This window comes from Protopterus annectens, chromosome 5.part1 (assembly GCF_019279795.1).
Source record: "Protopterus annectens isolate FY-2018-M chromosome 5.part1, PAN1.0, whole genome shotgun sequence".
Lineage (NCBI taxonomy): Eukaryota > Metazoa > Chordata > Ceratodontiformes > Protopteridae > Protopterus > Protopterus annectens.
Genome location: NC_056736.1, coordinates 694,620,157 through 694,692,245, shown reverse-complemented (window position 1 = coordinate 694,692,245; position 72,089 = coordinate 694,620,157).

Below are 72,089 nucleotides of genomic sequence, written 5' to 3'. Positions count from 1 at the left end.
TGTACTACTGACCTAAGTATGATACACATGCAGTCACATCAATGTCTTCATGCGTGTGTGCCTTTTGTACTACTGACCTACTAAGTATGATACACATGTAGTCACATCAATGTCATCATGCGTGTGTGCCTTATGTACTACTGACCTAATAAGTATGATACACATGCAGTCACATCAATGTCATCATGTGTGTGTGCCTTATGCACTACTGACTTACTATGATACACATGCAGTCACATCAATGTCATCATGTGTGTGTGCCTTATGTACTCCCGACCTAGTAAGTATGATAAACATGCAGTCACATCAACGTCATCATGTGCATGTGCCTTATGTACTACTGACCTAAGTATGATACACATGCAGTCACATCAATGTCTTCATGCGTGTGTGCCTTTTGTACTACTGACCTACTAAGTATGATACACATGTAGTCACATCAATGTCATCATGCGTGTGTGCCTTATGTACTACTGACCTAATAAGTATGATACACATGCAGTCACATCAATGTCATCATGTGTGTGTGCCTTATGCACTACTGACTTACTATGATACAAATGCAGTCACATCAATGTCATCATGTGTGTGTGCCTTATGTACTCCCGACCTAGTAAGTATGATAAACATGTAGTCACATCAATGTCATCATACATGTGTGCCTTATGTACTAATGACCTATGTATGATACACATGCAGTCACATCAATGTCATCATGTGTGTGTGCCTTGTGTACTAACCTACTAAGTATGATACACATGTAGTCACATCAATGTCATCATGTGTGTGTGCCGTATGTACTACTGACCTGCTAAGTATGATACACATGCAGTCACATCAATGTCATTATATGTGTGTGCCTTATGTACTACTGACCTACTAAGTATGATACACATGCAGTCACATTAATGTCATCATGTGTGTGTGTCTTATGTACAACTGACCTACTAAGTATGATACACATGCAGTCACATCAATGTCATCATGCGTGTGTGCCTTATGCACTACTGACCTACTAAGTATGATATACATGCAGTCATATCAATGTCATCATGTGTGTGTGCCTTATGTACTACTGACCTGCTAAGTATGATACACATGCAGTTACGTCAATGTCATCACATTTGTGTGCCTTATGTACTAATGACCTATTAAGTATGATACACATGCAGTCACATCAGTGTCATCATGCGTGTGTCCCTTATGTACTACTGACCTGCTAATTATGATACACATGCAGTTACATCAATGTCATCATGTGTGTGTGCCTTATGTACTAATGACCTACTAAGTATGATACACATGCAGTCACATCAGTGTCATCATGTGTGTGTGCCTTATGTACTACTGCCCTACTAAGTATGATACACATGTAGTCACATCAATGTCATCATGTGTGTGTGCCTTATGTACTACTGACCTGCTAAGTATGATACACATGCAGTTACATCAATGTCATCATGTGTGTGTGCCTTATGTACTAATGATCTACTAAGTATGATACATATGCAGTCACATCAATGTCATCATGTGTGTGTGCCTTATGTACTAATGACCTACTAAGTATGATACACATGCATTCACATCAATGTCATCATGTGTGTGTGCCTTATGTACTAATGACCTACTAAGTATGATACACATGCAGTCACATCAATGTCATCATGTCTGTGTGCCTTATAAACTAATGACCTACTAAGTATGATATACATGTAGTCACATCAATGTCATCATGCGTGTGTGCCTTATGTACTACTGACCTACTAAGTATGATACACATGTAGTCACATGAATGTCATCATGTGTGTGTGCCTTATGTACTACTGACCTAAGTATGATACACATGCAGTTACATCAATGTCATCATGTGTGTGTGCCTTATGTACTAATGACCTACTAAGTATGATACACATGTAGTCACATCAGTGTCATCATGTGTGTGTCCCTTATGTACTACTGCCCTACTAAGTATGCTACACATGTAGTCACATCAATGTCATCATGTGTGTGTGCCTTATGTACTACTGACCTACTAAGTATGATACACATGTAGTCACATCAATGTCATCATGCGTGTGTGCCTTATGTACTACTGACCTAATAAGTATGATACACATGCAGTCACATCAATGTCATCATGTGTGTGTGCGTTATGCACTACTGACCTACTAAGTATGATACACATGCAGTCACATCAATGTCATCATGTGTGTGTGCCTTATGTACTCCCGACCTAGTAAGTATGATAAACATGCAGTCACATCAATGTCATCATGTGTGAGTGTGCCTTATGTACTACTGACCTACTAAGTATGATACACATGTAGTCACATCAATGTCATCATACGTGTGTGCCTTATGTACTAATGACCTATGTATGATACACATGCAGTCACATCAATGTCATCATGTGTGTGTGCCTTGTGTACTAACCTACTAAGTATGATACACATGTAGTCACATCAATGTCATCATGTGTGTGTGCCGTATGTACTACTGACCTGCTAAGTATGATACACATGCAGTCACATCAATGTCATATATGTGTGTGCCTTATGTACTACTGACCTACTAAGTATGATACACATGCAGTCACATTAATGTCATCATGTGTGTGTGTCTTATGTACAACTGACCTACTAAGTATGATACACATGCAGTCACATCAATGTCATCATGCGTGTGTGCCTTATGTACTACTGACCTACTAAGTATGATACACATGCAGTCACATCAATGTCATCATGGGTGTGTGCCTTATGCACTACTGACCTTCTAAGTATGATATACATGCAGTCATATCAATGTCATCATGTGTGTGTGCCTTATGTACTACTGACCTGCTAAGTATGATACACATGCAGTTACGCCAATGTCATCACATTTGTGTGCCTTATGTACTAATGACCTATTAAGTATGATACACATGCAGTCACATCAGTGTCATCATGCGTGTGTGCCTTATTTACTACTGCCCTACTATGTATGATACACATGTAGTCACATCAATGTCATCATGTGTGTGTGCCTTATATACTACTGACCTGCTAAGTATGATACACATGCAGTTACATCAATGTCATCATGTGTGTGTGCCTTATGTACTACTGACATGCTAAGTATGATACACATGCAGTTACATCAATGTCATCATGTGTGTGTGCCTTATATACTACTGACCTACTAAGTATGATACACATGCAGTCACATCAATGTCATCATGTGTGTGTGCTTTATATAAGTATGATACACACGCAGTCACATCAATGTCATCATGCGTGTGTGCCTTATGTACTACTGACCTACGGAGTATGATACACATGCAGTCACATCAATGTCATCATGCGTGTGTGCCTTATGTCCTACTGACCTACTAAGTATGATACACATGCAGTCACATCAATATCACCATGCGTGTGTGCCTTATGTACTAATGACCTACTAAGTATGATACATATGCAGTCACATCAATGTCATCATGTGTGTGTGCCTTATTTACTAATGACCTACTAAGTATGATACACATGCAGTCACATCAATGTCATCATGTGTGTGTGCCTTATGCACTACTGACCTGCTAAGTATGATACACAAGTATGATACACATGTAGTCACATCAATGTCATAATATGTGTGTGCCTTATGTACTACTGACCTGCTAAGTATGATACACATGCAGTCACATCAATGTCATCATATGTGTGTGCCTTATGTACTACTGACCTAAGTATGATACACATGCAGTCACATCAATTTCATCATGTGTGTGTGCCTTATGTACTACTGACCTAATAAGTATGATACACATGCAGTCACATCAATGTCATCATGTGTGTGTGTGCCTTATGTACTCCTGACCTACTAAGTATGATAAACATGCAGTCACATCAATGTCATCATGTGTGTGTGTGTCTTATGTACTACTGACCTACTAAGTATGATACACATGTAGTCACATCAATGTCATCATGCGTGTGTGCCTTATGTACTACTAACCTTCTAAGTATGATACACATGTAGTCACATCAATGTCATCATGTGTGTGTGCTGTATGTACTACTGACCTGCTAAGTATGATACACATGCAGTCACATCAATGTCATCATATGTGTGTGTCTTATGTACTACTGACCTACTAAGTATGATACACATGCAGTCACATTAATATCATCATGTGTGTGTGCCTTATATACTACTGACCTACTAAGTATGATACACATGCAGTCACATCAATGTCATCATGCGTGTGTGCCTTATGTACCTAAGTATGATACACATGCAGTCACATCAGTGCCATCATGTGTGTGTGCCTTATGCACTACTGAACTACTAAGTATGATACACATGCAGTCACATCAATGTCATCATGTGTGTGTGCCTTATGTACTAGTGACCTACTAAGTATGATACACATGCAGTCACATCAATGCCAACATGCGTGTGTGCCTTATGTACTACTGACCTACTAAGTATGATACACATGCAGTCACATCAGTGTCATCATGTGTGTGTGCCTTATGTACTACTGACCTACTAAGTATGATACACATGCAGTCACATCAGTGTCATCAAGTGTGTGTGCCTTATGTACTACTGCCCTACTAAGTGTGATACACATGTAGTCACATCAATGTCATCATGTGTGTGTGCCTTATGTACTACTGACCTGCTAAGTATGATACACATGCAGTTACATCAATGTCATCATGTGTGTGTGCCTTATATACTACTGACCTACTAAGTATGATACACATGCAGTCACATCAATGTCATCATGTGTGTGTGCTTTATATAAGTATGATACACACGCAGTCACATCAATGTCATCATGCGTGTGTGCCTTATGTACTACTGACCTACGGAGTATGATACACATGCAGTCACATCAATGTCATCATGCGTGTGTGCCTTATGTACTACTGACCTACTAAGTATGATACACATGCAGTCACATCAATGTCACCATGCATGTGTGCCTTATGTACTAATGACCTACTAAGTATGATACATATGCAGTCACATCAATGTCATCATGTGTGTGTGCCTTATGTACTAATGACCTACTAAGTATGATACACATGCAGTCACATCAATGTCATCATGTGTGTGTGCCTTATGTACTACTGACCTGCTAAGTATGATACACAAGTATGATACACATGTAGTCACATCAATGTCATAATATGTGTGTGCCTTATGTACTACTGACCTGCTAAGTATGATACACATGCAGTCACATCAATGTCATCATATGTGTGTGCCTTATGTACTACTGACCTACTAAGTATGATACACATGCAGTCACATCAATGTCATCATGTGTGTGTGCCTTATGTACTACTGACCTAATAAGTATGATACACATGCAGTCACATCAATGTCATCATGTGTGTGTGTGCCTTATGTACTCCCGACCTACTAAGTATGATAAACATGCAGTCACATCAATGTCATCATGTGTGTGTGTGTCTTATGTACTACTGACCTACTAAGTATGATACACATGTAGTCACATCAATGTCATCATGCGTGTGTGCCTTATGTACTACTAACCTACTAAGTATGATACACATGCAGTCACATCAATATCATCATGTGTGTGTGCCTTATATACTACTGACCTGCTAAGTATGATACACATGCAGTCACATCAATGTCATCATATGTGTGTGTCTTATGTACTACTGACCTACTAAGTATGATACACATGCAGTCACATCAATGTCATCATGCGTGTGTGCCTTATGTACCTAAGTATGATACACATGCAGTCACATCAGTGCCATCATGTGTGTGTGCCTTATGCACTACTGACCTACTAAGTATGATACACATGCAGTCACATCAATGTCATCATGTGTGTGTGCCTTATGTACTAGTGACCTACTAAGTATGATACACATGCAGTCACATCAATGCCATCATGTGTGTGTGCCTTATGTACTACTGACCTACTAAGTATGATACACATGCAGTCACATCAATGTCATCATGTGTGTTTGCCTTATGTACTACTGACCTACTAAGTATGATACACATGCAGTCACATCAATGTCATCATGCATGTGTGCCTTATGTACTACTGACCTACTAAGTATGATACACATGCAGTCACATCAGTGTCGTCATGTGTGTGTGCCTTATGTACCTACTAAGTATGATACACATGCAGTCACATCAGTGCCATCATGTGTGTGTGCCTTATGTACTACTGCCCTACTAAGTATGATACACATGTAGTCACATCAATGTCATCATGTCTGTGTGCCTTATGTACTACTGACCTGCTAAGTGACCTGCTAAGTATGATACACATGCAGTTACATCAGTGTCATCATGTGTGTGTGCCTTATGTACTAATGACCTGCTAAGTATGATACACATGCAGTCACATCAATGTCATCATGTGTGTGCCTTATGTACTAATGACCTACTAAGTATGATGCACATGTAGTCACATCAATGTAATCATGTGTGTGTGCCTTATGTACTAATGACCTAAGTATGAGACACATGCAGTCACATCAGTGTCATCATGTGTGTGTGCCTTATATACTAATGACCTACTAAGTATGATACACATGCAGTCACATCAATGTCATCATGCGTGTGTGCCTTATGTACTACTGACCTACTAAGTATGATACACATGTAGTCACATCAATGTCATCATGTGTGTGTACCTTATGTACTACTGACCTACTAAGTATGATACACATGCAGTCACATCAATGCACGCTTCCTTTCTGGGGCTGGATGTCAGTGTTATTAGATATACGTTCATTAACCTAACATCCAAGAAAGCTACAAACATCTCTCAATGTTTATGTATTTACTTACAAACTGTTGACCAGGTTACTCCCACTAGGCCAATGGCCAGTTTTCACGGCAGATCTGAGGTAGATTTTGAAATGAAAAAGGGAAATTTGGCCAGGACAGTGGGAAACGTCCCCCTACTCTTTTCAGTACGTGCCATGGGACCTTTTACATCCAGCTGAGATACCCAAACCTCAGCCATATAGAGCCTCGGTTTAGTATCTCATCTGATGGACGTCACACTCAGGAGTGCAGCAGCCCCCCTTCCCCTGCTCCTAAGCTGCACTACAAAAAAGAGAACGCTAATCAACATAAAGCAGGAGATGGGCCAAAAAAAAATACTCATGAAAGCACAAAGACTTACAAAGATGTAACAAAGCTGAGATATGCTATTATGCACAGCATATAACTCAAAGTAATAAATAAGTCTGACACTATAATCATGATGGACTGAAGTGACTGACTTCAGCTTAATACGCCATGTGTCCAAGTCAGTGCACCCAGCCATCTCCTGGCTTGATACATTACAGTACTCCAGAAATGATCCTTGACTTAGCATTTTCAGAAACATTCAATATGAGGTCACTGGGATGTATGACCGCACACATGTTTTTTGGACAGTACCTGTATCCTGGTACTTCAATATATGACTATTACAATATGACTGATCAGCCTCAGAAGCATATTATAAAAATGTGACAGGCATTATCATGCACTCACAGAATTTACTTAAATCGAAGAAACCTGCTTCTTAATGGCCTAACCAAAAATAACTGAATTCAGCTTAATATACCATGAATTAAAGATAGTGTGCCCACCCACCTTTTGGCACAATATCTAACATTACTCCAGAAATGCTCCTTGATTTTTCAGTCTGAGAAACATCTAGTATTTGGTCACTTGGCTGTATGACCCCAGAGATGTTCCTAGGCTCACACTTGTATTCTGGTGCTTCAGAATATGATTATCATAGACTGATCATGTAATTACACAACTAACTTAAGGTGAAGAAACCTCATTCTCATCTTGTATGCTTTACTGGGGTAGTGCACTGATCCCAATGGTCAATTTCCAGGCACTGCCCAGGTGAAATAGATCACAAAAGAAATGAAAAAGGCATGTTTATAGAAAGAAAGATATGCTAAAAAACATACATATATTTCCAGATGCAAAAATATGCTACAACATTTAGTTCAAGAAGCACTTTACAATGTCAAAACATGGGTGGAAAGTGGAATCATGCTTAGAAGAGCTGTTTGGATAAGATGTAGCCATAACAACTAAGGTGGCTTATGCTGTAGGGATAGCATCATACCAGTTAATAGAGAGGCATGCATTCATTAGAAGAGGCAAGTGAGAATAGTTGAGAAAAGGACAACATGGGGAGAAGATAAAATGTTAAGAGGGGCATGCAGAAGGATGCAGAAGAAAGGAAAGAAAGAATGACAGATATAAAGTGTCTTTTCAGTTTAAACACTCCGTGCTTCTAATCAACAATTACTTGATATCTACCACCCAACAAAGTCTGTAGGCAAACTACTCTATAAACAATCAGTTGCCCATGCCTGGAACAAACATCCCCTTGACTTACATTCATTTTCACACACCTCCCACTTTAAAAACGAACTAAAAACTTATTTTCTCAATTCCAGGACCTGCCCTTGCAAAGACCCCACTTAGTCTCCCTCCCTCACACTTTTCCTTATAAGGACCTTACTTAGTCCCCTTACACACCTCTCTCAAGAAGTTTCCCATAATGTATTTGCATAATTCCGCACAAACAGCAAAAATATATATATTTTGTTTTACTTTCAACCTATTGCATTATCTCATTACAAAATTATAGGTTACTTAGTTTAATTTATTTTCTTTCTCCATACATGGAACTTTAACTTGTATGTATGTACTGAACAATTGTATATCTTTTTGTTCTGTCTAACTGCTCTCACTTCAATATTGTGTAAAATATGTACTGCTGGAACTTTTCTCCTCTGGTCTCCACTGGAAATGGGCCACAAGCCCAGTTGGACTAACCTGGTTAACAAATGTCAATAAATAAATGGAACAGGGGGCAGGATTAATGATAGGCAAAAATGAGAGGACAAGTTTCTTCAATGGTGTGACCACAGTCCTGCACAAAGGCATATCTTTTTAATTTCTCCAAATGTTTCATGACATGAATTGATTAGAGTTTAAAAAATTGTATAGTTTCAGTCTTTAACACTAAAAGATTGCATTTATCAGCACCAGCAATGTATCCGGAATTGGTACATCTGATATTGTCAATCCTCGTTCATTCCTTACGTATGGGTATCGGTTCCGACCTCGGAACTGAGCCAGCCATCTTCCAAGCTCTCATCAGCTACAAACTCTCGAGCTAAACTCTTACAAGGAATTCCCCTCTCCCTGTTACCTCAGATTTCATTTGCCGCATTGCCATTCGGTCATGTCAAGCTGCTTCTCTTGAGCTAAGTATAAATATTTGTTGTCAGACTAGTCTAATATAACCTTATCTGTCAGAAAAGTTTCTAATTTGTTGTCTCTTACCCTATCGTATTTAGCGACTATATCTTCTTGAGTTTCCTTCTCTTCACTCTGCACTTTTTACCTCGAGGTATTTTCTCCCTTACCATCGTTGGCAAACCCTTCTTTTCTTCGTTACCTTTGGGTATTCTTTCGTACCATTGCTGGTACCCTTTCTTCTGTCTCCTTTTCTATCATGGTAGATAAAAAAGGTAGTCCAGGATTTAAAAGGTGTTCAGATTGTGGACACAAATTACCTACATCTGATGCACACTCTTTGTGTGTTTATTGCTTGGGTGTGTCTCACTTATCTGTTGACCCACCCTGTGGTATTTGTAAAAATTTTTCCAATAGAACTATGCTTTTTTTTTTAAAAAATACAGTATTTAAATTGATTTAAACTGTGTATGAAGGAGTGTTGAAGGAATTTTTAACTGGTTATTCTGCTCTTCAGTAACTTGAACTAAAAGCTAGTGTTGGCTGAATTTTGTTATTTGCTAGTAATTACAGGTGTGGGGGTAGCCACATTCATTGATTTCCTGTCCTTGCATATTTAAACTGGTGCATGTGAAATAATTCCTGCTTTAAAACTTCAGCTTGGCAAGCTAAGAACTTGGTTATATTCAACTGGACGTATAAGAGAATTTAAGTACCTTTTATGCACTTTTTTTTAAAAATACAGTATTTAAATTGATTTAAACTGTGTATGAAGGAGTGTTGAAGGAATTTTTAACTGGTTATTCTGCTCTTCAGTAACTTGAACTAAAAGCTAGTGTTGGCTGAATTTTGTTATTTGCTAGTAATTACAGGTGTGGGGGTAGCCACATTCATTGATTTCCTGTCCTTGCATATTTAAACTGGTGCATGTGAAATAATTCCTGCTTTAAAACTTCAGCTTGGCAAGCTAAGAACTTGGTTATATTCAACTGGACGTATAAGAGAATTTAAGTACCTTTTTATGCACTTTTTTTTAAAAATACAGTATTTAAATTGATTTAAACTGTGTATGAAGGAGTGTTGAAGGAATTTTTAACTGGTTATTCTGCTCTTCAGTAACTTGAACTAAAAGCTAGTGTTGGCTGAATTTTGTTATTTGCTAGTAATTACAGGTGTGGGGGTAGCCACATTCATTGATTTCCTGTCCTTGCATATTTAAACTGGTGCATGTGAAATAATTCCTGCTTTAAAACTTCAGCTTGGCAAGCTAAGAACTTGGTTATATTCAACTGGACGTATAAGAGAATTTAAGTACCTTTTTATGCACTTTTTTTTAAAAATACAGTATTTAAATTGATTTAAACTGTGTATGAAGGAGTGTTGAAGGAATTTTTAACTGGTTATTCTGCTCTTCAGTAACTTGAACTAAAAGCTAGTGTTGGCTGAATTTTGTTATTTGCTAGTAATTACAGGTGTGGGGGTAGCCACATTCATTGATTTCCTGTCCTTGCATATTTAAACTGGTGCATGTGAAATAATTCCTGCTTTAAAACTTCAGCTTGGCAAGCTAAGAACTTGGTTATATTCAACTGGACGTATAAGAGAATTTAAGTACCTTTTTATGCACTTTTTTTTAAAAATACAGTATTTAAATTGATTTAAACTGTGTATGAAGGAGTGTTGAAGGAATTTTTAACTGGTTATTCTGCTCTTCAGTAACTTGAACTAAAAGCTAGTGTTGGCTGAATTTTGTTATTTGCTAGTAATTACAGGTGTGGGGTAGCCACATTCATTGATTTCCTGTCCTTGCATATTTAAACTGGTGCATGTGAAATAATTCCTGCTTTAAAACTTCAGCTTGGCAAGCTAAGAACTTGGTTATATTCAACTGGACGTATAAGAGAATTTAAGTACCTTTTTATGCACTTTTTTTAAAAATACAGTATTTAAATTGATTTAAACTGTGTATGAAGGAGTGTTGAAGGAATTTTTAACTGGTTATTCTGCTCTTCAGTAACTTGAACTAAAAGCTAGTGTTGGCTGAATTTTGTTATTTGCTAGTAATTACAGGTGTGGGGGTAGCCACATTCATTGATTTCCTGTCCTTGCATATTTAAACTGGTGCATGTGAAATAATTCCTGCTTTAAAACTTCAGCTTGGCAAGCTAAGAACTTGGTTATATTCAACTGGACGTATAAGAGAATTTAAGTACCTTTTTATGCACTTTTTTTTTTAAAAATACAGTATTTAAATTGATTTAAACTGTGTATGAAGGAGTGTTGAAGGAATTTTTAACTGGTTATTCTGCTCTTCAGTAACTTGAACTAAAAGCTAGTGTTGGCTGAATTTTGTTATTTGCTAGTAATTACAGGTGTGGGGGTAGCCACATTCATTGATTTCCTGTCCTTGCATATTTAAACTGGTGCATGTGAAATAATTCCTGCTTTAAAACTTCAGCTTGGCAAGCTAAGAACTTGGTTATATTCAACTGGACGTATAAGAGAATTTAAGTACCTTTTTATGCACTTTTTTTTAAAAATACAGTATTTAAATTGATTTAAACTGTGTATGAAGGAGTGTTGAAGGAATTTTTAACTGGTTATTCTGCTCTTCAGTAACTTGAACTAAAAGCTAGTGTTGGCTGAATTTTGTTATTTGCTAGTAATTACAGGTGTGGGGGTAGCCACATTCATTGATTTCCTGTCCTTGCATATTTAAACTGGTGCATGTGAAATAATTCCTGCTTTAAAACTTCAGCTTGGCAAGCTAAGAACTTGGTTATATTCAACTGGACGTATAAGAGAATTTAAGTACCTTTTTATGCACTTTTTTTTGTAAAAATACAGTATTTAAATTGATTTAAACTGTGTATGAAGGAGTGTTGAAGGAATTTTTAACTGGTTATTCTGCTCTTCAGTAACTTGAACTAAAAGCTAGTGTTGGCTGAATTTTGTTATTTGCTAGTAATTACAGGTGTGGGGGTAGCCACATTCATTGATTTCCTGTCCTTGCATATTTAAACTGGTGCATGTGAAATAATTCCTGCTTTAAAACTTCAGCTTGGCAAGCTAAGAACTTGGTTATATTCAACTGGACGTATAAGAGAATTTAAGTACCTTTTTATGCACTTTTTTTAAAAAATACAGTATTTAAATTGATTTAAACTGTGTATGAAGGAGTGTTGAAGGAATTTTTAACTGGTTATTCTGCTCTTCAGTAACTTGAACTAAAAGCTAGTGTTGGCTGAATTTTGTTATTTGCTAGTAATTACAGGTGTGGGGGTAGCCACATTCATTGATTTCCTGTCCTTGCATATTTAAACTGGTGCATGTGAAATAATTCCTGCTTTAAAACTTCAGCTTGGCAAGCTAAGAACTTGGTTATATTCAACTGGACGTATAAGAGAATTTAAGTACCTTTTTATGCACTTTTTTTTTAAAAATACAGTATTTAAATTGATTTAAACTGTGTATGAAGGAGTGTTGAAGGAATTTTTAACTGGTTATTCTGCTCTTCAGTAACTTGAACTAAAAGCTAGTGTTGGCTGAATTTTGTTATTTGCTAGTAATTACAGGTGTGGGGGTAGCCACATTCATTGATTTCCTGTCCTTGCATATTTAAACTGGTGCATGTGAAATAATTCCTGCTTTAAAACTTCAGCTTGGCAAGCTAAGAACTTGGTTATATTCAACTGGACGTATAAGAGAATTTAAGTACCTTTTATGCACTTTTTTTTTAAAAAATACAGTATTTAAATTGATTTAAACTGTGTATGAAGGAGTGTTGAAGGAATTTTTAACTGGTTATTCTGCTCTTCAGTAACTTGAACTAAAAGCTAGTGTTGGCTGAATTTTGTTATTTGCTAGTAATTACAGGTGTGGGGGTAGCCACATTCATTGATTTCCTGTCCTTGCATATTTAAACTGGTGCATGTGAAATAATTCCTGCTTTAAAACTTCAGCTTGGCAAGCTAAGAACTTGGTTATATTCAACTGGACGTATAAGAGAATTTAAGTACCTTTTTATGCACTTTTTTTTAAAAATACAGTATTTAAATTGATTTAAACTGTGTATGAAGGAGTGTTGAAGGAATTTTTAACTGGTTATTCTGCTCTTCAGTAACTTGAACTAAAAGCTAGTGTTGGCTGAATTTTGTTATTTGCTAGTAATTACAGGTGTGGGGGTAGCCACATTCATTGATTTCCTGTCCTTGCATATTTAAACTGGTGCATGTGAAATAATTCCTGCTTTAAAACTTCAGCTTGGCAAGCTAAGAACTTGGTTATATTCAACTGGACGTATAAGAGAATTTAAGTACCTTTTTATGCACTTTTTTTTTAAAAAATACAGTATTTAAATTGATTTAAACTGTGTATGAAGGAGTGTTGAAGGAATTTTTAACTGGTTATTCTGCTCTTCAGTAACTTGAACTAAAAGCTAGTGTTGGCTGAATTTTGTTATTTGCTAGTAATTACAGGTGTGGGGGTAGCCACATTCATTGATTTCCTGTCCTTGCATATTTAAACTGGTGCATGTGAAATAATTCCTGCTTTAAAACTTCAGCTTGGCAAGCTAAGAACTTGGTTATATTCAACTGGACGTATAAGAGAATTTAAGTACCTTTTTATGCACTTTTTTTTAAAAATACAGTATTTAAATTGATTTAAACTGTGTATGAAGGAGTGTTGAAGGAATTTTTAACTGGTTATTCTGCTCTTCAGTAACTTGAACTAAAAGCTAGTGTTGGCTGAATTTTGTTATTTGCTAGTAATTACAGGTGTGGGGGTAGCCACATTCATTGATTTCCTGTCCTTGCATATTTAAACTGGTGCATGTGAAATAATTCCTGCTTTAAAACTTCAGCTTGGCAAGCTAAGAACTTGGTTATATTCAACTGGACGTATAAGAGAATTTAAGTACCTTTTTATGCACTTTTTTTTTAAAAATACAGTATTTAAATTGATTTAAACTGTGTATGAAGGAGTGTTGAAGGAATTTTTAACTGGTTATTCTGCTCTTCAGTAACTTGAACTAAAAGCTAGTGTTGGCTGAATTTTGTTATTTGCTAGTAATTACAGGTGTGGGGGTAGCCACATTCATTGATTTCCTGTCCTTGCATATTTAAACTGGTGCATGTGAAATAATTCCTGCTTTAAAACTTCAGCTTGGCAAGCTAAGAACTTGGTTATATTCAACTGGACGTATAAGAGAATTTAAGTACCTTTTTATGCACTTTTTTTTTAAAAAATACAGTATTTAAATTGATTTAAACTGTGTATGAAGGAGTGTTGAAGGAATTTTTAACTGGTTATTCTGCTCTTCAGTAACTTGAACTAAAAGCTAGTGTTGGCTGAATTTTGTTATTTGCTAGTAATTACAGGTGTGGGGGTAGCCACATTCATTGATTTCCTGTCCTTGCATATTTAAACTGGTGCATGTGAAATAATTCCTGCTTTAAAACTTCAGCTTGGCAAGCTAAGAACTTGGTTATATTCAACTGGACGTATAAGAGAATTTAAGTACCTTTTTATGCACTTTTTTTTTAAAAATACAGTATTTAAATTGATTTAAACTGTGTATGAAGGAGTGTTGAAGGAATTTTTAACTGGTTATTCTGCTCTTCAGTAACTTGAACTAAAAGCTAGTGTTGGCTGAATTTTGTTATTTGCTAGTAATTACAGGTGTGGGGGTAGCCACATTCATTGATTTCCTGTCCTTGCATATTTAAACTGGTGCATGTGAAATAATTCCTGCTTTAAAACTTCAGCTTGGCAAGCTAAGAACTTGGTTATATTCAACTGGACGTATAAGAGAATTTAAGTACCTTTTTATGCACTTTTTTTTTAAAAAATACAGTATTTAAATTGATTTAAACTGTGTATGAAGGAGTGTTGAAGGAATTTTTAACTGGTTATTCTGCTCTTCAGTAACTTGAACTAAAAGCTAGTGTTGGCTGAATTTTGTTATTTGCTAGTAATTACAGGTGTGGGGGTAGCCACATTCATTGATTTCCTGTCCTTGCATATTTAAACTGGTGCATGTGAAATAATTCCTGCTTTAAAACTTCAGCTTGGCAAGCTAAGAACTTGGTTATATTCAACTGGACGTATAAGAGAATTTAAGTACCTTTTTATGCACTTTTTTTTAAAAATACAGTATTTAAATTGATTTAAACTGTGTATGAAGGAGTGTTGAAGGAATTTTTAACTGGTTATTCTGCTCTTCAGTAACTTGAACTAAAAGCTAGTGTTGGCTGAATTTTGTTATTTGCTAGTAATTACAGGTGTGGGGGTAGCCACATTCATTGATTTCCTGTCCTTGCATATTTAAACTGGTGCATGTGAAATAATTCCTGCTTTAAAACTTCAGCTTGGCAAGCTAAGAACTTGGTTATATTCAACTGGACGTATAAGAGAATTTAAGTACCTTTTTATGCACTCTTTTTTTTAAAAATACAGTATTTAAATTGATTTAAACTGTGTATGAAGGAGTGTTGAAGGAATTTTTAACTGGTTATTCTGCTCTTCAGTAACTTGAACTAAAAGCTAGTGTTGGCTGAATTTTGTTATTTGCTAGTAATTACAGGTGTGGGGGTAGCCACATTCATTGATTTCCTGTCCTTGCATATTTAAACTGGTGCATGTGAAATAATTCCTGCTTTAAAACTTCAGCTTGGCAAGCTAAGAACTTGGTTATATTCAACTGGACGTATAAGAGAATTTAAGTACCTTTTTATGCACTTTTTTTAAAAAAATACAGTATTTAAATTGATTTAAACTGTGTATGAAGGAGTGTTGAAGGAATTTTTAACTGGTTATTCTGCTCTTCAGTAACTTGAACTAAAAGCTAGTGTTGGCTGAATTTTGTTATTTGCTAGTAATTACAGGTGTGGGGGTAGCCACATTCATTGATTTCCTGTCCTTGCATATTTAAACTGGTGCATGTGAAATAATTCCTGCTTTAAAACTTCAGCTTGGCAAGCTAAGAACTTGGTTATATTCAACTGGACGTATAAGAGAATTTAAGTACCTTTTTATGCACTTTTTTTTAAAAATACAGTATTTAAATTGATTTAAACTGTGTATGAAGGAGTGTTGAAGGAATTTTTAACTGGTTATTCTGCTCTTCAGTAACTTGAACTAAAAGCTAGTGTTGGCTGAATTTTGTTATTTGCTAGTAATTACAGGTGTGGGGGTAGCCACATTCATTGATTTCCTGTCCTTGCATATTTAAACTGGTGCATGTGAAATAATTCCTGCTTTAAAACTTCAGCTTGGCAAGCTAAGAACTTGGTTATATTCAACTGGACGTATAAGAGAATTTAAGTACCTTTTATGCACTTTTTTTTTAAAAATACAGTATTTAAATTGATTTAAACTGTGTATGAAGGAGTGTTGAAGGAATTTTTAACTGGTTATTCTGCTCTTCAGTAACTTGAACTAAAAGCTAGTGTTGGCTGAATTTTGTTATTTGCTAGTAATTACAGGTGTGGGGGTAGCCACATTCATTGATTTCCTGTCCTTGCATATTTAAACTGGTGCATGTGAAATAATTCCTGCTTTAAAACTTCAGCTTGGCAAGCTAAGAACTTGGTTATATTCAACTGGACGTATAAGAGAATTTAAGTACCTTTTTATGCACTTTTTTTTTAAAAATACAGTATTTAAATTGATTTAAACTGTGTATGAAGGAGTGTTGAAGGAATTTTTAACTGGTTATTCTGCTCTTCAGTAACTTGAACTAAAAGCTAGTGTTGGCTGAATTTTGTTATTTGCTAGTAATTACAGGTGTGGGGGTAGCCACATTCATTGATTTCCTGTCCTTGCATATTTAAACTGGTGCATGTGAAATAATTCCTGCTTTAAAACTTCAGCTTGGCAAGCTAAGAACTTGGTTATATTCAACTGGACGTATAAGAGAATTTAAGTACCTTTTTATGCACTCTTTTTTTTAAAAATACAGTATTTAAATTGATTTAAACTGTGTATGAAGGAGTGTTGAAGGAATTTTTAACTGGTTATTCTGCTCTTCAGTAACTTGAACTAAAAGCTAGTGTTGGCTGAATTTTGTTATTTGCTAGTAATTACAGGTGTGGGGGTAGCCACATTCATTGATTTCCTGTCCTTGCATATTTAAACTGGTGCATGTGAAATAATTCCTGCTTTAAAACTTCAGCTTGGCAAGCTAAGAACTTGGTTATATTCAACTGGACGTATAAGAGAATTTAAGTACCTTTTTATGCACTTTTTTTTTAAAAATACAGTATTTAAATTGATTTAAACTGTGTATGAAGGAGTGTTGAAGGAATTTTTAACTGGTTATTCTGCTCTTCAGTAACTTGAACTAAAAGCTAGTGTTGGCTGAATTTTGTTATTTGCTAGTAATTACAGGTGTGGGGGTAGCCACATTCATTGATTTCCTGTCCTTGCATATTTAAACTGGTGCATGTGAAATAATTCCTGCTTTAAAACTTCAGCTTGGCAAGCTAAGAACTTGGTTATATTCAACTGGACGTATAAGAGAATTTAAGTACCTTTTTATGCACTTTTTTTTAAAAATACAGTATTTAAATTGATTTAAACTGTGTATGAAGGAGTGTTGAAGGAATTTTTAACTGGTTATTCTGCTCTTCAGTAACTTGAACTAAAAGCTAGTGTTGGCTGAATTTTGTTATTTGCTAGTAATTACAGGTGTGGGGGTAGCCACATTCATTGATTTCCTGTCCTTGCATATTTAAACTGGTGCATGTGAAATAATTCCTGCTTTAAAACTTCAGCTTGGCAAGCTAAGAACTTGGTTATATTCAACTGGACGTATAAGAGAATTTAAGTACCTTTTTATGCACTTTTTTTTAAAAAATACAGTATTTAAATTGATTTAAACTGTGTATGAAGGAGTGTTGAAGGAATTTTTAACTGGTTATTCTGCTCTTCAGTAACTTGAACTAAAAGCTAGTGTTGGCTGAATTTTGTTATTTGCTAGTAATTACAGGTGTGGGGGTAGCCACATTCATTGATTTCCTGTCCTTGCATATTTAAACTGGTGCATGTGAAATAATTCCTGCTTTAAAACTTCAGCTTGGCAAGCTAAGAACTTGGTTATATTCAACTGGACGTATAAGAGAATTTAAGTACCTTTTATGCACTTTTTTTTTAAAAATACAGTATTTAAATTGATTTAAACTGTGTATGAAGGAGTGTTGAAGGAATTTTTAACTGGTTATTCTGCTCTTCAGTAACTTGAACTAAAAGCTAGTGTTGGCTGAATTTTGTTATTTGCTAGTAATTACAGGTGTGGGGGTAGCCACATTCATTGATTTCCTGTCCTTGCATATTTAAACTGGTGCATGTGAAATAATTCCTGCTTTAAAACTTCAGCTTGGCAAGCTAAGAACTTGGTTATATTCAACTGGACGTATAAGAGAATTTAAGTACCTTTTTATGCACTTTTTTTTTAAAAAATACAGTATTTAAATTGATTTAAACTGTGTATGAAGGAGTGTTGAAGGAATTTTTAACTGGTTATTCTGCTCTTCAGTAACTTGAACTAAAAGCTAGTGTTGGCTGAATTTTGTTATTTGCTAGTAATTACAGGTGTGGGGGTAGCCACATTCATTGATTTCCTGTCCTTGCATATTTAAACTGGTGCATGTGAAATAATTCCTGCTTTAAAACTTCAGCTTGGCAAGCTAAGAACTTGGTTATATTCAACTGGACGTATAAGAGAATTTAAGTACCTTTTATGCACTTTTTTTTAAAAAATACAGTATTTAAATTGATTTAAACTGTGTATGAAGGAGTGTTGAAGGAATTTTTAACTGGTTATTCTGCTCTTCAGTAACTTGAACTAAAAGCTAGTGTTGGCTGAATTTTGTTATTTGCTAGTAATTACAGGTGTGGGGGTAGCCACATTCATTGATTTCCTGTCCTTGCATATTTAAACTGGTGCATGTGAAATAATTCCTGCTTTAAAACTTCAGCTTGGCAAGCTAAGAACTTGGTTATATTCAACTGGACGTATAAGAGAATTTAAGTACCTTTTTATGCACTTTTTTTTTAAAAAATACAGTATTTAAATTGATTTAAACTGTGTATGAAGGAGTGTTGAAGGAATTTTTAACTGGTTATTCTGCTCTTCAGTAACTTGAACTAAAAGCTAGTGTTGGCTGAATTTTGTTATTTGCTAGTAATTACAGGTGTGGGGGTAGCCACATTCATTGATTTCCTGTCCTTGCATATTTAAACTGGTGCATGTGAAATAATTCCTGCTTTAAAACTTCAGCTTGGCAAGCTAAGAACTTGGTTATATTCAACTGGACGTATAAGAGAATTTAAGTACCTTTTTATGCACTTTTTTTTTAAAAAATACAGTATTTAAATTGATTTAAACTGTGTATGAAGGAGTGTTGAAGGAATTTTTAACTGGTTATTCTGCTCTTCAGTAACTTGAACTAAAAGCTAGTGTTGGCTGAATTTTGTTATTTGCTAGTAATTACAGGTGTGGGGGTAGCCACATTCATTGATTTCCTGTCCTTGCATATTTAAACTGGTGCATGTGAAATAATTCCTGCTTTAAAACTTCAGCTTGGCAAGCTAAGAACTTGGTTATATTCAACTGGACGTATAAGAGAATTTAAGTACCTTTTATGCACTTTTTTTTTAAAAATACAGTATTTAAATTGATTTAAACTGTGTATGAAGGAGTGTTGAAGGAATTTTTAACTGGTTATTCTGCTCTTCAGTAACTTGAACTAAAAGCTAGTGTTGGCTGAATTTTGTTATTTGCTAGTAATTACAGGTGTGGGGGTAGCCACATTCATTGATTTCCTGTCCTTGCATATTTAAACTGGTGCATGTGAAATAATTCCTGCTTTAAAACTTCAGCTTGGCAAGCTAAGAACTTGGTTATATTCAACTGGACGTATAAGAGAATTTAAGTACCTTTTTATGCACTTTTTTTTTAAAAATACAGTATTTAAATTGATTTAAACTGTGTATGAAGGAGTGTTGAAGGAATTTTTAACTGGTTATTCTGCTCTTCAGTAACTTGAACTAAAAGCTAGTGTTGGCTGAATTTTGTTATTTGCTAGTAATTACAGGTGTGGGGGTAGCCACATTCATTGATTTCCTGTCCTTGCATATTTAAACTGGTGCATGTGAAATAATTCCTGCTTTAAAACTTCAGCTTGGCAAGCTAAGAACTTGGTTATATTCAACTGGACGTATAAGAGAATTTAAGTACCTTTTTATGCACTTTTTTTTAAAAAATACAGTATTTAAATTGATTTAAACTGTGTATGAAGGAGTGTTGAAGGAATTTTTAACTGGTTATTCTGCTCTTCAGTAACTTGAACTAAAAGCTAGTGTTGGCTGAATTTTGTTATTTGCTAGTAATTACAGGTGTGGGGGTAGCCACATTCATTGATTTCCTGTCCTTGCATATTTAAACTGGTGCATGTGAAATAATTCCTGCTTTAAAACTTCAGCTTGGCAAGCTAAGAACTTGGTTATATTCAACTGGACGTATAAGAGAATTTAAGTACCTTTTTATGCACTTTTTTTTAAAAATACAGTATTTAAATTGATTTAAACTGTGTATGAAGGAGTGTTGAAGGAATTTTTAACTGGTTATTCTGCTCTTCAGTAACTTGAACTAAAAGCTAGTGTTGGCTGAATTTTGTTATTTGCTAGTAATTACAGGTGTGGGGGTAGCCACATTCATTGATTTCCTGTCCTTGCATATTTAAACTGGTGCATGTGAAATAATTCCTGCTTTAAAACTTCAGCTTGGCAAGCTAAGAACTTGGTTATATTCAACTGGACGTATAAGAGAATTTAAGTACCTTTTTATGCACTTTTTTTTAAAAAATACAGTATTTAAATTGATTTAAACTGTGTATGAAGGAGTGTTGAAGGAATTTTTAACTGGTTATTCTGCTCTTCAGTAACTTGAACTAAAAGCTAGTGTTGGCTGAATTTTGTTATTTGCTAGTAATTACAGGTGTGGGGGTAGCCACATTCATTGATTTCCTGTCCTTGCATATTTAAACTGGTGCATGTGAAATAATTCCTGCTTTAAAACTTCAGCTTGGCAAGCTAAGAACTTGGTTATATTCAACTGGACGTATAAGAGAATTTAAGTACCTTTTTATGCACTTTTTTTTAAAAATACAGTATTTAAATTGATTTAAACTGTGTATGAAGGAGTGTTGAAGGAATTTTTAACTGGTTATTCTGCTCTTCAGTAACTTGAACTAAAAGCTAGTGTTGGCTGAATTTTGTTATTTGCTAGTAATTACAGGTGTGGGGGTAGCCACATTCATTGATTTCCTGTCCTTGCATATTTAAACTGGTGCATGTGAAATAATTCCTGCTTTAAAACTTCAGCTTGGCAAGCTAAGAACTTGGTTATATTCAACTGGACGTATAAGAGAATTTAAGTACCTTTTTATGCACTTTTTTTTTAAAAATACAGTATTTAAATTGATTTAAACTGTGTATGAAGGAGTGTTGAAGGAATTTTTAACTGGTTATTCTGCTCTTCAGTAACTTGAACTAAAAGCTAGTGTTGGCTGAATTTTGTTATTTGCTAGTAATTACAGGTGTGGGGGTAGCCACATTCATTGATTTCCTGTCCTTGCATATTTAAACTGGTGCATGTGAAATAATTCCTGCTTTAAAACTTCAGCTTGGCAAGCTAAGAACTTGGTTATATTCAACTGGACGTATAAGAGAATTTAAGTACCTTTTTATGCACTTTTTTTTTAAAAATACAGTATTTAAATTGATTTAAACTGTGTATGAAGGAGTGTTGAAGGAATTTTTAACTGGTTATTCTGCTCTTCAGTAACTTGAACTAAAAGCTAGTGTTGGCTGAATTTTGTTATTTGCTAGTAATTACAGGTGTGGGGGTAGCCACATTCATTGATTTCCTGTCCTTGCATATTTAAACTGGTGCATGTGAAATAATTCCTGCTTTAAAACTTCAGCTTGGCAAGCTAAGAACTTGGTTATATTCAACTGGACGTATAAGAGAATTTAAGTACCTTTTATGCACTTTTTTTTTAAAAATACAGTATTTAAATTGATTTAAACTGTGTATGAAGGAGTGTTGAAGGAATTTTTAACTGGTTATTCTGCTCTTCAGTAACTTGAACTAAAAGCTAGTGTTGGCTGAATTTTGTTATTTGCTAGTAATTACAGGTGTGGGGTAGCCACATTCATTGATTTCCTGTCCTTGCATATTTAAACTGGTGCATGTGAAATAATTCCTGCTTTAAAACTTCAGCTTGGCAAGCTAAGAACTTGGTTATATTCAACTGGACGTATAAGAGAATTTAAGTACCTTTTTATGCACTTTTTTTTTAAAAATACAGTATTTAAATTGATTTAAACTGTGTATGAAGGAGTGTTGAAGGAATTTTTAACTGGTTATTCTGCTCTTCAGTAACTTGAACTAAAAGCTAGTGTTGGCTGAATTTTGTTATTTGCTAGTAATTACAGGTGTGGGGGTAGCCACATTCATTGATTTCCTGTCCTTGCATATTTAAACTGGTGCATGTGAAATAATTCCTGCTTTAAAACTTCAGCTTGGCAAGCTAAGAACTTGGTTATATTCAACTGGACGTATAAGAGAATTTAAGTACCTTTTTATGCACTTTTTTTTTAAAAATACAGTATTTAAATTGATTTAAACTGTGTATGAAGGAGTGTTGAAGGAATTTTTAACTGGTTATTCTGCTCTTCAGTAACTTGAACTAAAAGCTAGTGTTGGCTGAATTTTGTTATTTGCTAGTAATTACAGGTGTGGGGGTAGCCACATTCATTGATTTCCTGTCCTTGCATATTTAAACTGGTGCATGTGAAATAATTCCTGCTTTAAAACTTCAGCTTGGCAAGCTAAGAACTTGGTTATATTCAACTGGACGTATAAGAGAATTTAAGTACCTTTTATGCACTTTTTTTTTAAAAATACAGTATTTAAATTGATTTAAACTGTGTATGAAGGAGTGTTGAAGGAATTTTTAACTGGTTATTCTGCTCTTCAGTAACTTGAACTAAAAGCTAGTGTTGGCTGAATTTTGTTATTTGCTAGTAATTACAGGTGTGGGGGTAGCCACATTCATTGATTTCCTGTCCTTGCATATTTAAACTGGTGCATGTGAAATAATTCCTGCTTTAAAACTTCAGCTTGGCAAGCTAAGAACTTGGTTATATTCAACTGGACGTATAAGAGAATTTAAGTACCTTTTTATGCACTTTTTTTTTAAAAATACAGTATTTAAATTGATTTAAACTGTGTATGAAGGAGTGTTGAAGGAATTTTTAACTGGTTATTCTGCTCTTCAGTAACTTGAACTAAAAGCTAGTGTTGGCTGAATTTTGTTATTTGCTAGTAATTACAGGTGTGGGGGTAGCCACATTCATTGATTTCCTGTCCTTGCATATTTAAACTGGTGCATGTGAAATAATTCCTGCTTTAAAACTTCAGCTTGGCAAGCTAAGAACTTGGTTATATTCAACTGGACGTATAAGAGAATTTAAGTACCTTTTTATGCACTTTTTTTTAAAAATACAGTATTTAAATTGATTTAAACTGTGTATGAAGGAGTGTTGAAGGAATTTTTAACTGGTTATTCTGCTCTTCAGTAACTTGAACTAAAAGCTAGTGTTGGCTGAATTTTGTTATTTGCTAGTAATTACAGGTGTGGGGGTAGCCACATTCATTGATTTCCTGTCCTTGCATATTTAAACTGGTGCATGTGAAATAATTCCTGCTTTAAAACTTCAGCTTGGCAAGCTAAGAACTTGGTTATATTCAACTGGACGTATAAGAGAATTTAAGTACCTTTTTATGCACTTTTTTTTAAAAATACAGTATTTAAATTGATTTAAACTGTGTATGAAGGAGTGTTGAAGGAATTTTTAACTGGTTATTCTGCTCTTCAGTAACTTGAACTAAAAGCTAGTGTTGGCTGAATTTTGTTATTTGCTAGTAATTACAGGTGTGGGGGTAGCCACATTCATTGATTTCCTGTCCTTGCATATTTAAACTGGTGCATGTGAAATAATTCCTGCTTTAAAACTTCAGCTTGGCAAGCTAAGAACTTGGTTATATTCAACTGGACGTATAAGAGAATTTAAGTACCTTTTTATGCACTTTTTTTTAAAAATACAGTATTTAAATTGATTTAAACTGTGTATGAAGGAGTGTTGAAGGAATTTTTAACTGGTTATTCTGCTCTTCAGTAACTTGAACTAAAAGCTAGTGTTGGCTGAATTTTGTTATTTGCTAGTAATTACAGGTGTGGGGGTAGCCACATTCATTGATTTCCTGTCCTTGCATATTTAAACTGGTGCATGTGAAATAATTCCTGCTTTAAAACTTCAGCTTGGCAAGCTAAGAACTTGGTTATATTCAACTGGACGTATAAGAGAATTTAAGTACCTTTTTATGCACTTTTTTTTAAAAATACAGTATTTAAATTGATTTAAACTGTGTATGAAGGAGTGTTGAAGGAATTTTTAACTGGTTATTCTGCTCTTCAGTAACTTGAACTAAAAGCTAGTGTTGGCTGAATTTTGTTATTTGCTAGTAATTACAGGTGTGGGGGTAGCCACATTCATTGATTTCCTGTCCTTGCATATTTAAACTGGTGCATGTGAAATAATTCCTGCTTTAAAACTTCAGCTTGGCAAGCTAAGAACTTGGTTATATTCAACTGGACGTATAAGAGAATTTAAGTACCTTTTTATGCACTTTTTTTTTAAAAATACAGTATTTAAATTGATTTAAACTGTGTATGAAGGAGTGTTGAAGGAATTTTTAACTGGTTATTCTGCTCTTCAGTAACTTGAACTAAAAGCTAGTGTTGGCTGAATTTTGTTATTTGCTAGTAATTACAGGTGTGGGGGTAGCCACATTCATTGATTTCCTGTCCTTGCATATTTAAACTGGTGCATGTGAAATAATTCCTGCTTTAAAACTTCAGCTTGGCAAGCTAAGAACTTGGTTATATTCAACTGGACGTATAAGAGAATTTAAGTACCTTTTTATGCACTTTTTTTTAAAAATACAGTATTTAAATTGATTTAAACTGTGTATGAAGGAGTGTTGAAGGAATTTTTAACTGGTTATTCTGCTCTTCAGTAACTTGAACTAAAAGCTAGTGTTGGCTGAATTTTGTTATTTGCTAGTAATTACAGGTGTGGGGGTAGCCACATTCATTGATTTCCTGTCCTTGCATATTTAAACTGGTGCATGTGAAATAATTCCTGCTTTAAAACTTCAGCTTGGCAAGCTAAGAACTTGGTTATATTCAACTGGACGTATAAGAGAATTTAAGTACCTTTTTATGCACTTTTTTTTAAAAATACAGTATTTAAATTGATTTAAACTGTGTATGAAGGAGTGTTGAAGGAATTTTTAACTGGTTATTCTGCTCTTCAGTAACTTGAACTAAAAGCTAGTGTTGGCTGAATTTTGTTATTTGCTAGTAATTACAGGTGTGGGGGTAGCCACATTCATTGATTTCCTGTCCTTGCATATTTAAACTGGTGCATGTGAAATAATTCCTGCTTTAAAACTTCAGCTTGGCAAGCTAAGAACTTGGTTATATTCAACTGGACGTATAAGAGAATTTAAGTACCTTTTTATGCACTTTTTTTTTAAAAATACAGTATTTAAATTGATTTAAACTGTGTATGAAGGAGTGTTGAAGGAATTTTTAACTGGTTATTCTGCTCTTCAGTAACTTGAACTAAAAGCTAGTGTTGGCTGAATTTTGTTATTTGCTAGTAATTACAGGTGTGGGGGTAGCCACATTCATTGATTTCCTGTCCTTGCATATTTAAACTGGTGCATGTGAAATAATTCCTGCTTTAAAACTTCAGCTTGGCAAGCTAAGAACTTGGTTATATTCAACTGGACGTATAAGAGAATTTAAGTACCTTTTTATGCACTTTTTTTTAAAAATACAGTATTTAAATTGATTTAAACTGTGTATGAAGGAGTGTTGAAGGAATTTTTAACTGGTTATTCTGCTCTTCAGTAACTTGAACTAAAAGCTAGTGTTGGCTGAATTTTGTTATTTGCTAGTAATTACAGGTGTGGGGGTAGCCACATTCATTGATTTCCTGTCCTTGCATATTTAAACTGGTGCATGTGAAATAATTCCTGCTTTAAAACTTCAGCTTGGCAAGCTAAGAACTTGGTTATATTCAACTGGACGTATAAGAGAATTTAAGTACCTTTTTATGCACTTTTTTTTTAAAAATACAGTATTTAAATTGATTTAAACTGTGTATGAAGGAGTGTTGAAGGAATTTTTAACTGGTTATTCTGCTCTTCAGTAACTTGAACTAAAAGCTAGTGTTGGCTGAATTTTGTTATTTGCTAGTAATTACAGGTGTGGGGGTAGCCACATTCATTGATTTCCTGTCCTTGCATATTTAAACTGGTGCATGTGAAATAATTCCTGCTTTAAAACTTCAGCTTGGCAAGCTAAGAACTTGGTTATATTCAACTGGACGTATAAGAGAATTTAAGTACCTTTTTATGCACTTTTTTTTAAAAATACAGTATTTAAATTGATTTAAACTGTGTATGAAGGAGTGTTGAAGGAATTTTTAACTGGTTATTCTGCTCTTCAGTAACTTGAACTAAAAGCTAGTGTTGGCTGAATTTTGTTATTTGCTAGTAATTACAGGTGTGGGGGTAGCCACATTCATTGATTTCCTGTCCTTGCATATTTAAACTGGTGCATGTGAAATAATTCCTGCTTTAAAACTTCAGCTTGGCAAGCTAAGAACTTGGTTATATTCAACTGGACGTATAAGAGAATTTAAGTACCTTTTTATGCACTTTTTTTTAAAAATACAGTATTTAAATTGATTTAAACTGTGTATGAAGGAGTGTTGAAGGAATTTTTAACTGGTTATTCTGCTCTTCAGTAACTTGAACTAAAAGCTAGTGTTGGCTGAATTTTGTTATTTGCTAGTAATTACAGGTGTGGGGGTAGCCACATTCATTGATTTCCTGTCCTTGCATATTTAAACTGGTGCATGTGAAATAATTCCTGCTTTAAAACTTCAGCTTGGCAAGCTAAGAACTTGGTTATATTCAACTGGACGTATAAGAGAATTTAAGTACCTTTTTATGCACTTTTTTTTTAAAAATACAGTATTTAAATTGATTTAAACTGTGTATGAAGGAGTGTTGAAGGAATTTTTAACTGGTTATTCTGCTCTTCAGTAACTTGAACTAAAAGCTAGTGTTGGCTGAATTTTGTTATTTGCTAGTAATTACAGGTGTGGGGGTAGCCACATTCATTGATTTCCTGTCCTTGCATATTTAAACTGGTGCATGTGAAATAATTCCTGCTTTAAAACTTCAGCTTGGCAAGCTAAGAACTTGGTTATATTCAACTGGACGTATAAGAGAATTTAAGTACCTTTTTATGCACTTTTTTTTTAAAAATACAGTATTTAAATTGATTTAAACTGTGTATGAAGGAGTGTTGAAGGAATTTTTAACTGGTTATTCTGCTCTTCAGTAACTTGAACTAAAAGCTAGTGTTGGCTGAATTTTGTTATTTGCTAGTAATTACAGGTGTGGGGGTAGCCACATTCATTGATTTCCTGTCCTTGCATATTTAAACTGGTGCATGTGAAATAATTCCTGCTTTAAAACTTCAGCTTGGCAAGCTAAGAACTTGGTTATATTCAACTGGACGTATAAGAGAATTTAAGTACCTTTTTATGCACTTTTTTTTAAAAATACAGTATTTAAATTGATTTAAACTGTGTATGAAGGAGTGTTGAAGGAATTTTTAACTGGTTATTCTGCTCTTCAGTAACTTGAACTAAAAGCTAGTGTTGGCTGAATTTTGTTATTTGCTAGTAATTACAGGTGTGGGGGTAGCCACATTCATTGATTTCCTGTCCTTGCATATTTAAACTGGTGCATGTGAAATAATTCCTGCTTTAAAACTTCAGCTTGGCAAGCTAAGAACTTGGTTATATTCAACTGGACGTATAAGAGAATTTAAGTACCTTTTTATGCACTTTTTTTTAAAAATACAGTATTTAAATTGATTTAAACTGTGTATGAAGGAGTGTTGAAGGAATTTTTAACTGGTTATTCTGCTCTTCAGTAACTTGAACTAAAAGCTAGTGTTGGCTGAATTTTGTTATTTGCTAGTAATTACAGGTGTGGGGGTAGCCACATTCATTGATTTCCTGTCCTTGCATATTTAAACTGGTGCATGTGAAATAATTCCTGCTTTAAAACTTCAGCTTGGCAAGCTAAGAACTTGGTTATATTCAACTGGACGTATAAGAGAATTTAAGTACCTTTTTATGCACTTTTTTTTAAAAATACAGTATTTAAATTGATTTAAACTGTGTATGAAGGAGTGTTGAAGGAATTTTTAACTGGTTATTCTGCTCTTCAGTAACTTGAACTAAAAGCTAGTGTTGGCTGAATTTTGTTATTTGCTAGTAATTACAGGTGTGGGGGTAGCCACATTCATTGATTTCCTGTCCTTGCATATTTAAACTGGTGCATGTGAAATAATTCCTGCTTTAAAACTTCAGCTTGGCAAGCTAAGAACTTGGTTATATTCAACTGGACGTATAAGAGAATTTAAGTACCTTTTTATGCACTTTTTTTTTAAAAATACAGTATTTAAATTGATTTAAACTGTGTATGAAGGAGTGTTGAAGGAATTTTTAACTGGTTATTCTGCTCTTCAGTAACTTGAACTAAAAGCTAGTGTTGGCTGAATTTTGTTATTTGCTAGTAATTACAGGTGTGGGGGTAGCCACATTCATTGATTTCCTGTCCTTGCATATTTAAACTGGTGCATGTGAAATAATTCCTGCTTTAAAACTTCAGCTTGGCAAGCTAAGAACTTGGTTATATTCAACTGGACGTATAAGAGAATTTAAGTACCTTTTTATGCACTTTTTTTTTAAAAATACAGTATTTAAATTGATTTAAACTGTGTATGAAGGAGTGTTGAAGGAATTTTTAACTGGTTATTCTGCTCTTCAGTAACTTGAACTAAAAGCTAGTGTTGGCTGAATTTTGTTATTTGCTAGTAATTACAGGTGTGGGGGTAGCCACATTCATTGATTTCCTGTCCTTGCATATTTAAACTGGTGCATGTGAAATAATTCCTGCTTTAAAACTTCAGCTTGGCAAGCTAAGAACTTGGTTATATTCAACTGGACGTATAAGAGAATTTAAGTACCTTTTTATGCACTTTTTTTTAAAAATACAGTATTTAAATTGATTTAAACTGTGTATGAAGGAGTGTTGAAGGAATTTTTAACTGGTTATTCTGCTCTTCAGTAACTTGAACTAAAAGCTAGTGTTGGCTGAATTTTGTTATTTGCTAGTAATTACAGGTGTGGGGGTAGCCACATTCATTGATTTCCTGTCCTTGCATATTTAAACTGGTGCATGTGAAATAATTCCTGCTTTAAAACTTCAGCTTGGCAAGCTAAGAACTTGGTTATATTCAACTGGACGTATAAGAGAATTTAAGTACCTTTTTATGCACTTTTTTTTAAAAATACAGTATTTAAATTGATTTAAACTGTGTATGAAGGAGTGTTGAAGGAATTTTTAACTGGTTATTCTGCTCTTCAGTAACTTGAACTAAAAGCTAGTGTTGGCTGAATTTTGTTATTTGCTAGTAATTACAGGTGTGGGGGTAGCCACATTCATTGATTTCCTGTCCTTGCATATTTAAACTGGTGCATGTGAAATAATTCCTGCTTTAAAACTTCAGCTTGGCAAGCTAAGAACTTGGTTATATTCAACTGGACGTATAAGAGAATTTAAGTACCTTTTATGCACTTTTTTTTTAAAAATACAGTATTTAAATTGATTTAAACTGTGTATGAAGGAGTGTTGAAGGAATTTTTAACTGGTTATTCTGCTCTTCAGTAACTTGAACTAAAAGCTAGTGTTGGCTGAATTTTGTTATTTGCTAGTAATTACAGGTGTGGGGGTAGCCACATTCATTGATTTCCTGTCCTTGCATATTTAAACTGGTGCATGTGAAATAATTCCTGCTTTAAAACTTCAGCTTGGCAAGCTAAGAACTTGGTTATATTCAACTGGACGTATAAGAGAATTTAAGTACCTTTTTATGCACTTTTTTTTAAAAAATACAGTATTTAAATTGATTTAAACTGTGTATGAAGGAGTGTTGAAGGAATTTTTAACTGGTTATTCTGCTCTTCAGTAACTTGAACTAAAAGCTAGTGTTGGCTGAATTTTGTTATTTGCTAGTAATTACAGGTGTGGGGGTAGCCACATTCATTGATTTCCTGTCCTTGCATATTTAAACTGGTGCATGTGAAATAATTCCTGCTTTAAAACTTCAGCTTGGCAAGCTAAGAACTTGGTTATATTCAACTGGACGTATAAGAGAATTTAAGTACCTTTTTATGCACTTTTTTTTAAAAATACAGTATTTAAATTGATTTAAACTGTGTATGAAGGAGTGTTGAAGGAATTTTTAACTGGTTATTCTGCTCTTCAGTAACTTGAACTAAAAGCTAGTGTTGGCTGAATTTTGTTATTTGCTAGTAATTACAGGTGTGGGGGTAGCCACATTCATTGATTTCCTGTCCTTGCATATTTAAACTGGTGCATGTGAAATAATTCCTGCTTTAAAACTTCAGCTTGGCAAGCTAAGAACTTGGTTATATTCAACTGGACGTATAAGAGAATTTAAGTACCTTTTTATGCACTTTTTTTTTAAAAATACAGTATTTAAATTGATTTAAACTGTGTATGAAGGAGTGTTGAAGGAATTTTTAACTGGTTATTCTGCTCTTCAGTAACTTGAACTAAAAGCTAGTGTTGGCTGAATTTTGTTATTTGCTAGTAATTACAGGTGTGGGGGTAGCCACATTCATTGATTTCCTGTCCTTGCATATTTAAACTGGTGCATGTGAAATAATTCCTGCTTTAAAACTTCAGCTTGGCAAGCTAAGAACTTGGTTATATTCAACTGGACGTATAAGAGAATTTAAGTACCTTTTTATGCACTTTTTTTTTAAAAAATACAGTATTTAAATTGATTTAAACTGTGTATGAAGGAGTGTTGAAGGAATTTTTAACTGGTTATTCTGCTCTTCAGTAACTTGAACTAAAAGCTAGTGTTGGCTGAATTTTGTTATTTGCTAGTAATTACAGGTGTGGGGGTAGCCACATTCATTGATTTCCTGTCCTTGCATATTTAAACTGGTGCATGTGAAATAATTCCTGCTTTAAAACTTCAGCTTGGCAAGCTAAGAACTTGGTTATATTCAACTGGACGTATAAGAGAATTTAAGTACCTTTTTATGCACTTTTTTTTTAAAAATACAGTATTTAAATTGATTTAAACTGTGTATGAAGGAGTGTTGAAGGAATTTTTAACTGGTTATTCTGCTCTTCAGTAACTTGAACTAAAAGCTAGTGTTGGCTGAATTTTGTTATTTGCTAGTAATTACAGGTGTGGGGGTAGCCACATTCATTGATTTCCTGTCCTTGCATATTTAAACTGGTGCATGTGAAATAATTCCTGCTTTAAAACTTCAGCTTGGCAAGCTAAGAACTTGGTTATATTCAACTGGACGTATAAGAGAATTTAAGTACCTTTTTATGCACTTTTTTTTTAAAAAATACAGTATTTAAATTGATTTAAACTGTGTATGAAGGAGTGTTGAAGGAATTTTTAACTGGTTATTCTGCTCTTCAGTAACTTGAACTAAAAGCTAGTGTTGGCTGAATTTTGTTATTTGCTAGTAATTACAGGTGTGGGGGTAGCCACATTCATTGATTTCCTGTCCTTGCATATTTAAACTGGTGCATGTGAAATAATTCCTGCTTTAAAACTTCAGCTTGGCAAGCTAAGAACTTGGTTATATTCAACTGGACGTATAAGAGAATTTAAGTACCTTTTTATGCACTTTTTTTTAAAAATACAGTATTTAAATTGATTTAAACTGTGTATGAAGGAGTGTTGAAGGAATTTTTAACTGGTTATTCTGCTCTTCAGTAACTTGAACTAAAAGCTAGTGTTGGCTGAATTTTGTTATTTGCTAGTAATTACAGGTGTGGGGGTAGCCACATTCATTGATTTCCTGTCCTTGCATATTTAAACTGGTGCATGTGAAATAATTCCTGCTTTAAAACTTCAGCTTGGCAAGCTAAGAACTTGGTTATATTCAACTGGACGTATAAGAGAATTTAAGTACCTTTTTATGCACTTTTTTTTTAAAAAATACAGTATTTAAATTGATTTAAACTGTGTATGAAGGAGTGTTGAAGGAATTTTTAACTGGTTATTCTGCTCTTCAGTAACTTGAACTAAAAGCTAGTGTTGGCTGAATTTTGTTATTTGCTAGTAATTACAGGTGTGGGGGTAGCCACATTCATTGATTTCCTGTCCTTGCATATTTAAACTGGTGCATGTGAAATAATTCCTGCTTTAAAACTTCAGCTTGGCAAGCTAAGAACTTGGTTATATTCAACTGGACGTATAAGAGAATTTAAGTACCTTTTTATGCACTTTTTTTTAAAAATACAGTATTTAAATTGATTTAAACTGTGTATGAAGGAGTGTTGAAGGAATTTTTAACTGGTTATTCTGCTCTTCAGTAACTTGAACTAAAAGCTAGTGTTGGCTGAATTTTGTTATTTGCTAGTAATTACAGGTGTGGGGGTAGCCACATTCATTGATTTCCTGTCCTTGCATATTTAAACTGGTGCATGTGAAATAATTCCTGCTTTAAAACTTCAGCTTGGCAAGCTAAGAACTTGGTTATATTCAACTGGACGTATAAGAGAATTTAAGTACCTTTTATGCACTTTTTTTTTAAAAAATACAGTATTTAAATTGATTTAAACTGTGTATGAAGGAGTGTTGAAGGAATTTTTAACTGGTTATTCTGCTCTTCAGTAACTTGAACTAAAAGCTAGTGTTGGCTGAATTTTGTTATTTGCTAGTAATTACAGGTGTGGGGGTAGCCACATTCATTGATTTCCTGTCCTTGCATATTTAAACTGGTGCATGTGAAATAATTCCTGCTTTAAAACTTCAGCTTGGCAAGCTAAGAACTTGGTTATATTCAACTGGACGTATAAGAGAATTTAAGTACCTTTTTATGCACTTTTTTTTAAAAATACAGTATTTAAATTGATTTAAACTGTGTATGAAGGAGTGTTGAAGGAATTTTTAACTGGTTATTCTGCTCTTCAGTAACTTGAACTAAAAGCTAGTGTTGGCTGAATTTTGTTATTTGCTAGTAATTACAGGTGTGGGGGTAGCCACATTCATTGATTTCCTGTCCTTGCATATTTAAACTGGTGCATGTGAAATAATTCCTGCTTTAAAACTTCAGCTTGGCAAGCTAAGAACTTGGTTATATTCAACTGGACGTATAAGAGAATTTAAGTACCTTTTTATGCACTTTTTTTTAAAAATACAGTATTTAAATTGATTTAAACTGTGTATGAAGGAGTGTTGAAGGAATTTTTAACTGGTTATTCTGCTCTTCAGTAACTTGAACTAAAAGCTAGTGTTGGCTGAATTTTGTTATTTGCTAGTAATTACAGGTGTGGGGGTAGCCACATTCATTGATTTCCTGTCCTTGCATATTTAAACTGGTGCATGTGAAATAATTCCTGCTTTAAAACTTCAGCTTGGCAAGCTAAGAACTTGGTTATATTCAACTGGACGTATAAGAGAATTTAAGTACCTTCTTATGCACTTTTTTTTTAAAAAAATACAGTATTTAAATTGATTTAAACTGTGTATGAAGGAGTGTTGAAGGAATTTTTAACTGGTTATTCTGCTCTTCAGTTATTCCCACCCACCCGCCCTGTTTTTGTTTTGGTGTTAATCTTAGTGGCATTGAAACTGCCCGCCCCTCAGCCTGCCTCTGGGCCCATCTCATTTGCTCACTCAACTGAGTGCAGTGAGATCATATTCTGATTTCAGGCACTCCTACTGTGTACAAAGAGAGCATCTGGGAAATAGAAAAAAAAAATTAAGCTTATTTCCTGCCTTTCTTGTTAAGTGGTACAGACTATTTGTAGGCTTCTGAGCCCCCAAGCCCTTCTGTGTTTGAGGGAAGCCTTCTAGCTTGTTTTTTTTTTCTTGTAACTAGCCAGTTTTCTAGTTTCAGCACTCAAATCTGTTTCTTTGATCTCAGCACTTGTTCAGAAAAAAAAAAAAAAAAAAAAAAAATTTCATCTGCTTTTACTGTACTTGTGTTTTTACCTACTTCTTTTTACTTTTGCATCATCTTAAAATACTCAATTGTATTTATTACTGCTTGGTGTAACTCATTCTAAGCCTTTTGGTTTAAACACTTGGGCTTCGGACCAGTTAGTTGTTTTGCACTGAGAGGTTTGTGGTCTGCACTGTTGTGGCAGAACAGGTAGCTTACATCCTTCTAGGTTGAGAACTGCTGATTGAGGGCTCAGTGTCTGTTATTCTAAAAGTGTATTAATTCTGGTTTAAGCACTTGGGCTTTCAAGCCAGTTATTTTACATTAAGAGGGTTCGTGGTCTGCACTCTTGTGGGAGGAGAGGCTGGACTCTGCCCTTCTGAGCTGGGAATTTCTGGTTAAAGGCTTATAGTGCATGCATATCTGAACTGTTTCTTACTGAAGTTGGTGCGCCTTGTTTGCTGTGGCATAGACTGGATTCGGGCCTGCTGGATCTAGCTTTGTTTGTGTAACTTGAGCACTAATCCAGACATTCTCTAAAGTATTCAATGGTATTTATTACTGCTTGGTTGTAACTTGATTAAAGTGTAGCTATCATTCAAGTCTTTTGGATTAAGCACTTGGGCTTCAGACCAGTTGTTTTACATTAGGAAGGTTTGTGGCAAGCACTGTGGTGGCAGGACAGGTAGCTTTCATCCTTCTAAGTTGGGAACTGCTGATTGAGAGCCCAGTGTCCAAGTGTATTAGTTCTGGTTTAGGCACTTGGGCTTCAGGCCAGTTATTTTACATTAAGAAGGTTCGTGGTCTGCACTCTTGTGGGAGAAGAGGCTGGACTCTGCCCTTCTGAGCTGGGAATTTTCTGGTTAAAGGTTTATAGTGCCTGAATATTTGAACTGTATCTTACTGAAATTGGTTCACCTTGTTTGCTCTAGCATAGACTAGATCCAGGCCTACTGAATCTAGCTTTGTTTATATACTTGTTGTTTGTTTGCTTGTTATTTCCCTGGAAGCTAATTCACCTAATACGCAACTTCTCAGCTTCTGTGGATCACTAGTGATATCTGCATTGCTTACTGTACTTATTTCCTTGTTTCACTTGAAAGAAAGTTACTGTTTGTCGTTTTTGCATTTAGTTACTTGTATCACATTGCACTCAAGTTACCTGGCACTTGCTCACTAAAGCAATTATATAAGTCAGCACTAAAAATTAAAAGCACTACACCCTCACTCCCCACTGGCCCTTGTTTTCAATTAAGGATTTCCCAATATTATTCTAGCATGTCCAAAGGTCAGTTGTCAATCTCCTCTCCGGTCCAGCTGGTGAATCTGGGAATCTTGAGGCAATGTTATAACTGCCTCATGTACACAGACAACCCTCTCCTCCTCCCACATAACACAAATACTTGCGAGAGATGCAGCTATTTAGCCAAACTGGAGGCTGAGCTCTCTCAACTCAGGACTGGCAAGACCAGACAGGAGGAGAAGGCAACTACACACACCACAAAACCAGCCTCACATAATGCTACCACTCCACTGAATCAAACACATAAACACACAAAGACATACTCGGAGGCTCTGAGTAAAAATTTACCTAAACAGCAGAGGCCTCCAAAGCAGACACCCAAACAACTGCTACCTCAAGACACCCCACAAGCAACACATAAACCACAAAAGCAGTGTGCAAAGCAGTCACAGCCCTTAAGGCCAAATACAACACCAAACATACTTGTCATAGGTGACTCCATAGTCAGACACACTGGCGTCCCACTCACCAGGCTGAACAAGGAGAGGGTCACAGTAAGCTGCCTATCGGGCGCTAGAATCCGCCACATAACACAAGCACTCGGGTCACTCCACAGCAAGTACAAATATGACACAGTCATTGTCCATGCTGGTGTGAACGACCTGAGACGTACCTCCCTGGACTGCATGAAAAGAGACATAGAGGAGCTCTCTGATTATGTAGCCCAGGCAGGTATGACCCTAACCCTGAGCAGTATCCTTCCTTCACCAAGAATGATGCCACAATATAGAGACAAGATGATCAGCTTTAACAATTGGCTTAATGTCTGGTGTCATTCAAAGGGGATCCAGTGTCTGTCTGCCTGGGATGACATGCTTGACAAGCCACGCTGCTTCGCAAGGGACGGCTTGCACCTGTCACCCCTGGGATTCCGCATATTGGCTAAGGCTCTTGCCACCCCCATAGTGCCTTTTTTAGGCAAGGCTCAAATTCTAAACCTACCACCCTAGAAAACAAAAATGGGAAGAAATTGAGGGTAATGCTGCTCAATGCCAGAAGTCTAAATCTCAAAATGCACGCACTCGAGGCCCTTCTCAGTATGGAGAACATCGATGTCTGTGCTGTAACTGAAACCTGGTTCAAGGCTCCTGAGAGCACCCCGGCACTATTAGGTTTTACCTCATATCATGCGTTCCGGCCCCAAAACCCGGACCACTCCACAAAAGGAGGGGTGTATCCATATTCATAAAGGATACTCACACCTCCAGGTTGGTGGCAACGCATGAAGCTTGAAACCATCCAGGTGCAACTAACAATAGGCAAAACTGCTCTACAAATTGTAGCATGCTACAGGCCACCCTCTCAAACTCAGGAACCCCACACAGCCTTCCTGAAGACACTGGAGGGTATAAATGTATCTCCAAACACCATCATATTGGGTGACTTCAACTACCCGAATATAGACTGGGAACATTACTCAAGCCCTAACTTTCTAGCCCAACGGTTCCTGGAGTTCATAAATTCAAATGCCATGGAACAGCTAGTCACTGTTCCCACGAGAGGAGAAAATATACTAGATCTCATTGTCACAAACATGGGGACAAAATGCTCCACACCGAAGTATATCCCTCATTGGTGAGATCTGATCATAAACTAATCTCACTGGAAATCCACATCCCGCCCCCACCCCAAACAAAAAGACCATAGTGAAGAACTTCTCTAAAGCAAACTTCACACTACTCAAGACTGGTGTGGTATCCTTCAAGGCCCCTGAGTCAGAGGAAACCACAACCCAAGCTGCGGAAGCCCTTACAAATGCCTTCTATGAACACCTCCAGGACTGCATGGATCAGGCAATCCCAAATAAAACCAAGACTCTTTCCACAAAGGGCAAACGTCCAGTCTGGTGGACCCCAGCCATTAACAAACTTTACAATAAGAGGAGAAAGCTATTACATGATAGAACAAAATCCATAAAAGGGAAGTCACCCCTGATCATTATTAGTAAAAAATACGAGCACTCATAAAATCAACTAAGGCCAATTTTGAGAGAAAAATTGCCATGGATTCAAAGGACAATCATAAGGCCTTTTTCAGCTATGTTAGGAACCTGGGTGGAAACTCACAGATATGCTCAGAATTAGTCCAAAATGATACAAAAATCACTGAACCCACAGACATTGCCAACATACTGGCAGACAGGTTCAGTGCAAACTTCACCCCTCTCCCCTAAAGGAGAGATAACTATCCCAGCCGAGTGTAGCCTCCCGGACATCTCAAATGCGCAGGTGAAAGCTGCTCTCTCTAAAGCTAAAAACACAGCATCAATGGGACCGGATGGTGTCCCCGGCTGTGTGCTACACGAGCTAAATGAGGAATTAAACCCGCACATAAGGCAGCTGTTTAATCTCAGCCTTACCACAGGATACGTGCCCAAGGAGTGGCGTGACGGCAACTGTGGTCCCACTCCACAAAGGTGGCGCCTCTACGGACCCTGGTAATTACCGCCCCATAAGCTTAACAAGTCTAGTCTGCAAAGCTATGGAGAGGATCATAATGGAGCTCATAAACAAAGATATAGGGGACTTGCAGACATTGGACCCGACCCAGTTTGGCTTTGTCAAGGGAAGATCATGCCTTTTGAACTTGGTCGACTTCTTGGAAATAGTCACCAAGGCCATTGATGAGGGAAAGGCAGTCCATACAGCCTACCTTGACCTTGCAAAGGCTTCGACACAATACCCCACTCGGGTATTGTAGAAAAACTTACCAGCTTAAATGTAAACCCATATGTCACAAGATGGGTTGCAAACTGGCTTAAGGACAGAACCCACAGGGTTAGAGTTGCTGGCGCTGTGTCAGACTCCAAGCCGGTCACAAGTGGTGTCCCACAGGGCTCGGTCCTTGGCCCCTATTGTTTGGCATCTACTTCTCAGAAGTACAGGCCAACATGGGAGGACTTTGGCTGACAAAGTTTGCAGATGACTGCAAACTGGGCGCCATAGTGGAAAGTGCATCGGACACGGATATCCTTCAGAAGGGACTCACGGAAACAGATAGCTGGTGCCAGAGCCATGGCCTGAAGTTAAACGCCAAAAATGTATAGTCATACCCTTCGGGAAAAACAAGGTAACCCCAAGCTACCATATAGGTGGCAATCCACTAAGCACAGAAGAGGTTATCAGGGACCTGGGGACCCAGGTTGACAGTGGCCTTTCTTTTGACACTCACATTGCTAAAGTGGTTAGAAAGACCTTCTACATTGCCCACCTGATCATGAAGGGATTCACATCCAGATCTAGTGAGGTCATTGTTCCCCTGTACTCTTCACTTATCAGACCAATGATCGAGTACAATGCCCCATTCGGGATGTATCTCACCCGACATCTGCAGCAATTGGAGAGACCCCAAAAGTTCCTCACCAAAAGGATAAAGGGACTCCAAAATCTGTCATATGCTGCCAGATTGAAGAAACTCCAGCTCTATTCAGTCGCATACCGTCTGCTCAGAGGTGACATGTGCCTGACATACAAGGCCATGTCCAACCCGGAATTAATGGACATGCTCCACCTCAAAAATCCAAATCCACCAAAACCACTAGAGCAAGCGACTTAAACCTTAGCACGGATATAAATAGGACGTGCTGGAGGGATAGATTTATCACTCAGAGACTCCCTATGCTGTGGAATAAAATCCCGGTCCATGTGAGGCAGAGCACCTCGCTGACTCTGTTCAAGAGAAATCTAGACCTGTGGATGGGAGATCGTAGGTTTACCCCGGGAATCATCTCTGGGTCACTGCTGGACAGAGGCACAACAAACTAATGGGCACAGTATTTTTTTATATAAGGGGTGGCGTAAGCCACAATAATTTGGGCTAGGCTTATAAATGCCTTAGGGCAGATAGCCTAGTATAAACCTATGAACCTATGAACCTATGAAGAACTTTGATTGAGAGGAAAAAAAGCTGTTGCTGAAGGGACTTCTTAAATCTTCCTTTTCAGAGGCTATTTCTGGCTCGGAGGCTTCAACTGCTCCTAGAGCCCATAAGAAAATATCGAATGATCCTACAAAGGCCAAGTCTTTGCCTTCGTCCCTGGCTGGGGACTCCCGCCAACCAAGACCTAAGAAGGTTAAAGTTTCTGTTTCTGAGCTCACTCAGTCAGCCCCAGTGCTTTCGGTGACTAGACCATCGTCACCAAGGCCTTCTGCACCATCAGTGATTTCGGCTCCATCTACTGTATCCTTTACTATATCGGTACCGAGGGGCTCCTCGGTTCAGACTACTGCAACTACATCAGCACTGGCTGTTCAGTCGGCGCAGACCTTGACCACGTCGGCTCCGACATCTTACTCGGAATCAACGTCTCAGTTATTGGCACCAATTTTGTCGGTTCCAGCTTGGGTACCGGTAACCACTTCGGCACCGATCTTTTTGTCAGTGCAGACCGTGACCTTGTCACCTATGATTTCCTCGGTGCAGACACCCGTAGTCCAGTCTCTCTTGGCAGTGTTGTTCTCAGTGCGGACTGGGGAGGTAGGCACCAAGCTTGTCTCTTCTGTGGACAGACCTGTTTCTCCCTCAGCTGACTCTGTGAGGTCCACTAGAAGCCTTTCTGAACACGACATGTTGCGTCTTGTGGATCAACTGCTTCTGGCCAGAGGTATCCCACCCCCCAGGACCTATCCTTCCTTGGAGGTGATCACCCATCTTCAAGGACCCCTTCTTATTCTCCTGCTTCGTTGCCTTTGAAGTCCATTGATATAGCACAGTCTTCCCCCTCTACGGTTCCCTTTATGTACCTCACTAAGGAACTGCAGTTGCCTTCATGGCAGGAGAGTTTTCTACGACCCAGGATGATAGTTGTGACAAGCATAATTTGTTGTTCCACAGCCATCCGGGGACTCTGGGTCGACAGGCTGAGCCACTTAGGGAAGGGGTGACCCCTGCCCTGGACATTCACCCCTCCAGCTTTCCAACTGATGGAGAAGGCTTTGGCTTCTGATGGAGAAGGCTTTGGCTTCTGCTGGAGAAACTATGCTATCTCTCCGCCCTCCTCTGGACTGCTATGTTCACAAGTCGCACCTAGCAGACACCAGGTGCAAAGGCCTCAAGACATTTTCCCACAGGAAACCCCCTTTCTGTTGTCTTCCCCAGCTTCCCCCACTGAGGAAGTTCACCAGAAAAGTTCATGCAAGAGAAAACACATGGACTCCACTGAGGAGTCCCTCACTGAAGACACCGACTTTGATGATGGGGAAGGATCCCCTCGGTCACCATCTGAGGTATCCTTTGGTGATATCCTTGAAATCCTTAAACAGAGAGGTGACTGGCAGCCCTTTAATCTGACCTCTGAGGTGTCTGTGTTCCTGCAGGCTTTTCGCTCCTGGCCCCCTACCTCCTGGGTAACTCTACCTGACGATGAGCTGGTCCGGCTCATCGTGTAGCATGCATGGAAGGCTGCTGACACCGTTGAGGCTATTCCCCAGAGGCCAGATAAGATTTTGTCCCCTCCTGCTACCGATCCAGATTGGTATAAAGGTCTTCCTGTGGATGCTCTGGTGGTTGTGGCTGCAACCAAAAAGGATCTGGTGGAAGAATAAAGCCAGACTGTCCATCCGCCTAACAAAGAGTCCCGGGCCCTGGACAGGATAGGGAAGCGCACCTTTGCATCAGCGAACTTTGCTATCAGGTCTCTGAATTATATGGCACACTTTACCAGGCTTCAAAGGGATTTAATTTTTGAGCTCTCTGAAACCTTGGCTGGTGCCATGTCTGATGAGGTCCGTGGCAAAGTGGCATCTCAGCTGGCCACCATTGAGTCAATATCTAACTCCTCCATGCGACTGATATCTCATGCATCAGAAGGAGCAGCTAGAGCGGCGGGTTCAGCTGTGGTCTTGAGACAACAAGCCTGGATGCAGTTGTGCAATTTCGCGGAACCCTTTAAGTCTTCCTTTCTTAAAGTTCCCATTGAAGCCACTTCGTTGTTTGGACCCAAAGTTAAAAGCACACTGGCCAGATGTGAACAGGACGGTAAGACCCTTTCTGCCATAGGTGTCCGTTATTCTTCCCCTCAACATGCTTTCTCCCAAAACCAAAAGAGTGGGAAGATATGTTTCAAGAAGTCTCACGGTCCTTTCCGTGACACACAGGCCGAGTTCTCCCCTAGAGGCAGAGGGGGAATCTTACAGGGAAGATGCCCCTTTCAGGGCAGAGGGGGTCCGCATAACCAGGGTTCCAGGGACTCTTTTCCTGGCCAATCCTACCAGCGCTCCTGAAGAGCGGCCCAACTCCTTTCCTCTGGAGGTGGTTGGGGGACGTTTCTCCTTGTACCCTTCTGCCTGGCTAACCATCACCACTGATTCTTGGGTACAAAGGATTATAACCAGAGATTATCATATCCCCTTCGATCTTTGTCCTGTCCCTTCAAAAAATCTTCCCAACGTTCCACCCAGTCAAAGGGAAGAAGCAGCACTAGAGATAGAAAACCTACTAAGAAAAAGAGTCATCCAAATAGTCTCTCCAGACCAGATAGGATCCGGATTCTATTCAAGACTATTTTTGGTGCCAAAGAAAACCGGGGACTGGAGACTAATTTTGGATGTCAGTGTATTGAACAAGTTTGTAAGAGTACAACAATTCTGGATGGTCACAATAGTCTATCTTCCCGCTTTTGGAAAAAGATGACTGCATGTGCTCGATAGATCTTCAAGATGCGTACTACCACATAAAAGAAGACAGGCCATCAAGAAGATTTCTGCGCTTCCGTGTGGTAGCCAATCACTACCAGCTCAGATTACTGTCCTTCGGACTCTCTACAGCCCCCAGAGTGTTCATAGGTTAGTAGTAAGCTAACTGCTCTTGCGAGCCATTTTAAGCCTAGCCAATTATCCCTTGTGAGACTCAAACCCTACACCTTGTGCTTGCAAGGCAAACACCTTAACCATTAGGCCACCCTCAAGTCTTCAAATAAATTTTAATGACAACTTCACTCTACCTCAATTTTAATGACAACTTCACTGCACCCCCAAGATGTGTACCCAAAGCCCTGAAATATCGGAATCCTTTACTGCCCCTATTATAACTAAAAATGTTTACTGATTTTGGTCTGATACTTCCTCCATGCAATCTAACAATGTACCTAGTTCCTTAATCAATACCATTAAACATGCCCTTGAAAACCCACTTCTACACGGTGATGGTAATACTGATCAAGCTGCTCTATCAGTCTCATCTGCAAAGTCCTATAGTATACAAATAAAAAAATTCATTGGCTCCCAACAGTTCGTCTTTATGAGGGATATCTCCTGTCTACAGAATCTGGTAAACTACATCAAAGGATTACAGAGACTATAGACTGGCAATGTTGCACATATAGCTTAGCAAGGCCTTGAAAGGGACTTCAATACCATTCCCCCTGCTGGCATCATACAGAATCTAAAAGCTTGGAAAGCAACAAAAAACACTACTGGCCCATATATGGTGAAAGGGATAGCAAACTGCCTGAAGTACAGATCCCACACTGTGCAATGTCAAAAAGTACAAAATAACCAGCGGTGTCCCCCAAGACTCAGCAATGGGACCTCTCCTTTTTGGCATTTACTTTGCACCTCTCCAAGCAACAAGTCAAGACCTCTGGCTAACAATTTGCAAATGCAAACTGGAGGTTACTGTTGGTGTCAGAAGATGACTTGACAACCTCTACAATGAACTCTCCCTATCAAACTTTGTGTTCTAAGAACTTTCTCAAACTGAATGCTAAAATATGCAGTACTTTCACCCTCTCCCCTCATTATGCTGTATAAGAAACACACCAGTACAAAAAGAAAATGTAGCAAGAGACCAAGAAACTTGGCTGATAGAAAATGGGACAACACTTGCCTGAACAGTGCTGAGTATAACACTCCCTTAGTATCTCAAAACATTCAGAAAGACCCAAAAGGTTTCTAAACAAAAGATCACAGGCTTATAAACACTTTGAACGAGATATCTATCTACACCACTAGACACCTGGTTGTCTTGGAGTCAGCAATATTAGAACCAGTGATCTAAATCTTCACCAACTGATAAAACATGTCAACCCCCTCAACGTCTGGAATAAACTTCCCCTGCATGTTAAACAGTGACTCGCTATCTGGGTATCCACAAGTTTATCACCCTCTCTTGGAAGGGAGATGTGATCTGAGAGAGGGCATTGAGATGACAGTAGCCTTGGTTTATCTATGAATTTATGAAATCTAATTTCTGACCTCACTGCCATTATATTCAAATTTCAATACAGTCACAATACAATACTGGCTGCAGGACTACACAGTATACTTCAAGTCAATAAAATTAAATTACATTCCTGGAGCTATTTACAGGCCATGAATCACAAACGGTTCAACCAACAAGGTGCAGGACTGTACCAGGAAAGACAAAATGACTTGTAGACACAGTCTAATCAATCCAGAGGGGCATCAGTGTTCATACTACTATGCAGTTTTACAGCATGGGAATGATATCAAAAACAATGGTGTGGGAATCTGGAAAAGTGGATCAGCAATGAATAAGGACAAATAAAAACTATGGCAATAGCCCAGAAGTCAAAACCAAGGGCATGTGAAAGAGGCAAGAAGTGACACTGGCAGTTAGGGCAAAAAAAGAGAGACGCTAGAAGAGATAAAGTGCATGGCAGTCGTCACAGCTCACTTGTGACTACAAGGATTCCAGGTGTTTCCATACCTATACAACTGGCTCATCTCCGCCCCCACCAGACATCTATTGGAAGAAGCCCTGGCATACTCTATCCTCGCTGCAGAAAGGCTAGGCATAACCATAAACTGGCAAAAATCCAATCTCACCCCATCTCAGTCCACAGAATTCATAGGGGTCATCTTGGATACAAAGAATTGCAGAGCATCCATTCCAGAGCACAGAATTCTAAGGATAAAGCAACAACTGATCCCAATACTTTCAAGGGAAAAATCCACAACTCACTGTCCTACAGCTGTTGGGTTCCATGGCAGCCTCCATCACCATTGTCCCCCCTGGCCAGGTTACATATGAGGCTTCTAAAATGGCTACTGCTCACCCAATGGTATCCTTTTCAATATCCTCTTTCAGCCAAGATTCGAGTAACCCACAGGTGCAAACAGGATTTAAATTGGTGGATGACCCACAACCCATCACAATGGTCTCGCCCCTTCTCCCCCCAGCAGACCAAGGCTACAGTGACCACGGACACCTCCCTGATGGGGTGGGGGGGGTCTATGTCAAGGACAGACAGTCCAAGGCACCTGGTCCGAATTGGAGGCCCAACTGCATATAAATGTTCTAGAGCTGAGGGCTGTGCTTCTTGCATTGCAAGCATTCCATCCCCTGCTGCCGTCTGGGGCGATTGCGATACAATCAGATAACATGGCGGTGGCCTGGTACATCAACAAACAAGGTGGAACCAAATCTTACCCCCTTTGTCGAGAGGCCATGAAGATATGGCAATGGGCGATGGCTGCCAACCGCTTTCTTCTAGCAACACACATTCCCGGGAGTTCCAACGTGATAGCAGACAGACTCAGCAGGTGCATTCTACAACCTCACTACTGGTCCCTAAATACCATGATAGCAGCAAAGATCTTCCACCACTGGGGCCGTCCTTGCTGAGACCTCTTTGCATCCCCAACAAACTACAAATGCAACAACTACTTTGCCCTGAGTCCCCCTCCTGGACAGTCATCCAGGGACTCTCTAGTCCAGGATTGGCCCTCGGGTCTTCTTTATGCATTCCCACCTTTCCCCCTCATTTCCCAGTTTCTGAAGAAAGCCCGTCAGTTGAAGAGCAAGGTGATCCTTATAGCACCATATTGGCCTTTCAGATTTGGCTCCCCTTCCTTTGGCCTCACCTGCTAGATCAACCATAGATTCTCCATCCAACCCCAGGGTTGATCTCACATCTGCAGAATCGCAGAACTTGATTCATCCCAACTTGGACAGCCTGAGGCTCACAGCTTGGCTCCTCCAATTCCCTTGATTGCCAGGCAGAATGATCTTTCTTTACCAGTACGGGACATTCTTTTTGCATCTCATAAGTCTTCCACTAGAATTACTTATCTAAGCAAGTGGAAAAGATTTACCTGCTGGCTGAAAGAAAAACAAGTAGATCCCTTCTCAGCACCGGTGTCAATAATAGTAGAGTATCTGGCCGACCTATTTCAATCGGGTCTATCGGCCTCTGTCATTAGAGTTCATTTAGCTGCAATATCTAATTTCCATGAGGGTGTCCAAGACTCCTCTCTTATGTCACACAAATTATGTAAAGCCTTCATAAAAGGTGTGAATCATTTGAAGCCCCCTTTTAGAGAACCTATTCAACCATGAGACCTGTCATTAGTTCTACAAGGTCTGACAATGCCACCCTACGAACTAGCTTTTTCTTGCGACCTCAGATATTTGTCATGGAAAACCTTGTTTTTGGTCGCCCGTACTTCTGCCAGACGTATCTCTGAGCTTCAAGCCTTATGCATCAAGAGTCCATACTTGATTTTTCATAGAGATAGAGTGTCTTTGAGAACCAAGCCTTCATTTCTGCCAAAAGTGATCTCTGAAATGTCCATTAATCAAACCATTGAATTGCCAGTTTTCTTTCCCAATCATTCAAACAGAGAAGAGTATTGCCTTCATACCCTAGTTATTCACAAGCAAATTTGCTTCTACTTGAACAGGACTAAGGCCTCTCGTAAATCTGACCAGTTATTTTGGCCTATTCTGGACCTAGATTAGGATGTGCTGTTGCTAATGTCACATTGGCTAGATGGTTGAAAGACTGTGTGACCTTAATTTACACACAACATAATATCCCATTGCCTACTACCATAAAGGCTCATTCGACAAGGTCGGTGGCAACTTCTGCTGCCTTCCATGTCAGAGCTTCTTTACATGACATCTGTGCAGCTGCAACTTGGGCTACGCCTCATACCTTCATCAATCATTACAAATTGGATTTGGCCTCCAGGGGAACAGTATCTTTCGGTTCTGTGGTGCTCAGGAAAGTCCTTCCATGAGAGCCTCCCAGGAATAAAGGTAGCTGGGGACTCTGTCCCATACGTAAGGAATGAACGAGGATTAACAATATCAGATAAAGAAGTTATGTCTTACCATAACGTTCCATCTGTATTGTTGATCCTCGTTCAGTCATTATGACCCTCCCTCCTTCCCTCTCCTGTGGCTTCTAGTGGATCTCACCATCCGGTTCTTTTAGGTCATTTGACCAGAGGTAGCCTCTACCTTCTTTTGACTTGCAAACTCAATCTAAGGTAACAGGGAGAGGGGAATTCTGGGTAAGAGTTTAGCTTGAGAGTTTGTAGCTGACGTGAACTTGGAAGATGGCCGGCTCGGTTCCGAGGTCAGAACTGATACCCATACATAATGACTGAACAAGGATCAACAACACAGATGGAACGTTATAGTAAGACATAACTTCTTTTTATAGCAGTTTGTATGGAATTACATGCAATAGCAGCATATGTAAGTATGACTTATTTTATTTACTTTTAGTCCTGCTGTGCCTAATGCTGTTGGAACTATACTTTATGCCATTTGTATCTCTCAGCACATAAGACACTAACATCCTTAGATGTAGCAATTTCAAAGATTAACGCTACTTCTGATTTTGTTTTTAATTGGACTATTCTATTTATGTTTTGCATGAATGTTTTTCAGCTGTTTCTGGTAAGTGTTCCCCTGGGATCCAAACTTCATTACTGTCAATGAGACTTTGTGGTAAATGCTTAAAATGCTTCTCAGCTGCTTTTGTATTACAATGTTCACACAAACTCCAATTCACTAGTTTGACAAGTTGCAGTGCCTTTTGGTATAGAAACCTTCAGCCATGAGTATGTCACACCTGCTGTTTCTAATTCGGTTTTGTAGAACCTCCATTTGCCAATTCCTCTTCATTTCCTTATATTCTTTCGTTTGTTCTTTGATACTTTCAGTTGTTGTCTGATTCTCATCTACTTCTGGTTTGATTTCCATTCCCACTTCATGCTGAAATGCTTCTGCTAAACGAAGGAAAGATGCAATCTTAAGAATTTCTTCTGCATTTATTAGAACTTCTGCTATCTTAGGAACTGATGAGGTCATCAAATATTTTCAGTCCAACAACTACAGACCTACCGACTAAGGGATATATAATCTTCCATTCATGTGCATCATAATTAGATGATGAGGCATTTGGCTACCTTAAGAGAGTCATGGTTACACCAGCCATTTCCCCGCGCTTCATTGAATTTCTTCACTTTTACAGTTGGGCAGACATCACATTGTGTCAACACCCGTCTCGGGCCTTTGAGATGCTTTGATGTTCATCGTGTTTCACTGTTGCAGTCCTAACTAATGAGTTATCCGGCTCCCAGTAGCCCTCGATCGGCCAGAATACCAAAGGTAACTAAAAATGACATTGGCTGCTGTCAGTTGTAAAGGACAGCAGGGCGTCTGATACAAAAGGAGGTAGCCGACGTCACTTCCTCAGTCTTCCTTGCCGCGGAGCCCAGAGCAGAAGCTTTTCATGCACAAGTGCCGGTCAGCAGTTTACCTTTGTTGGTTTCCGACTACAAGAGTTGAAGTCTAATACAGCTAAGTACCCTATTGGGGATCATCTTTTCTTGCCTTAATGAATGTCAGAAAAGGTTAATAATTGCCTTACCTGTGGAAAGCAGATTCCCCATAGAGATTTTCATTGCTATTGCATTATTTGTTTAGGCCTTAACCACGACATTCCTAGTTGTGATCACTGTGCCTCCTTTAATCCGCGTACTATCCATCGTCGGGCTAAGATTTTGGCTAGGCATTTTGGAGTCTGGCCTAAGTTTGTAGGTATGGTGTTCGCTGGTCTTCAAGCTTCGGATATTCCGAAGAAACATAAGGATAAGGACTGTGACAGGCCTCAGAAAATTAAGTACTCGGATGATGTTAAGTTAGTCGTCAGTCAGGCGGGAGCCAGTGAGATGTCTTTGCAGTCCCTGCAGTCCGCAGATGTACAACAGCAGGCCTTGACTGAGTCTGAGACCCTTAGGCCTTCGGCCTCCATTTTGTCTTACAAACTGTTGCTGGTCGCCTCTTCTGCTGGAAACGGAACAGCTAAGCGACTCCGGTGTCCAAGGCCTCTGTTTTGCGTTCTGACAGCAAACTTCTTCCTTCGACTTCTGCTGCACCTTTGGCGGTTGCCAGGCCTCCCGAGTCTTTCATGCTTGCAGGTAAATCTTCCATTCGTAAGCCTGTGAAAAGGCAGGCTCCATCTTCTTCTCATTCCCCTCAGTCCCAAACGGTTAAAATGGCTAATGATCTGTTAACTCTTATTAGGGGTTCTCAACCTCCTCCTCCTAAAAGGAGAAGGGATATTTCTCCTGAGGTTTTGTCCTGTTCAGTATCTGATTCTTCCAGCATTTCTGCTGATGAAGAGGAATTTTCTCAGGTTTTTACTCCCTTTGAGGATTCGGATGCAGAAGAGTCCATCCCTTCGGCCTCTCCTCCAGAGGATTTCTCTTTTGGTGACACTTTAAATAGCCTCAGGGAACATTTTAAATGGGAAAGTCAAGATTATCCCCATTCTAAGAAATGGATTAGGGAATTTCTGGATTTACCTCAGCATAAGCCTCTTGCTATTCCCCATGTTGGAAGTCGTTGATGATGTTTTTCTGGAAAATTCCTTGTCTCCAAATTTGGTTCCTCCTGCTCCCAGAAAACCTGACAGATACTACAGAGTCCCTGATTCTCATCTGTTTCGTTTCAGGAACCCGTTGGTGGATCCAGAGGTTATTTCTCAGGGCCCTAAAGGAGTTAAGGCCACTGTTACCAGGAATCCTGTTTCCTCTGGCAGGGAATCAAGGAACCTAGATATGTGGGGCAAGAAAGTTTATACCTCTGCCGCCCTAGCTATTAGAGCTACCAATTGTTTTTTTCATATGCTGAAGTACCAGCAGCACACCTTGGAGGCTTTTAAGTCTAGGATAGCAAGTGTACCTCATTTGGCAGAGAGTAAAGGCATGCAGGATTTGCTGAATTCAGCCAGTCTGTTCAATAAGCATTCTTAGCATTGTGGTTTTGACATCCTTGAAGCCTCCAGTAGGGCTACAGCTACTGGATCTGTTATTAGAAGGCACGCTTGGCTCAGAGAACAGCCTCTTCCAAAACCTGTCAAGGCTAAGCTTTTGTATGTACCTTTGCATAAAGACAGTCTTTTTGGCAGTAAAGCAGAGGAGGTACTTAAGAAGATGGAGGATAAGGCCAAGTCCATGCAAACTGTTAAGGATTTTCTGCAAGTTCAACCCCCTTGCTTTAGCAGGAATTACCCCTACAAGAGTTGGACCTTTCCTGATACCAGCAGACAGAACCATTCCAGGACTAGAGGTTACAAATCTTCTAGGGGGCAGGCAGCTACTCCTCAAAGGTCTAGGCGGTGACAGGCTTCCACTTCTACGGCGGGAAGCTCCAAGCCTGCATCTCAATCAAAACACTCTGAATTACTTTTTACAATTTCTGCCTGTTCTTCCTTGCCTGGAGAGTCCTTTAGGGGGAAGGTTGGCCTTTTTTTCAGATATCTGGGCCACTATCAAAGATGACAAATGGGTGCTCAGAATGGTGTCCCTAGGGCACAAGTTTTCTTTCCGCACCTTTCCAGCTCCCAAGAGATTCCTGGACATTCCTCCAAACCAAAGAGCAGAAGTAGAAAAACAAATTTTGTCTTTGTTTCATCTGGGATCAATAGAATCAGTTCCTGCTCAGCAGGTAGGCTAGGGCTTTTATTCCAGGCTTTTTCTAGTTCCAAAAAAGAGGGCACATGGCTTCCTATCCCAGATCTTTCCATTCTGAACTCTTTTCTAGTAATTCTAAAGTTCAAAATGCTCACTCTGCATCAGTTGCTACCAATGTTAGAAAAGGATTCCTGGCTGGTAACCTTGGATCTCAAAGAGGCTTATCTGCACATCCCTACCAGGGAAAGTTGCAGGCAGTATTTTTGTTTCAGAGTGGGCAAGCAACATCATCAATTCTCTTTACTGCCCTTTGGCTTATCTACTGCTCCCAGAGTCTTCACCAAGTGTCCGGCCCCAGTCATTGCTTTTTGCAGGCAGAAGAAAATTCAGATTTACCCATACTTGGACGAATGTCTGACTTAAGCAAGTTCTCAGGAACAGCTACTAAAGGATCTGGAATTTGTAAAGACTCTTCTCTCCTCCCAAGGTTACACTCTCAACGAGGAAAAATCAAAAATGGCACCATCCAAGGAGGAAAAATCAAAAATGGTACCATCCAAGGAGCTAACATTCCTGGGAACGAGTGTGAACACAGCCGCCCATATGATATATCTCACCCAGAAGAAGCAGACAACACAGTTTACTTCAAGGATTTGGCAAGCCTGTCCCAGCTCCCTGCAAGGAAATACATCCAAGCTCTGGGATTCATGGCATCTTGTATTCTCATGATTCCATATGCAAGACTGCATATGAGGAAATTGCAATGGTACCTCAAGAACATTTGGTGTCAACACACACAGGACCTGGATATGATGATTCCTCTGCTTCCATCTCTGCAGATGGAGTTTCTATGGTGGGCAACTGCCTGTCTACAAAACAAAGGCATGCCTTTTCGACCAGGTCTATATTAGAACATCGAAGTTTCACAACTTCGAAAGTTCTAATATCGACCCATATTTAGCAAACGCTGAAAACACGAAGCTGCAGAACACCAAATTTCTTCCTAGGGAAGGAATTCGGTTGGCCATTCCTGTGGCTTTGCTATGTTCAGCACTGTGGTGGAAAGTTACGGGTCAGGATCAGGTAAGTGTGCGATTGTGTGGATGTGAGGGTTAGGGCGGGGTAGGTGAGTTAGGTGTAGGGCGCAGGTGAGTTAGGGATAGGGCGCGGGTGAGTTAGGGGTAGGGCGCGGGTGAGGTGAGTGTGCTATAGTAAAGGACCTTAGGGTTAGGGTTTGGGTTAAGGTATGTGGATAGCTAGTGGTGTGTGTACAGTTTAGTGTAGGGTTAGATGTAGGATTTTAGGTGTATGTGTGTAGATTGCTGTTTGTTTGCTGTGTTTGTGCTGTGTGTTGGAACAGCAATTTTATTTCCCTGGGAAAAAATTCGCTGTTCTGCATGTTTGATATTGTCAGCGTTCACTGAATAGGGTTCGATATTAGAACATTTGACTTTTAAAAAGTCGATGTTCTAATACAGACCCCTTTTCGACCACCTCCTACCACTCAAGTTCTGACTACAGATGCATCAGACTATGCCTGGGGAGCACACTTGGATGGCAGATGCATACAGGGATGTTAGAACGCACAGCAGATGCACCTGCACATAAATCTAATAGTTGATTGTAGTTCAGCAGGCCTTACTATCTTTCAAGCACCTTCTTTCCCCAGGGACCCTGCTTGTCAGAACAGACAACACCACAGCCATGTGGTATATCAACAAGCAGGGAGGGACTCACTCTTACCACCTGTGCAGACAAAACATGAATCTTTGGTCCATGGCAGCATCCCCTGGACCTGCATCTCCTAGCTCAGTTTCTTCCAGGAAGGCTCAATGTTTTGGCAGACCATTTGAGCAGGCAAACGCTGGATCCTCACAAGTGGCAGATGAACAGAGAAGCCTTTTACAGCATCATTCAACATTGGGGCACACCTCAGGTGGATCTTCTCTCCTCCCCAGATAACCATCTTCTACCTCTCTTTTGCATCAGACACCATCACAGCAGAGCCTGGAGAGTGTATGCTCTGTCCTTCCCTTGGGCATTGCTATCAGTTTATGCCTTCCCTCCTATTCCTCTTCTTCCCAGAGTGTTATTGAAGATCAGGGACGGATGACCAAGGACTATTCTCATAGCTCCGGACTGGCCCAGACAGCATTAGTATCCACTGCTTCGCAGCCTCTCCCAATTTCCTTCTTGGCATCTTCTTCTGAAGCCAGATTTTTTGGTTCAGGAAGGGGGAATCATTCTACAGCCTCACCTTCAGTCTCTCCATTTGATAGCTTGGCTCATTGTATGACTCCTTCCTTATCTTCTTCCCTTTCCCAGCAGGTGGTTGACATGCTGAGGGAGTCCAGGAGGCCTAGCACTAGGAAGTCCTATGCTGGCAAATAGGAAAGGCTCTCTCACTGGATGCAGGCTAGAGGAGAATCTTCTTCTCGGCCTACCCTTCCTCTGATCCTGGAATACCTGGCTGAATTGCTTCAGGGTGGTCTTTCTTTTTCCTCTATCAAGCTCCATGCTTCAGCCATTTCTGCTCATTGTTCTTTTGAACAACCCATTTTCTCTCATCCCCTGATGAAAATGTTTCTCAGAGGTGCTTGCAACTTAAAACCTCCCAGAAGGGCACCTACTCCAGCCTGGGATCTTATTTTTTTTCTAGAGAAACTCACTCTTTCTCCTTTTGAGCCAGCTGCCATTGTAGATTTAAAGTTTCTCTTTTGGAAGACTGCTTTCCTCTTGGCTATAACTTCAGCAAGGAGGGTTTCAGAGGTGCAAGCTTTGATGGCTGTGGAGCCTTTTCTTATTTTCCATACAGATAGGGTCTCTCTGAGAACCAGTCCTTCCTTTATACCTAAGATGGTTTCTAGCTTGACTCTTAATCAATCCATACACTTTTCTACCTTCTTTCCTAATCCTCGAAATAGAGGTGAAAGGATCCCACATCCTCTTGATGTGCACAGACAGCTCAGGTTTTACCTGGACAGGACTAAAGTCCTTCGAAAATTAGCAAAGTTATTGGTCAGTTTTGCCCCTGGAGCTCAGGGTAAGGCTATTTCTAAGCAAACCATTTCCAAGTGGATTGCACATTGTATCACCTTTTGTTATTTCTTTCATGGCAATGTTCCTCCTCAAGGGGTTAGGACCCACTCAACTAGAGCAGCTTCACCTTCTGCAGCCTTTTTAAAGGGTGTCCCTACTAAAGATATTTTGGAGGCTGCCACATGGTCTTCTGTTCACACTTTCACAAAGCATTATAATTTGCCTCTGTTTTCCAGAGCCAGGGCAAGGTTTGCCACTGCTGTGTTGCAGGGCACTATCTCCAACCCTTGATTCTGTTGGCTCCTCCTCCCTTTTCTCTGGGCTTTGGTAATCAACCCATTAGTTAGGGCTGCAACAGTGAAACACGATGAACATAGTACAGCTGTGTACACTTACCATAAATGTAGATATTTGAGTGTATTCCCTGTTGCAGTCCTGGTTTCCCTTCCTCCTTCCCCCTTTTTTGGTCCTCCCCTATTATCTTTTCTTGAGATACAGGCTAAACTGGATATTATTTGTCAAAATTGCTTTTGGTTTAAGCCTTATTTCTAGGGGCTTCTGACTGTTATGACAAGAAAGACTGAAGAAGTGAGGTCGGCGGCCTCATTTTGTATCGGACGCCCTGACATCCTTTACAACCAACAGCAAGTGATGTCATTTTTACTTACCTTTGGTATTCTGGCCGATCGAGGCCTACCGGGAGCTGGATAACCCGTTAGTTAGGACCGCAACAGTGAATACACTCGAACATCTACATTTATGGTAAGTGTACACAACTGTACTTTTTAATTAAACAGTCAGATACCCCTGGCCCACACGAGTTCTAAGTCAGCTGCTAGCTGCCGAACGATGGGGGACACTGGTCAGTACCGGCGCTCGCCACAGCTGGGGTGATCCACAGGAACAGCCCGGCTAGCATCCATCCACCCTGGGAGGGGGGGGGCTGTGGCGAGGGGGCGATGCCTCATCCAGCCATGGCATGCCCCCAGCCCCGCTTCATGCCCGAGCCCAACAGATCCAGCCCTTAGAGCCAATTCTTTTCCCGAAGTTACGATCTGGCTGGCCAACTTCCCTTACCTACCCTGTTCTAACATGCCAGAGGCTGTTCACCTTGGACACCTGCTTCGGATATTTGTAAGGCCCTGCGCAAGACTTACACCCTCTCCCTCGGATTTTCAAGGGCTGTCGATAGCTCACATGACGCCATTGGATCCATGATGCTTTCCAGGGCACAGCCCCCTCTCTTTTTATACATCATTTTGTAAACAAGCAGCTTTTTTCTAGTTTTCTTGTGCAACTGATTCCGTTTGCTGTCTAACAAATCAAAGCTGTAAGTTAGAACAGGAAAAACAAATTGACTTGTAGCTTCAATTCTATTCCTAGCTGTCAATGTGATTTATTTATCTCACCATGTTGTTTACCTCATATGGCTAAAATGAGTGATATTATACCTGACAGCAGAATCATATATGAACTCAGTGATCAAAAGACGGATGAAGACGCAATAACTCAGATCTACAACTGCTTATATAATTGTGAAAAAAACAGGTAAGAAGTAGCACTAGAAAAACTCCTTTCCTCAAAATCCTGTCATCACCGGATTCCCTCAGAACTCTCTCATGGGATTACTCCTTTTTACCAAGTTTTTCTTCCTGAGATGTCAAAACTAAGTTCAGAGTATGGCTCAGTAAATATGCAAATGGCTGCCAAACTGGGAAAATTATCCTTAACCCAAATGGCAGGACTTTCCTTGACACAGCACTGAGTACTGCACATGCACAGTGCAGTAGATATGACACGGTGATAAAAAAAACAGCATAGTGAAGTCTGGCAAAGAGACCATTTGACATAATAATTTATGTTTTTGTCTTCCATACACAAGGAACATGGTTTGATCCTGACCTTTGGCCAATGCCTGAATGGAGTTTGCACGTTTGCCCTCTGTCTCAGTAGGATCACTCATTCCTCCCAAAACATGCTGAGAGTTTCCTCACCCATAAATGTAGTTGTGAGCAGCAGAACTGCTTCCAGACAGTGTCCTATAGATAGAACAGTTGTATGCTGATAAGCTGCTTTGAGGACCAACTGTGGTGCGCAGTACCTGCTAGATATGAGAACACGGTTCAAAGACTGAGCTCAGTGTCAGAGCTATAGCCACTTGATGGTGTATTAACTACCTCTAAATGATCAGCTCATACTGACTAATGTCACCAAAACATTGGTATGGATATAAGTGGGATGAGGATCCAATCTACTTTGACCTATGTCAAAGACCAGTGCTAATAGTGCAAGGGATGTATATGCCTCTATTATCCAGTGTGTGTCTGCCATAAAGCTCAGCAGAGCTGGATCAATAAGCTACAGACTGTCTGGTGCCCAACTGACCAGCTTGGATTACATGGAATAGCTCTATTGCGTGAAAGCTGCAAATGGGTGGCCATGGTGGTGCAGCAGTTAGCGTTGCCACCTCACAGTAACAGGTTCTCCGGTTTGATCCTTGGCTGGGGTGCCTTTTGTGTGGAGTCTGCATGTCTTCCCTGTGGTCATGTGGGTTTCCTCTGGGTGCCCCTGTTTCCTCCCACATCCCAAAGACATGCTGTAGGTGGATTGGACACTCTAAACTGGCCCTAGGTGTGAGTGTATGCATGTGTGTGCCTTCTGTGGAAGGTTGGGTGCTGGGCTGGCAAATCGACACTGTAAAACTCCACTGCCAATCATGAGCAGACAGGTGATCCGCTGTGGCGACCCCTAACTGGGAAAAGCCAGAAGAAAAAGAAGTGAAAGCTGCAAGTAAAATCAATCCACCAAGCAATTAACCTGCCAAACATGAACTAAAGATCGCTACACTGAATATAGGTTCACTAACAGGACGCAGGTTGGAAGTGGATGATATGAGGCTGTATATTCTCTGTATCCAGGAGACAAGATGGATGGGCAATACAGCGAAGCCACTTGACTTGGAATCCACAGGCTACTAATCAGGAAAAGGACAAACTAAAAACAGTGCAGGAATTGTGGTGAGGAATCAGCTCTGGAAGGCAGTGAGGGATGTCATCAGACTTAGAGATAAATTCATGGCAATCAGACTCTAAAGTAAAGATAAGGCATGATTCACAATGATTCACAATTTCAGGCTATGCCCCACAAACACAGCTGTGACAGTGAGAAAAAGAGTGTATTCAGTTGCCGGACCAACTAGATAAAGCATTACAACATGAATTGATAATGGGTAACTTGAACACAATTTACCTTCATAAGTCCAACAGCCACATCCTCGAAACTGCGGGCACGAACTGCAAACTGCGAATTCCCAAAACCGTGAAAAATGAAGAGCCAAATTACAAAATCTCACTCCCTTTTTGACCCATAGTAGCACTTGTTACAGCTGTGGAGTGATCAGAAATGTTGACTTTCGATGTTTTTTCGAAGTTTAGGGAAGACAGTGGGACGGAATTCATGGAAACAGTTCACGTATCTGCACATTCGAAAGATGTGCTTTCAACCATATGAAGGTAAACCCTTGAACATACTTAGCGTTACACAGAAAACAGGATATGTGGATTGTCTCAGTCCACATGGGTGAGGTCACAGGAATAAAGAAGAGGCCATTTTACACTTCTGGCTGGCAAAAGGCTTGATAGTGGTCAACACATGAGTCAGCAAGGGAGACAGTCACAAGATCAAATACAAGACTAGCCAACATGCAACTCGGTTAGACTGTCTTCTAATAAGAAAAGAGCACTTGGGTAGAAACAGTGATTGCAAAGGCATCCTCAGTTAAACGGTCAGCGCACAGCATAAACCATAGCTTGCTAAAATCAACTACGTGGAATATTTGTAGAAGGTTCTAGGCAGAAGTCCTGGAGTTGACTGGTGAGAAAGCACAAGAGTTCAATGAGTCACACGTGCTGTAGCACCTCGGAAGGAAGAGCAAACAAGTGGAGATGAAGAACACTGGCCAAATTATTGAACAATACGTCAGTTATAACAGAAAATAAAGAAGTGTGGCATACAAAACCTGACTCCAAAGATATTTCTGTTAAAAAATAAACAGTTATGGGGGCAGGGCTACGATGGTGACAGGCTAGTAGCTTAGTTTTTCAGCTCTGCTGTTTCAGTTATATTTCTAGCAGGAAGTATTAAGTTTTTGATGTCGTCGACTCCTCAGCTTTGAAGAGTATCTTCTTTTTAAGATTTTGGAAGATTATATTTGAAATATATACCCTCAATTTTCATAATTCCTGTCAACATTCAAACAGAAAGGGTTTCGGCTATTCTTCAAAATGAGTTCTGCAATCACTTCTTACTAGCATACAAGACCTCTCAATAAAACCGGATAACATGGACACTGAACTAGATAATTTTAAAGAAAAATGCACAAAACAAATGGAACAGCTACATGAAATAATGCAACAGAAGACTTAGATCTCCAGTACAGAAGTGGCACTAAATTATGCAGAAGTATGAGTTTCAGAAGAAGAATACAGTATTGCATTTTTACTAACTGCCCTTTTGGGCCATTTGAAGCCTAGCCAATTATTCCATATGAGAACCAAACACTGCACCTTGGGTCTTTAAGGTAAGCACCTTAACCATTATGTCATCCTCCCACCCCTTTAGATTGGTAAATTCTGCATACTATTTCCCATTTTACAACTAAATGCTATAACTGATACAGACAAGGAAAAATATATACACATATGTGTGTGTGTGTGTGTGTGTGTGTGTGTGTGTGTGTGTGTGTGTGTGTGTGTGTGTGTGTGTGTGTGTGGCTCTACTTCACATCACTGAAAGCTCTTTTCACGGAAAGTCATTTGACTGAGCACACTTAACTGAAAGCTCACTTCATTGAAAAATCATTTGAGTGAAACTCATTTCATTGAAAGGTATATGCCATTTTCCCCATTGTAGTGCGATCCTGGAATTAGCAAATATAGTAAGGGGGGTGTGGGGGGCACAGCCCCTCCCATTGGGGTGTGTGGGGGCATACCCCCCCCAGATAGTTTGGGTATATATTATCTTCTAAAAACAGTTATTCATTGGAGTTGTAAGTATACATGTATATGGTTTAAAATGTATAAAATAGGTGGGTGGCTATGCCACTCCCCCCCCCCAATGTGGGGGGATTGTACCACCCACACCCCCTTACTATATATACTAACTCTAGGATCGCACTACAATGGGGAAACGGCCATATACCTTTCAACGAAATGAGTATATATATATATATATATATATCTATATATTATATATATATATATATATATATATATATATATATATATATATATATATATATATATATATATATATATATATATATATATATATATATATATATATATATATATATATACACACACATATATATATTCGGTACGTACTTATTATTGCAACCAGATTTTTGCATTAATACCGCTTTCTTTCCTGTGGGTAATTTAAACCAGAAATGTATGCAGAATCACACACGGAATGTTATCTTTAAAAATAAAAAACACGCACCTTGTTTAGGTAGGAATAACAGAGCAGCATTTCGACAGAAGCCGCAGTGGTGCAGCGGTAGCGTTGTCGCCTCACAGCAAGAAGTTCATCTGTTCGATTTTGGGTTGGAGCGCCTTCTGTGTGGAGTCTGCATGTCCTCCCCGCAGTCGAGTGGCATTCGAAAGACGTGTGAATGGGCGTGCCTTTGTTGAAGGTTGGGCGTCAGGCTGGCAGCACAAAAATCAACTGCCAATCATTAGCAGACCGGAGTTCTGCTGTGTCGAACCATAACTGGGAAAAGTTGAAAGAACAACAACAGTGTAATATTTGAAAAAGGAGTAATTGCTTTAAGGTATGCCATTCCCAAAATCATGTCACTCTTACTACATTTTTAAGTCCTGTTATGTGTTAGACACGTTCCAAACAGTAAAATAGCGACTGAGCAATCCACAAGTATGCTGCCATAAAACATCCACTAAACAGTTCAACAGTAAGTAGTATCTACAAGGATAAGACCATCTGAATCCAAAAAAAAAACCATTATTGTCAACGACTCCAAAAAATGATTATCGGACTAGCACTTAACAGAACATCCTCCGTTGTACAAGTACTTTTATAAAGTGTGCACATACATATTCCCTTACATATTCTCCTTAACTTCAGTTCTGTTCAACAGTTTGTAAACAATAAATCCAACAATTTACCAAAAAAAAAAAAAAAAAAATTGCATGTCTCTGTGCTTGATTCTCTGAAGAAAGTATTGTACAGCTTATAAGTAATCCATGTTGCATGACAGCAGAAGTTCAACCAAACATTTTCCCCGAGTATCCATGTTTAATTTCCTGCAGCACGATGGCAGTGGAACAGGCATTACAGTACGCAGTTCAAGATTCACATCTCAACGTTGATTTACCTTACCAAATTTAAGGACAAACTAAATCGTACCTACTGAAAACATCAAATTCCAACTTAACGAACTACCACTATCCATTTTTAGGCAAACAAAAGTATTACCGCAAGCGCGAAAATCTGGCTGCAATAATACGTAAATATGTGCTTTAAAATGGTATAGTTAACTTTACATCGTTTTATACACTTGCACTTGCCTTTTCATTTTTAATGCTGCATTAACGTTTGCTTATGCATTGACTCTCTAGCTTTCTTTTACTGTACATAGTACTATTGCCACCTGACTCCTCATGTATTATTTATTTTATGCATATTAGCTGTTCATTCATTGGCACTTTTCAAATATTGGGTTCTAATTTATTACTGCAGTAGTTTGTTGTTTAACATCTCCTACCATTGGTTACTGTTAGCTCACATGTTCCATTCTACTATATATTGTAGATTCCGTTCAACTGTAATTTATTCTGAAGAAGTTCTGTTAACATTAAAGAACGAAAGCTCATTCACCTGTCTTGAGCCTTTCTATTGTCAGCAAATTTATAGTTACATTTGTAAGAAGTTTTTAATTTTATAGTCTTCTTTCTTCTAAGCGAAGGTTTTTATTAAGTATTCTTATTTCCGCATTTAAGTCCTCTGCTGCTGACTATTTTCATCGTGATGGATGATAGCTCCGGCTTTGGACCTGAATTAACAGAATTACTTAATTTATCTACTCACCCTATTCCTACTAAATTGCTGGAAACTTATGCATAACCTTGAGGATACCACCGTGAAAGCACAGGAAGCTTTACACAAATATAATGATTTTGTCAGCAGTCAAATCACTACGGCATCTACAGCACTAAGGTCAGTTCCTCTTCTTTGCTCTCCAGCACAAGGGCGATCTATGTCTTGCAATCCGCCTGCTTCTTTTACTGTTACACAGACTGTTATATCACCTGTCACTGCTGAATCCTCAGTTTGTGCACATAACATTAAAACAGCAGTTTCTGCATTCGTGCTTGCGTTTCTAACCCTATACAGTCTAATGTGAATGGTTTGTAAACACCTTCTACTTCTGCTTCTGCTGATGTTTCTATTGCTGCAAATGTCAATATTAATGCTATGGAATTACATTCCGTTATTCATATAGCAGTTCCTCAATTGACTGCTGTTAACAGAAGTAGATTCACCAATTTTAGAAGCGGATTATTTAACTTGCCAACTGACAGCAACATCCATGACAAGAGATCTACCTTACATGAAGCAAATGCTGATGTAATTAATAACATGAATGTTATTTCCCTTGTCCACACTACAGTGCACAATAATCCTTTTTTAACTGAAGTACTCATGCGATTCAACTTCTCCACGGAACATGGTTCTGATCCCAACAACCCAAACTTCTGCAAATCCAAGATCTATAAATTGGAAAGACTCATCATGTTATTTAAAAATATTGAATATGACATTTTATATTTTGACTCTTGCATTTTCCACAAAATAGTTCCACAGGGTATCCGATTCACTATGTTCCCTAACAATGCTACTGTGGAGTCTAAACTATACGATTCTCTCAAATCTTTATATAAGGACACTGGTTTACGAGTGCTACATATCATTAATGAGGATAATAAAGTCAGACTGGAAGAAGTACGCAAACAAGTGGATGCTTTAAACCAGAACATTATCACTGACTCTGATTTTCACTTGTACAAAATTTTTACAAAGGCATAAAACAAAGAACGGACAGACATGTTGCTTCTCTTATTGATAGAAAGAAGCATAAGCTTAACTGAGATAAGAGTGCTTATCTTGCTAGAAAGAATAACCTTTTCCAACAACCCAACCAGTTTTGTTGTGGATATGCACAGCCGTCTCTACAACGGCCCTTTCAAAGGCCATATCAGCATAGGTATGATTTCCATGACAACAGACGCCCCACTGTTTGCACTTCTAACTCGAGGTTTAACGGTCCTATTTCTGATGTCAACAGCACCCTGCCTAGTCCTTCTACTATTTTACCTGTCAGCAACTCCAATATAAATAATGCTGAGAAATCTGTTCAGCATACTATTACAAGATCTCCCTGTCAGCATGCGAATGATCATTCTACAGCCGCTGCTGCAACTACTGATCGTGCCAATGCCTGTAACTCTGCTGTTGCTTCCACCTCAACAGCTTTTTTGTCCCCAAATCCTTCTGCACTTCAGCTCCCCAGTCTGAATAGCAATTCCAACACCTTATATGCCAATCCACGCAGAGGAAAAGGAAGGGGCTCAGCATTACAGAAACCGAGGGGCCAGCACCGTTTTCCCAATACTGGCAACAGGATTATCACCAGGAGCAGTCTACACAGATAAATGCCCATGCTTCTAATGATTCCATTTCTTTGCCTTACCAGTCCAATCCAATTTATTTGGATAACCATGAATACCTACAGCAAATTAATTCTGCTGTTTTCAACCTAACCAACAGACACTTTACAGATGAACATTTCCAAATACTACAGAAAGGTTTTAACTTTATTCCAGCTCAGAGAGCACATTTACCGGACTTACTACTTGACCTTAGACTTTTTACCAGAAAACTTAACCTTAAACTACTACATAATGACAAAAATGATAAAAAAGGTGATCTTAGCAATGACTCCAGTGTAAATGACAGCTCAGACTCTGACACTAATTCTCCACACATACTTTTTAAACCTAAAATCACTTACAATCCTATTCTTCCCAATTCAATTCATTCCTTTCTTAAAGTGCGTGAAAGGGACATTAGAAAGTTATGTCCTTCAAATGACACTGGCAAATGGCATAACTTGTCCAGTTCTGAAAGGGCAGCTTTAGGTAATCTAATTGAAGACAAAACACTGCATTATGCGAGCTGACAAAGGAAATGGAGTAGTCTTAATGGAGCAAGATATTTATATTAAGAACATTGAACATACCTTACTTAACAATGAGTATTACCAGAATGCTGATTTTAACACTATTAAAAAACACTTTATACATATTGATAAAACTTTAAAACTGTTGCTACACAATGAATGTATTTCCACTGATGAGTTTTATTTTTTTAACTGCTGATTCCTCTAATTTAGGAAGGCTGTTTGGCATACCTAAAATACATAAAAACACTACTGATCCACCTTTCAGACACATCATATCTAACCACAAATCTAAAACTGAGAAAATTGCTGAATATCTTGATTCCATACTTAATCCCTTAGTACAACAGACTAAATACTACCTTAAAGACGCATGGAGCTTTTAAACGAACTGTTTCTTAACAAAGACACTTTTTCTAACAGCATCCTAGTAACACTCGTCATTGAAGCTCTATACACAAACATTCCCCACACTGAAGGGCTTAGATTATTGGAACTGTTTTTAAATAAATATTCCAATTTTTCTGAAGACAAAATACACACTGTTTGCACCCTTATTAAACTTGTACTTGATAACAATTTCTTTTATTTCAATGACAAAGTTTTTAAACAGATAAAAGGTGTTGCCATGGGATCAAAGGTAGCCCCTTCCTTTGCCAACCTTAAAAAGGGAACTGTAGAGACGGCCCTACATAGGAAAGCTACATGGAAGAACCACATGCTACATAGAGCTAGCATGCACCCCACACATATTTCAATAACATATTTGAAAACCAAGTCATACGCATTTCTAGACTATGTACCAAGGAGGATACATTTCAACAAGAGTTTAACCAATTGGTGGATAACTAGGTAACTAGAGGGTATAGGAAGAATCAGATGGACTTTGAACAAGCGATGGAATTACGAGGAGGCAAAGGAAAACCATATTATCATTACAAACACGAAAAAGAACAGAAGAATAATGAAACCCAAGAGTCCTTAAGATGTATATTAGCTTATGCACCAGATAATAAACAAATAAACAAACTTATTCAAAAATATTGGCCCGTTTTAACAGTGGACCCTAAAATTAAAAGTATAGTAGGAGAAAAACCCAAATTCACATATAGAAACAAGAAGAACTTGAAAAGTCTACCGTGTAACAATACAACAGAAACAACACAGAGAAGAGTAGTAAAGAAAAAAGGAACTTTCAAATGTGGGAAGTGTAAGGCATGCAAATATATTAATACGACTAATGTGTTCCAACATCCTATCACACATAAAGTATATTCCTACAAAGGGAATGGAAATTGCAATACAAAGAATGTGAGATATATATATATATATATATATATATATATATATATATATATATATATATATAGCCAGCTGTGAAGGATGTATGTCGTTCTATGTGTGCAAAACTAACAGAAAGTTCAAAGAACGTATTTTACGGCATCTAAGAGACATCAACAACAAGATAGAAGTTAATGCTTTGTATGAGCATATAAAGCATAATCCAGGGCATAGCTTTAAATTTATGATATTAACTCATGTTTCAGTTACAGCACGAGGTGGAGATTTATTCAACAGAACCGAAAAAATAGAAATGGAATGGATTATGAACTTGCATGCCAGTCAAAGTCCTGGCCTTAACGCAGTAGTCACCTTAAAAGCAGTACTAAAAGAAAGGAGGCTCAGGAGGCGATAATATACTTCTATCATAAAACCACTAAGAAATAGGACTGAATAACATGACAGTAAAGCTACACAACCAGCTACTAAAGAACATGTGAGAATGGACTCCTCCCAAGAGGCTAGAATAACCAGTGACATACTTGCAGGAACTCAGGAAATTAAACTGATTTGGTAGTGTATATAAAAAGACAGATTGGAATACAAGTAGTAAGTGTAACCAATGAATAATGAAGGCAGAGAGTCTTATTTGAATATAATACCTCATTGGTCAACACCTAGAGTACACACAGTATAAAAGGAAGAGCAAAGCAGATAAACACAGGATCTGATGAAGGTTTACAACTGAAAGCGCTTATACGTTCCCGAGTCCATTTTTGAACACAAGCAGCATGCTTATTTGAAGTTGGCTTTAGAACTAGGAATATTTTGGAACCTGCTCCAGAGACTTTGTAAGCAGGCAGTTTGCTGATTCCAGTTGGCTTCTGAGGAAGGAAGAATTATTTATCCTGGAATTCGTTTAAGTGCACAGGCAGCACGCCGGTTGGAAGTTGGTCTTAGACTTTGGAAATTCATTCCGGTGTCCTTGAACATGGGATGCCTATTGGAATCAACTGGCTTTAGAAGAAGGAAGACCTTTGGGACTTGTCCCCCCACCCCCACTTTACACACAGGCTCTATGCAGGTTACAGGTTGGCTTCCAAGTAAGGAACTTTTTGCAACTTGCTTTAGTGCTTTTGCATACAGGCAATTCATTGACTTAGAACTTTGAAAGTACCTACTGTGGAAGCAGAGCATATAGTTGCCAGTGAATGGAGGTTTTGCACTCAAGGAAGAAAGGTAGTTGGAAGTGATTTCCATTGAATGAGTAATATCTCATCATATTAAGCCAAGTTACTATAACAAGAAATTTGCTCCGAGGAAAGTGTTATTAATGTTTGAACCAGTACTTTGAAGTAGGCAATATGTCATTTTTAACTGAACAGAATAAAAAAATTGTTTTTATTTAAGGAAGGACCTGAGATACATATGTAGTGCTTGCATACCAGCAACTACAAGAAAGGGGATATATAATACCTGCTAAACGGACCATCTTGGAGATAATGCCACATGGAGGGAGTAGCCTTATTGTGGTTTTTTATTTTCCCTTGCCAACTTGTTGCTTTCGGCCTGGGAAATGGTTAACTTAGCTAAGTTACACGGGTTTCACTCAGTAGCACTATATAAACGTTACATTGACGATACCGTCTTCGCCTGGAAAGGTTCCCCTTCCCTTTTTGACATTTTCATTACTGCTATGAACGACAGCATAGGTTTCCTGAACGTTGTCATAGCTAATAAACGTAGTTCTGTCACCTTCCTAGACACAAGAACTGATGTTTCACCTACTGGTGAATTAACTCTACCATTTACAGAAAAGAAACATACAGAAATAACTTTTTTGATTTTACGAGCCAGCACCCACTATTCATGAAAAGAAATCTTGTTAAAGGGCAATTCGTATTTCTAGACTTTATAAGTCATGATGAAGAATTCTTTATACAAGCTGATCTATTAAAAAATATGTTTTATCTTAGACATTACCCACATTCTTTAGTTAACAATCTATTCACTGAAGTTGCTACACAAAGATATTCTAAATTCTATCCTATCTTGCACTATGGATTTAAAGCCACACTTATCAAACACACAAACACTGGCATGACTTTAAGCTTTCCTCTACCTATATCTCATGATATGGGTCACATCAGAGAGATTATTACTAATAATTGGGACCTTATAACTAATACACAACACAATTCTACCACTCTTGGAACTTCCCCTTTATTCTCTTACAAGAGAACACGTTCCATATGTTCTCACTTTGAAAACAGGGATAATCATGTCTTTCTCCACAAACCTATCTATGCACATTCTCATGTAGGTATGTCTTGTTGGGGTAATTGCTTTGTCTGCCCTTACATTTTAACTGGGCTCAATTTTACTTTCAAGCATTGTCACCATACTGTTTCTTTTTCTAAATTCTTTAATTGTCAGTCTATGTCAGTGATTTATGCAGCTGTCTGTTCCTCTTGTGAGAGTTTTTATGTTGGTAAGACTTCCAGGAAATTATCTGACCGCATTAAGGAGCACTTGGGTGCTATTAAAGCTAAAAATGTTAATAATGCCTTAGCTAAACACAGTCTAGTCTGCAGACATTTTACTAAGTTCAAGTTCTTTGTATTAGAACAAGTTGATGCTTTTTTCGGTAATACAGATTTATTTCTTGAGCTCAGGGAATTAAAATGGTAATTACTACTAGGTGCTGAATGTACTCCAGGATTAAATGAAAGTATTAATCTAAAATGTGCTTTAAAATGGTATAGTTAACTTTACATCTCTTTATACACTTGCACTTGCCTTTTCATTATTATTGCTGCATTAACGTTTGCTTATGCATTGACGATCTGGCTTTCTTTAACTGTACATAGTACTATTTTTTTATTTTATTTATTTATTTTACATTTGTTGACCGGGATAGTCCGACTGGATACATGTCCATTTTCAGCAGAGTCCCGGGGAGAAAAGCTCCAACAGGGTTAAAATGACATATTATTAAAAAGACATAAAGACAATTACATAGTTTTTTTTAGATTATTACAAAGGAAGCTACATTTGGTTACATTTCATTATATTCAGTTGAATTGACACTTGGTTGACTATGACAATAATTCCCCACTTGTATGTGGAATTCCTCATGGTAATCTTAGTCTGGGTTCATACAAGGACAAAGCCAGTGCGAATTATACTGGATTTTTAGTTCTTTTTTTAATAGAGCTAGTGATGGTAAAGACGTTAGCATATTTGGAAGAGAATTCCACACCTTGCCAATAACATTGGAGTACAATGTATCCCCACCTAGGTTATGGGACTTGCTAGTTTGTATTAGGAGCTTGTCAGATGAGCGAAGAGAACTTAGGTTGGAGTAGGGGGTTAGTATGTTTTTTAGTGCAGGGGTGTTCTCTGGATGTTTCAGGATTTTAAAGGCTTCTATGAGTTGGTATTTCAGGAGAAGATTAGGGAGTTTTAGCCAGTCAAGTTTTTTCAGGTTAATACAGTGGTGTGTTCTATAGGGTAGGGCAGTGATGAATCTAGCAATGTGGTTATTATTATATATTATAGTACTATTGCCATCTGACTCCTCATGTATTATTTATTTTATGCATATTAGCTGTTCATTCATTGGCACTTTTCAAATATTGGGTTCTAATTTATTACTGCAGTAGTTTGTTGTTTAACATCTCCTACCATTGGTTACTGTTAGCTCACATGTTCCATTGTGCTATATATTGTAGATTCCGTTCAACTGTAATTTATTCTGAAGAAGTTCTGTTAACATTAAAGAACGAAAGCTCATTCACCTGTCTTGACCCTTTCTATTGTCAGCAAATTTATAGTTACATCTGTAAGAAGTTTTTAATTTTATAGTCTTCTTTCTTCTAAGCGAAGGTTTTTATTAAGTATTCTTGTTTCCGCATTTAAGTCCTCTGCTGCTGACTATTTTCATCGTGATGGATGATAGCTCCGGCTCTAGACCTGGCTCCTGCAGCCCAGAATTAATGGAATTACTTAATTTATCTACTCACCCTATTCCTACTGAATTAATGGAACTTATGCATAACCTTGAGCGTACCACCGCAAAGGCACAGGAAGCTTTACACAAATATAATGATTTTGTCAGCAGTCAAATCACTACGGCATCTATAGCACCAAGGTCAGTTCTTCTTCTTTGCTCTCCAGCACAAAGGCGATCTATGTCTTGCAATCCGCCTGCTTCTTCTACTGTTACACAGACTGTTATACCACCTGTCACTGCTGAATCCTCAATTTGTGCACATAACGTTAACACAGCAGTTTCTGACATTCCTGCTTGCGTTTTTAACCCTATACAGTCAATGTGAATGGTTTGCAAACACCTTCCAATTCTGCTTCTGCTAGTGTTTCTGTTGCTGCAAATGTCAATATTAATGCTACAGAATCACATTCCCTTATTCATACGTTCTTCAATCTACCACCTTTTCTAATGCTGTTAACAGAAGTGGATTCACCAATTTTAGAAGTGGATTATTTAACTTGCCAACTGACAGCAACATCAGTCAACCCATCATGTGTATAACAGCACTGTACCTCAACAGCTTTTTTCTCCCGAAATCCTTCTTCACTTCAGCTCCCCAGTCTGAATAGCAATTCCAGCACCTTATATGCCAATCCACATAGAGGAAAAGTAAATGGCTCATGAAGCGAATGCTGATGTAATTAATAACATGAATGTTATTTCCCTTGTCCACACTACGGTACACAATAATCCTTTTTTAACTGAAGTACCCATGCGATTCAACTTTTCAAGGGGACATGGTTCTGATCCCAACAACCCAAACTACTGCAAATCCAAGATCTATAAATTGGAAAGACTCATCAAGTTATTTAAAAATATTGAATATGACATTTTATATTTTGACTCTTGCATTTTCCACAAAATAGTTCCACAGGGTATCCGATTCACTATGTTCCCTAACAATGCTACTGTGGAGTCTAAATTATATGATTCTCTCAAATCTTTATATAATGACACCGGTTTACGAGTGTCACATATCATTAATGAGGATAATAAAGTCAGACTGGAACAAGTACGCAAAAAAGTGGATGCTTTAAACCAAGACATTATCACTGACTCTGATTTTCACTTGTACGAACCTTTTTACAAAGGCATAAAACAAAGAACGGACAGACATGTTGCTTCTCTTATTGATAGAAAGAAGCATAAGCTTAACCGAGACCTATTCCAGTACAGAAACCTGCTACAAAGAATAACCTTTTCCAACAACTCAACCAGTTTCATTTTGGATATGCACAGCCGTCTCTACAATGGCCCTTTCAACGGTCATTTCAGCGTAGGTATCATTTCCATGACAACAGACACCCCACTGTTTACACTTCTAACTCAAGGTTTAACGGTCCTATTTCTGATGTCAACAGCACCCTACCTAGTCCTTCTACTATTTTACCTGTCAGCAATTCCAATATAAATAATGTTTTGAGATCTTTTCAGCATACTATTACAAGATCTCCCTGTCAGCATGCAAATGATCATTCTACAGCGGCTGCTGCAACTACTGATCGTGCCAATGTCTGTAACTCTGCTGTTGCTTCCACCTCAACAGCTTTTTTCTCCCGAAATCCTTCTGCACTTCAGCTCCCCAGACTGTAATTAATAATATGAATGTTATTTCCCTTGTCCGCACTACGGTGCAGAATAATCCTTTTTTAACTGAAGTACCCATGCAATTCTACTTCTCCACGGAACATGGTTCTGATCCCAACAACCCAAACTACTGAAAATCCAAGATCTATAAATTGGAAAGACTCATCAAGTAATTTTAAATATTGAATGACATTTTATATTTTGACTCTTGCATTTTCCATAAAATAGTTCCACAGGGTCTCCGATTCACTATGCTCCCTAACAATGCTACTGTGGACTCTAAACTATACGATTCTCTCAAATCTTTATATAATGACACTGGTTTACGAGTGTTACATATCATTAATGAAGATAATAAAGTCAGACTGGAACAAGTACGCAAACAAGTGGATGCTTTAAACTAGGACATTGTTACTGACTCTAATTTTCACTTGTACGAACAGTTTTGCAAAGGCATAAAACAAAGAACAGACAGACATGTTGCTTCTCTTATTGACAGAAAGAAGCATAAGCTTAACCGAGACCTATTCCAGTACAGAAATCAGAGGGCTTATCCTGCTAAAAAGAATAACCTTTTCCAACAACCCAACCAGTTTCGTTCTGGATATGCACAGCCGTCTCTACAATGGCCCTTTCAACGGCCATTTCAGCATAGGTATGATTTCATGAAACAGACGCCCCTCTGTTTACACTTCTAACTCGAGGTTTAACAGTCCTATTTCTGATCTCAACAGCACCCCTCCTTCTTCTATTTTACCTGTCAGCAACTCCAATATAAATAATGTTTTGAGATCTTTTCAGCATACTATTACAAGATCTCCCTGTCAGCATGCGAATGATCATTCTACAGCGGCTGCTGCAACTACTGATCGTGCCAATGTCTGTAACTCTGCTGTTGCTTCCACCTCAACAGCCTTTTTGTCCCCAAATCCTTCTGCACTTCAGCTCCCCAGTCTGAATAGCAATTTCAGCACCTTATATGCCAATCCACGCAGAAGAAAAGCAAGGGGCTCAGCGTTACAGAAACCGAGGGGCCAGCACCGTTTTCCCAATACTGGCAACAGGATTATCACCAGGAGCAGTCTACACAGATAAATGCCCATGCTTCTAATGCTTCCACTTCTTTGTCTTACCACTCCAATCCAATTTATTTGGATAACCATGAATACTTACAGCAAATTAATTCTGCTGTTTTCAACCTAACCAACAGACACTTTACAGATGAACATTTCCAAATACTACAGATAGGTTTTAACTTTATTCCAGCTCAGAGAGTGCATTTACCGGACTTACTACTTGACCTTAGACTTTTTGCCAGAAAACTTAACCTTAAACTACTACATAACGACAAAAATGATAAAAAGGTGATCTAAGCAATGACTCCAGTGTAAATGACAGTTCAGACTCTGACACTAATTCTCCACACATACTTTTTAAACCTAAAAGCACTTACAATCCTATTCTTCCCAGTTCAATTCATTCCTTTCCTAAAGAGTATGAAAGGGCCATTAGAAAGTTATGTGCTTCAAATGTCACTGGCAAATGGCATAACTTGTCCAGTTCTGAAAGGGCAGCTTTATCTAATCTAACTGAAGACAAAACACTTTGCATTATGCATGCTGACAAAGGAACTGGAGTAGTCTTAATGGAGCAAGATACTTATATTAAGAAAATTGAACATACCTTACTTAAAAATGAGTATTACCAGAGTGTTGATTTTAACACTATTAAAAATCACTTTATACATATTGATAAAACTTTAAAACTGTTGCTACATAATGAATGTATTTCCACTGATGAGTTTTATTTTTTAACTAAACCTCTCCAAAAGCAATATCAATAAACTGGCAACATATTATAACAACACTGCCAGATTTGCCACTGGAGCCCCATTTAGAACTCATCACTGCCAAAATCTTAAAATACTAGGATGGCTGGAATTGCAAAGTCAGCTTCTTATCCAGCAACTTATCATCATTCAAAAGATCATGCATCATCCCACAAATGCTCCAATACTCTGTAACCTTATCATCCCATATAAAAACCTTACAACCCTACGATCAGCCAGTAGGGTACTAGTATCCACCTTAAAATCCAATAACAAATCTGGGATTGGCTGTTTGCTAACTCTGTTGGTAACACTTGGAACAAACTTCCAAGTGAACTAACATCCCTTTCATCCACCCCACTTTTCAAGAAGCAACTAAGAATCTTCCTAAAATCACAATGGCTATGCCCTTGCACCAGTCCAGACTGATATTATTGCACCAATCCAGAATGATCCTATTGCACCAATGCAGACTGATACTATTGTACCAATCCAGACTGATACTGTTGTACCAATACAAACTGATCCTATTGCACCAATGCAGACTGATA